Source organism: Chiloscyllium punctatum, chromosome 21, assembly GCF_047496795.1.
Source record: "Chiloscyllium punctatum isolate Juve2018m chromosome 21, sChiPun1.3, whole genome shotgun sequence".
NCBI lineage: Eukaryota > Metazoa > Chordata > Chondrichthyes > Orectolobiformes > Hemiscylliidae > Chiloscyllium > Chiloscyllium punctatum.
The window spans coordinates 79993104-80065192 of record NC_092759.1 but is presented as its reverse complement, the minus strand read 5'-3'; the positions used below and the strand labels follow the sequence as shown (position 1 = coordinate 80065192).

The 72089-nt window shown below is 43.3% G+C and overlaps 1 long non-coding RNA gene and 1 other non-coding gene across 2 annotated transcripts; both read left to right on the top strand.

Annotated features, from left to right (window-relative positions):
• The first annotated feature begins 15850 nt into the window (after positions 1–15850).
• LOC140492410 (uncharacterized) lies at positions 15851–66757 on the top strand. The gene is made up of 3 exons (XR_011963567.1): positions 15851–15902; positions 16906–16999; positions 65805–66757. It is a non-coding gene; the product is annotated as an uncharacterized lncRNA (long non-coding RNA).
• On the top strand, positions 45656–45751 carry trnai-uau (transfer RNA isoleucine (anticodon UAU)). Its single transcript has 2 exons — positions 45656–45693; positions 45716–45751. It is a non-coding gene; the product is annotated as a tRNA-Ile (tRNA).
• Positions 66758–72089: the final 5332 nt, after the last annotated feature.

The window sequence follows — 72089 nt, the reverse complement described above, 5'->3', positions numbered from 1 at the left end:
ATGAGATTATTGAGATTCGGCAAGTTATCAAGACTAGAGCAATTTACAAATATGAAGAATCATCAGTATTGGAGTAGGGATCAAATTAATAGTGGGATTGTGGGCAGGGTTAAGGTTACAGAAATAAGAACTTTTCTGGGATTTACAATCATTCATGGCCCTGGCACAGATAAGTTGGACCGAAAGGTATGTTTCCTGAATGAATGACTCCATCCCATTACAAAAGTCAGCGAGATATGGGGAAGTGTGGAATAGAAAGATCCCAGGATTCAAAACCATCTCCTTGGGGGAGGCCTGCTTTTCCCGCTTTTGTACTGATCCTCACTAAGACAGCACAGGCCTGGATTGATAACTGTCAACTTCCCATATTGACATAGGAAGACTCAATACAGCAGAGAAGAAAGTAAACAAGAGAGTGGAGATTGAGCCTGGGACCATCACACTCTGTGTTCACCCTTCAATTCTGTACCTATGTCATGTCCTCCATACCAAAGATCGATCGCTGAAATGCTCTCTGCTCTGTTCACTGTGAGTGGTCCTATATCGCTGCAGGATTTCTTGAAGGCTCCAGGTCTCCCTTCCCTCTGAATGAAATGTATCCCAATCTGCTTTGGGAGGTAAGGGAGGAGATTGCTGGGGCCCTGGTGGATATATTTAATACATTGCTGACCACGGATTAAATGCCGAATGACTGGAGGATAGCAAATCTGGTTCCTTTGTTCAAGAAGGGCAGCAGGGATAGGCCAGGAAATGACAGAACAGATCGGTCACCCCATTAGAGGAACGATGTGTAAGATTTGGAAAGGATTCAGTGGAGCTTTACTAGGATGTTACCTGATATGGAGGGAACGTGATATGAAGAACTTGAAGCTGTTTTTCTTTGAATGAAGACATTTGAGATGAATTAATTGAGATATTAAGATAATCAGAAAGTGAAATGGATTGGACAGTGAGAGCCTTTTCCCTCAGATGGCAATACCGAGCATGAGGAGGGATAGCTTTAAATTGAGGGGTGAAAGATATATGACAGATGTCAGAGATAGTTTCTTTACTCAGAGTAGTAGGGGCATGGAACAGACTGCCTGCAACAGGAGTAGATCTGCTAACCTTATGGGCATTTAAACGGTCATTGGATAGTCACATGGACGAGAATGGAATAGTGTTGGCTACTTGGGCTTCACATTGGTTTCACAGGTTGGCGCAACATCGATGGCTGAAGGGCCTGTACTGTGCCACCATGTTCTATGTTCTAGAGGGAATAAATATAAGGTGAGAGGGGAAAGACTTAAAAGGGATTGGAGGAGAACATTTTTCACACAGAGGATGGTGCAGATGGTAGAGAAAAGTACAATAACAACATGTAAAAAAGATTTGGGCAGAAACATGGAGAGGAGAAGGTTTGAAGGGATTTGGGTCAAATGCAGGGAAACGCGACTCGGTCAGGGACTCTGGTCAACATGGACGAGTTGGATCGAAGGAACTATTTTCGTGCTGCATGACTCAGTCTCCTCCTCCAATAACTGGAGACAAGCGAGATATGGCATGTTGTAGACACTGAAGCAAGTTACAGCGATAGGGATAGTAATCTGGAATGCAGTACGTTTCAAATCCGTGGAGTGACTATTGGGATCGGAGGAGGTTACAGGGATACGAACTGTTATTGGAGTTAAAAATTATTGAATACACCAGTCCACAAGACATGCCATAGGTACAGTGTTGGAGTGTAGCAAATTTTAGTACAACAGAACTTAAAGTAGGGGTGGGGATTGTGCGTGGGGTGGGCCTGTACTGTATTCCCCCTCCAGATCTGTATCGACGTTATGTCTTGTTAACAGTGGTTTGGAGCCTTCTCATTCCTCTCTTCTCAGTTATCGTAACTGGATGAAGTTATCAATACCGAGGGTTGAAGAATTAGTAAGGAGTCTTCAGACTAGCCAAGGTTACTGGTCGAGAGAGTTGTTGGGACTGGAAGAGGTGACAGTCCTCAATAGGATGGTACACAATCACGGACGATTTTAGTGACTGCAGGAGGTTACAGAGTTAAGAAGGCTAGTAGTAATGGTAGGAGGTCACAGAGATAGATAAGATTGCAGAGATTGGCCAAGGTTACAGTCTGGGGAACGGTCACGTGGCTTCATAATTTTACACAAAGGGAGGCTGGGCAGGAATGGCTGAGGGAGCTGGAGGGGTTTATACAGATAAGGAGGTTTATAGGGATGGTAGAAGGTTCATGGGAGTGAGGTGCTGTAGGATAGGATGGAGGAGTGCTGTGGGGACTGGAGAAGTTTGCAGTGATATCATATGATGGAAAGGCTTGAGGAAGGTACAAGCTTTTGGTAACGGCTGGAGGATATTAAAGAGACAGGGTGGGCTATAGGTACTGAACATTTGACAGAGATAAGGATAAGGTAGTGTTTGGGGATAATGATCATAATTCTGTCCGTTTTGAAGTCATGATGGAAAGAGCTAAGGATCATGCAGAAGTTGTGTGTCCAAATTTGGGGAATGCTACTTATCATTTCATTATCACTATCACTGATCATTATTACTAGCATTAGACACGATTTGAAAAATATAGACTCAGAGGAACTATTTGCAGTCGAGCCGACAATTGGAAAGCGCGAGTATTTTCAAGTGATACAGTGAGAATTCAGGGCCAGCGTGTACCATGAACAGTGAATGACAAAGGCACCAAGTTCAGCGAATACTCATCAAGTGATATTGTGAGTTTGGTAAAGAAAATACAGTGCAATAAAACCAGGTGAAGCCCTTCAACAACTATAGAGAGTGCAAGGGGGTCCTTAAAAATGAGGGGCACTCAATGGCCATGAAACCTCCTTTGCAGACACTAGTTTGGAAAAAGCTAAAATATATTTTATGACGAGAGTCAGAGTAAGAAGATGTCCAGCTAAAGAGTGCGGCCTGTTGGAAACCAAAGGGACGATCTGCTCATGGAGCCAGAGGAAGGAGCTGAGGTCTTCAATGTATGCTTCCCATCTGTATTCACACAGGAGGAAGACACTGTAGCCGGGGATTTCAGTCGGGATGGTGAGCCTCGAGAACATGCTAAGATCAATAAGGAGGTATTAAATGCTTTCACAGGCATAAAGGGGGAGACATCCCCAGTGCCCAATGAAATGTATTGCAGGCTGCAGTGGGAGGTAAGGGAGGAGATTGCTGGGGCCCTTTTGGATCTCTTTAATACTTTGCTGGCCACAGGGATATTGGGTAAAAATTGGGAACAATTCTGAGGGACAAGATGTATCAATATTGAAAAGGAAGGAATAGATTCAGGACAGATTTTGTAAAGGAAAATCCTGTCTGATGAATTCCATTTAGTTTTTTTGAAAAGTTATCTCAAAATATTTGTGAGAGCAATGCAGATGATATGGTTATCATGGCGTTCGGGAAGGCCTTTGACAAGGTCTCAGTCAATATGTAAGTGGCCCAACTGGAGAAAGGAATGAAACCTGACCTCCCCTTGGGAAACAAGGCAGGGAATAGGACTGAGGTGTTAGTGAGGGAACACTTTGGCAAAGTGACCACAATTCTATTAGTTTGAAAATAGCTTTGCTGAAAGACAGACCTGATCCAAAACTTAAAGTTATAAAATGTGACAAGACAAATCTTAGTATTAGACATGAACTTTTTAAAAAGTTTTAAAGTTGGTTAGAGAGTCTATTTGCAGGTAAAGGGAATTCTGACAATTAGAAATATTTTAAATGTGAGATAAAAGGACCGTTCAGCACCAGCATGTTCCTGTTTGTGTGCAGCTCAATTCTGACAGCTTTCGGAAACACTGGCTGTCGATTGAGACTCTGGTCAAGAAAAAGGGGACACATGTCAGGTATAGCCAGCTGGATAAAGAGAATCCCTGAGGAGCATAGGGGCTGTAGGAATACTCTTTGGATGGAAATCAGGAATGCAGAAAGGGGACATGAAATAACTTTGGCAGATAAAGTTAAGGAGAATCCAAAGTGTATTAAGAGCAAAAGAAGAGCAAGGGACAAAACCAGTATTCTTAACGATCAACAAATCCAACGATGTGTCAAACTACAAGATCCTAAACAAATATTTCACTTTGGAACTGACTGTGGATAAGGTCTGGGGCGCTCAGTGTTTGGCCTGACCACCATTGGAATATTGAGTGCAATTCTTGTCTCAATGCCATCGGAAGGATGTTGTGGAACTTGAAAAGTTTCAGAAGAAATGAAGAAAGATGTTGCCAGGGTTGGAGGGTTTCCGCTACAGAGAAAAGCTGAAGAGACTGGGATTATTTATACTTTAACATGGGAAGCTGAGGAGTTATCTTATAAAGGTTTCTTAAAATCATGATGAGCATGGATAGGATCAATAGATAAAGACTTTTCTCCGGTCGTGGAGGGGTGAGTCCAAACCTATAAGGCATAGCTTTAAGGTGAGAGGAAAAGATTTAGGTGTGACCAAATGGACAGCTGTTTCCTGCAGAGGTTGGTATATATATATATATATATATATATATATATATATATATGATATATACTGCCAGAAGAAATAGTGAAGGGTGGCAGAAATATATTTAGCAGGCATCTGGATGTGTATATAAATAGCAGGATTTTAGAGGGATATTGGCAAAGTTCTGGCAAATGGTATAAAAACGTCACGGAAGAGTTGGACCAAAGGGTCAGTTTCCGTGCTGTACATCTCGATGACTCCATGTCTTGAAATGAGCCCACATTATACAAGAGGCGGTGTCGTAAGTTTTAAAACATAGAGGTATATAAGTCTCCAGGACCTGATCAAGTGTATCTCAGAACATTGTGGAAAGCTGGGGAAGAAATTGTAGGGTCCTGAGCAGTGATATTTGTGGCATTCTGGGCAGTGATGGAGGTTTTCTGAGATTACAAAGGGATCTTGATGAAATGCGTGAATGGCTGAAAAACTGCAGATGGAATTCAATTCTGGTAAATGCGAGTTAATGCATTTAGGTTACAACAAACAAAGGTCGAGCTTTCACAATTAATGGTAGGGTCTTCAGTAGTGTTGTACGCCTTGGGGTTCAGGTACGTAGTTCTTTGAAGTTTGCCACAAGGAGAGACAGGATGGTTATAAACGGTAGTTGCCTTCATTGCTCAATCATTCGAGTTTAGGAGTTTGGGAAGTCGTGTGTAGATTGTACAAGACATTGGTGAAGCCTGTTCTGGAATACTCTGCCCAGTTATAGGAAGGATATTAAGCTGGAGAGAGTTCAGATCACATTTACTAGGATGGTGATGGGTATAGAAGGCTTCAGTTATAAAGGAAGGTTGTATAGTCTGGGACATTTTTCACTTGAGCCTGGAGATTGAGAGGTGAGCGTATAGAAGTCTATAAAATAATGAGGGGTATAGAACTAGTTAACGTGACTTGTCTTTTCCCAACAGCAGGTCATTTTAGAACTGGGGGCTACATTTCTTAAGGTTAGAAGGGAGACTTTAAAATCAGAAAACATAAGGACCAAACTGTTAGAGTGTGTTTTGTGTGTGGAATGAAATTCCCAAGGAAAGGGTGACTGTGTGTACAATTACAATGCTTGAAATATTAGTACAGGAATAAGAAAGGTTTGAAGGGATGTGATCCAGGAAGAGGCAGGAGGGACGAGGTTAGTTTAAGATTATGGTCGGTATCAATCGAACAGTCAGTTTCTGTGCTGTATGACTGTCTGACTATGAAAATAATGTTGTGCCCTTATTTAAGAAAGACTGCAAGGGGAATCCAAGGAACTGCAGACTGAGGAGACAGAAATCATGGATGGGTAAGGTGTTGGAGATCATTCTGAGACGTAGGATTTACATGCATTTGGAAAGACAGGACTGATTACAGACAGTTAGAGTGGCTTTGTGCGCAGGAAAACATGTCTCACAAACTTGCCTGAGTTTGTTGAAGATGTTACCAAGAAAATAGATGGAAGCAGAGCAATAGACATTGTTTCTTGGTTCAGAAGGCCTTTGATAGGGTTGAGCAGGCTTCATGGGTTAGTAAGTTTCGGTCCCATGGGTTCAGGGAGAGCGACCCAACTGGAGACACAATGGGTTTGATAGGAGGAGGTAGAGGGTTGCTGTTCAGACTGGAGGCCTTAGATCAGCAGTGTGCTGTAAGGATTGGTGTTGGGGCCACTGATGTGCATCATTTATATAGAGGATCTGGGTAAAAATATAGGAGTCACTGTTTGAATGTTTGCGGATACCAAAATTAGTGGACGAGTGGGCAGAGAATATAGTTATCGAAGGGGATGTTAATCAACTGGGCCAGTGGGACAATGAATAAAAGATGGAATTTAATTCATGTGTTGGATTTAGTTAAGACAAACCAGGGAGGACTAACACAGGTAATGGTCGGGCCCTGGACAGTGTTGTCAAACAGACAGAGACCAAGGGGTGCAGTTACACTGTTTTGGAATGGAATCATAGGGGGACATGGTGGGGAAAGCAGCATTTGGCACACTTGTGTTCATCGCTCAGAGCACTGAGTACATGAGTTGGAGATATTTGTAACATTGTCGTCAATATTTCTCCTGGGAAAAGGAGGACACGGGGTGGTCTCATAAAGGTTTATTAAACCATTTGAGAGCCTAGGTAAGGTGAAAAGCCAAAGGTAGGTGAGTCCAAAGCTAGAGGCATAAACGTGAGGTGAGAGAGCAACGATTTAAAGAGGGAGCTGAGGGGCAACATTTTCCACAGAGGATAGTGCATAGACAGAATGGACAGCCAGAGAAATTGATAAAAACAAGTACAATTACAACATAGAAAAGATAATTGGGCAGGTACATGGAGAGGAGAAGATTGGAAGGGGTATGGGCCAAACACAAGCAAATGCAACTGATTCCATTCAGGAAAACTTGGCCGAAGAGTCATGCCGCACAGAAACAGACCCGATGACTCCAATTGTTGGAGGAGGAGACTATCGAGACAAGGTATGTTGTAGAGACTAAAGCAAGTTACAACGATATGGATGGTCGTCTGGACTGGAGGTTTCAAATATGTCAATTAATTGGTAAGATGGGAGGAGATGACAGATAGGAACTGTTAGAGGAGTTAGAATGATTGAAGACACTGGTCCACAAGATGGCCCATAGATACAATGTTCGAGAGGGAATAGAGAACAGAAAGATCCCAGGCAGCATGACCACTTACTCATGTGAGGACTGCATTCCCTTCAGTTGTCCTAGTGCTCACCAAGACAGCACACATCTGGATTGAAAACTGGGAACTCCCGATGCTGTCTCAGTGCAACAAAACTTAAAGTAGGGGTGGTGACTGAGCCTGGGGTATGCCTGTACTGTGCTCCCCCTCCAGCACTATGTCTATGTCATGTCTTGTTAGCTGATGTTTGGAGCCCTCTCATTGCTCTCTGCTCTGTGCATTTGAGTGATCTTACCTGGCAGCAGGATTTATTAAAGGCTCCCGACCTCCCTGACCTTCGTCTCTCTGGCTGACCAATAATCTTCCCAACCAGCAGTTGGCAAGCCAATTGAGTCAGGAACTCCCCGAGTACCTATAGTAGACAGATAAATAAGCAGAATGGGAAATTAGACTGATGCTCTGAGGGTTACACATGTAGAATGGCAGTGAGCCCACAGAGATCTGGAAAATTCCAGTCTCCATTGCCTGTGCTGCCTCATCTCTCTGAAGTGGAGAATTCTGTTGGCTCAGGATCTGGAGTAGCTGCAAGAGTGAGAGACACTGACAGAGGCAGCAATTAGACGCATACAGTGAGGGATCACACATGGAGAAATACTGACTGATATCACCAGAGTTCAGGATCAAATAATTGTGCGGGAAGAAAGGGTTTTGATTCATGTTGCACTGCGATATACAACCTGTGAGCAGGCGAAGTGATGGCCGAATGGCATTATTGTGTGACAATTTATCCAGAAACTCAGCAAGTGTTCTCTGGACACAGGTTCAAATCCCACCATTGCAAATGATTGAATGTGAAGTAAATGCTTCAAAAACGATGTAATTAAAAATCTGTAAGTGAGTATTAAACAATTGCTGATGTTAAGAAAAATCCATCGGGTGCATTCCTGTCTTTAGTGAAGTAATCTAAGGTGAGACTGGGATATCACAGGTATTACAGAAACACATCTCGGGAGGGACAGGACAGGCAGCTCAATGTTCCAGGGGACAGATGCTGCAGGAAGGACAGAAGGGGAGCTGAGAGAGGAGGAGAGCTGCTGGTTCTGATTGGGTGAAACATCCCAGCAGGACTGAGATAGGATATTCCTGCAGGATCGCCCAGTGACGCTGTGTTCGTGGAATTAATCAATAACAATGGGGCTTCCCTTTCCTCTGATTGTTCTACAGACCCCGATAACCCCGCCCTCCTGCCCCTTGACCCTTTCAAGATGGCGGCCGTCAGGCCCGCGCTCCCTCTTCCCTCAAACAAATGGCGGCCGTGACCCTGGGCCCCTTCCCTGATCAGAGACCGCCACCTCCTTACCCGGGCTTGGAGGGTCTTTTCCCGAGTTTTTTTTAACCTTTATCCGGGACTTGTGAATTCTCTCCACTCCTTTCTCCCGGCGAGTCTCCCACACACCGGCTCTGAGCGCCGCTCTCTGAAGCCGATCGCAGCCGCTGCCGGAGAAAGTAGCTCCATGTCTCTCTGTATCCTGACCAATGTGACACTGCGCATGCTCTGCATAGACACCAAACTGCGCGTGTGTCTGAGGTTATCAGTGGATTTATAGAGAATATTCATAATTGCACAGACTGATGGGTAAAATATTAGTCATTAACAATAGCTTTGTCGAGTTATAATCATATGGATGTCTAACATGTAAATTGTCCGGTCCAAATCAACCACACCGGCCAGGTATGTAAATTACCAACTGTTCTCGGAGTTTGAAAAGAAGTTTCTTACTCGAGTAGTGTAAATCGATTGGAAATATGTACGTTATCAGATTTACATTTCAACTACAGTATTTTTTAAAAATCTCACATTGATTTATGAGAGACGTTTAATGCTCCACGATGTCGTGAGAATGTTCAATCCTGCAAAATAGTTTGCTCTCTGACCAATCTTGAAGCGTTCACTCCCAAGAATGCTTTGGCCCCTCTCCTCACTCACTCTGGTTAGAGGACCGGCCGCTACTCGGTCCTCCTGTTCCGCCCCTTCCTCCCAATTGCAGAGTTGACTCGGGTGTGACTTAGCAGGCAAGGGACAAAGGAAGTTCGAATCGATGTTTTGTGACGCGGTGAAAATATCCCGAATCTTGGACGAGAGGCCTGGGTTCAATTCACTGCTTGTGCAGATGTGTGTGATAACAACTTTAGCAGGTCCATTAGGAAAACTAAGGGAAGTAAGGAACAGTGAAAACAAGAGAAAATGCATGCAATGTGATGTGGCTTTCAATGCTCAGATGATTTGACTCTTTACCAAGCGTTTCAGGGTCCCAGTTCAGACTGTTGCACTGCTCTTCGTGCACAGCCAGATACCACGATTGTCGGGCAAAGTGGTGGGATTATAGAGGTGCTTTTCTGGAAGGCGCTCAGTTTTTGTGGTGAAAACAGTTGAGAAGGAGTCCGGTTTTGTATGAAGCTACCTGTCCCCCTCCTGTTCCAGCCTCTTATTATTGTCCTGACTCTACCTCGTACATGGAGAAAGTGAGGACTGCAGATGCTGGAGATCAGAGCTGAAAAATGTGTTGCTGGAAAAGCGCAGCAGGTCAGGCAGCATTCTGTCCCTCGTACATGTTTGGTAGAGATCAGTGACATTTCGTAAGCCCACAAAACAAGATCCATCACTCTGTTTAAGTCAGTAAAAATCTCTTGTAGCACAATAGTCAGAGAACAATACAGCGCAGAACAGGCCCTTCGGTCCTTGATTTTGCGCCAACCTGTGAACTATTCTCAGCTCATCCCCCTACACTATCCTGAAATCACCCATGTGCTTATCTAAAGGAATGTTTAAATCTCGCTATACTGACTGAGTTAACTACATTAGTAGGTAGTGGATTCTATGCCCGAACCACTCTGAGTAAAGAACCTGCCTCTGACATCTGTCTTCAATCTATCACCCCTCAATTTGTAGATATGCCCCCTTATACACACTAATGTCTTCATCCTAGGAAAAGGACTTTCACTGTCTACCCTATTGTCGGACTCTGGCTCAATCTACTAACTTACTTTCTTCTATGTGTGAGCCAATTCCTGCGTGTTCTTTAAAATGAAGCAATAGGAGAAGGTATTCGTTGTCACACTTTTTGAGTTTATTTTACTGTAAGTGGATAAAGCATACAGAGTTCTGGGTCTAGATCTTTCCATCCCTGACAAACTATACAGTCAGTCAGTTCAGAAAAATACCACACCCTTGTCCCTGACCCAGTCTTTTTATATAGTAAAAAACATCATGCAGTCACTGAGGCGGGATTATCTTCTGATTGGTTGCTGGTCTAACTCCATTCTCTGCCTCCTTCCATTCCTGGATGTTCGACCCCACGTGACCTTGTGTCGCACGCGAAACAGAGTCCCACGTGACCCCATTTTGCCCAAAAAACGGAGGACCACGTGACCTCCCTGCACTCTTCCAGCACGTGAAACAGTGCATCACGTGACCTTGTTTTGGAACGGTGCGATGCACCACGTGACCTTATCCTGCACGCGCGTGTAACGGAGCGTCCCCAATGGTCTCTGAATACAGAGTATATTTACAGTGGCAGCCAGCCATATACTTATAAGTAAGCCATATATTTTCACTATCTAAGCCTCTGATCATATTGTTTGTCTCTATCAAATCCTCTCCTCGCCTTCTTCTTGCCAATGAGAACACGTTCAAGTCTCTCAACCTTTTCTCATAATACCTTCCCTCCAGACCACACAACATCCTGGTAAATATCCTCTGCGCCTTTTCCCATGCTTCCACATCCTTCCAGAAATATGAGCACCAGAACTGCACACAATATTCCAAATATGGCCGCACCAGTGTTTTGGATAGTTGCAGCATGATTTTGCAGCTCCAGAACTCAATCCATCTACGAATGAAATCTAACACACTGTATGCCGCCTTAACAGTACTGTACACCTGGTGGCAACTTTCAGGCATCTATGTACATGTCCTCCAACATCCTTCTGCACATCTACACTACCAAGAATCTTTCCATTGACCCAGTACTCTGCCTTGCTGTTATTCCTCACAAAGTGCATCACCTTACATTTAGCTGCATTGAACTCCATTTGCCATATTCAGCCCAATTCTGCAGTTTACCCAAGTCCTCCTGCAACCTGTAACACTGTCCAATACTCCACTGACTTTGGTGTCGTCTGCAAATTTACTAATCCATCCACCTATGCTTGTGTCTAAGACTTTTATAAAAATGACAAACAGCAGTGATCCCAAAACAGATCCTTGTGGCACACCACTAATAACCGAACTGGAATCTGATTATTTTCCATTATCCACCACTCGCTGCCTTCTTTCAGAAAGCCAGTTTCTAATCCAAACTGCTAAATCACACTCAATTCCATGTCACTGCATTTTCTCTGACAGCCTACCATGTGGAAGCTTATCAAAGGCTTTACTGAAGTCCATGTATACCACGTCAACTGCCCTAACCTCATCTAAATGCTTGGTCACCATCTCAAAAAACTCAATGAGATTTGTGAGACACGACCTGCCCTGGACGAAACCATATTGACGATCAGAAATGATATTGTTGTTTGCCAGATGATTACAAATAGTGTCTCTTATAATCCTTTCCAAAACCTTTCCGACAAAAGAAGTAAGGGTCACTGGTATATAATTACCTGGGTCATCTCTACTGCCCTCTTGATCAAAGGGCATAACATTTGCAATCATCCAGTCCTCTGGTACTGAACTTGGAGGCAATGACAGCTCAATATCAAAGCCAAAGTCTTTGCTATCTTCTCCCTAGCTTCCCAGACGATCTATGGATAAATCCCATCTAGCCCAGGGGACTTGTCTACTTTCAATCCTTCCACAATTGATAACACCTGTTCGAAACTAACCTCTATCCTTTCTCGTCTAACATCTTCTACCTCATTATTATCTACAATATTCTAACTTTCCTGAGTGAAAACCAATGAGAAATATTCGTTTAGCACCTCTCCGATTTCCAGTGTCCACACTCAACTTCCCACTTCTGTCTTTGATTGGCCCAATTCCTACCCTTTCCTTTATTCCTCACATACCTATAGAAAGCTTTAGGGTTCTCCTTTATTCTATTTGCTAAAGACTGCTCGTGTCCTCTCTTTGTTCTTCTTAACTCACTTTAAATCCTTCCTAGCTGATCTGTAAGTCTCCATCGCCTCATCTGTACCATTTGCCTCATCAAAACATAAGCCTTCTACTTCATCTTAACAAGAGATGCAATTTCCGTGGTAAACCACGGTTCCCTTACCTTATGACTTCTTCCCTGCCTGACAGGGACATACCTATCAAGGACACGCAATATCTGTTCCTTAAACCAGCTCCACATTTCCATTGTCTGAATCCACTGCATTTCGGTACCCCATCCTATGCATCCTAATTCTTGCTGAATCGCATTATAATTGCCACTGCCCCATCGATAAGTCTTCACCTTGGCATGTACCCTTTTCATCGCCAATCTAAACATAACTGAATTATGATCACTCTCTCCAAAGTGATCACCTACAACTAAATCAAACACCTAGTCCAGTTCATGACCAAGCACCAGATCCAATGTGGCCTCCCTCTTGTTCGGCCCTTTGACATACTGTGTCAGGAAACCATCCTGTACACATTCGACAAAAACTGATCCATCCAAAGTACTAGAGTTAAAGCATTTCCAGTCAATGTTGTGGAAGTTAAAGACCCCATAATGACCACCATGTTACTTTCACTCCTACCCAGAGTAATTTTGCTAATCATCTCTTCCCCCTCCCTGGAACTCTGTGGTGGCCTATAAAAAATCCAAGAAGTGTGACGTCCCCTCTCCTGTTTCTAACCTCAGCCCACACTACTTCAGTAGACAAGTCCTCATCAAATGTTCCCTCAGCCACCGTTATACTATCCGTGACTAACATGACACGCATGGTCCCATTGTGGTGCTTTAAATTCCATGAGACAGCCATACTGTCTATGACAGACAGACTCAGTCTGGAACCTCCTCTATCCTTAAGACCTTATGCACAGCCTACGCTCCTCCATTTCCCCTTTGCACTTTCGCTTTTCAAACCACCCCACCTGCATCACTCCACAATTGGAGCTGTCAAGGGCAGAAGTGTGTGGAATAGCCTCCCTAACCTTCTCTATCCGCCGTTAAGATGTATTTTAAAATCATTCTCCTTAATCAATGTTTTGATCATCCATGAAGCACCATAGGAGATTTGCCATTATGAAAGATTCCATACAATGCAAGTAGTTGTTGGTATTGCTGTACATTAGGAGAAACAGGAATGATGTTTTCAAAATTCTAACAAGAAAGTCACTGATAGGCGCAGTGTGTAGGCCAAATAATAACATCACATTGGGATGGGCAATAAACAACGAAATAACTAATGCCTGTAAAAATGGCATGTCTATTTCCATGAATGATTTTAATCTACATGTAGATTTGTCAAACCAGCTCAGTCAGGGTAGCCTTGAGGAGTTCATTAAGTGTATCCATGATAGTTTTTTTGAACAGTATGAAATGTAACCGACAAGGAGCATGCTATCAAAAATCTGGCCCCTGTGCAATGAGACAGGAATGATTAATGACCTCAGAGTTAGGGATCCTCTTGGAAGAAGTGATCACTGTATGGTTAAAGTTAGAGTACATATGGAGAGTGTGAAGATAAAATTTCATAACTTGGCCCTGTGCTTGAACACGGGGAACTAAAATAGAATGAGGGAGAACCTGGATAAAGTAGACTGAAAACAAAGATTTTATGGTGGGACAGTTGATGAGAAGTGAACGAGTTTCAAAGACATTTTAGGAAGTGCTCAGCAAAGGCATCTTCCAGTGAAAAGGAAGGACTGTAAGAAAAGGCAGTGTACAAAAGATAGGGAATTCTACACCATTTAGTTTATTCTCTGTAGTTGGAAAGATGCTTGGGTCTATTATCAGGGAAGAAGTAACAGGGAAGCTCGATAGAAATTGTCCCATTGGGCAGACAGAGCATGGATTCATGAAGGGCAGGTCCAGCTTGACAAATCGTTTGGAATTCTATGAAGACATTTCAAGCAAGGTGGACAACGGGGACCCAGTGGATGTGGTGTACCTTGATTTCCAAAAGGCCTTCAACAAGGTGCCACGCAAGTGGCTGTTGCATTATATAAGGGTGCATGGGATACAGTATTAGCATGGATAGAAGATTGGTTGACTAACAGGAAGCAAAGAATGGGGATAAATAAGCCTTATTCTGGCTGGCAATCAATAACTAGTAGTGTGCCTCTAGGATCAGTGTCGGGACTGCAATTATTTAGAATTGATGCAGATGATTTGGAGTTGGGGACCACATGTAGGGTTTCAAAGTTTGCATATGAGACTATGATGAGTAGCAGAACAAAGTGTGCAGAGGACTGGGAAACTTTGCAGAGGATCATAGATACATTGAGTGAGTGGGCAATTGTTTGGCAAGTGGAATATTATGTTAATAAATGTAAAGTCATACTCTTTGTTTGGAGTAACATTAATAAAAAGATTATTACTTGAATTTTAAAAAAAGTTACATTATTTGCTATGCAGAGGCACCTGAACATCCTTCTGCAGGAGGGTTGGTCAACAGGTACAACAATCAAGTCAGAAGGCAAATGGAATTTTGTCCTTCACTGCTGAACGGATTGTGTTTAAAAGCAGAGGTTATGTTCTCGCTATAGTGGGTGCTGGTGAGGCCACACCTGGAGTACTGCATGCAGTTTTTATCTCCTTACGTGCTCAAGGATGTACTGGCACTAGAGGGGGTGCAGAGGAGGTTAACTGTGTTGATTCCGGAGGTGAGGGGTTTGGCTTAATGCAGACTGAGTAGATTGGGATTATATTCATTGGAATTCAGAAGAATGGGAAATATATAAAATAATGAATGGAATGAATAAAATAGAAGTAGAGAGGATGTTTCCATTAGCAGATGAAGCCAGGACAAGAGGGCATCACCACAAGATTAGAGGAAGCAAATTTAGGAGTGAATTGAGAAGGAACGTCTTGACCACGGTGGAGTGCATTGCCCAGGGAAGTAGTTGATTCTAGTTCAATGAACGTTTTTAAAGCAAAGTTAGTTTTTTAAAAAAAGAAATAACTAATTAAGGAATATGGTGAGAACGTGGGTAAATGGTTCTGCATCCACAAAATGATCAGCCATGATCTCATTGAATGGTAGGGCAGGCTCGAAGGGCAAGACGGCCTTCTTATTTTCCAAAGTCTTTTGTTCTTATGTTATGCATTCCTCCCTCACTCGTGACTTGGAGGTGCTGGTGTTTGATTAGGATGGACAAAATTAAAATTCACGGAACACCAGGTTATAGTCCAACAGGTTTATTTGGAAGCAATACTTTGCTGGACCTTCATCAGGTGGTTGTGTGATTTTTAACTTTGTCCCTCACTCTTGTAATTGAGAATCAGCAACAAAAGCCACGAAGCAGTGCGCAAGCTCCAGCCAACAGTTGGGATTGTGGACAATGAAGAAGGTTATCTCAGAGTACAGTGGGATATTGATCAGATGGGCCAATGGGCTGAGGAGTGGCAGATAGGATTTAATTTAGATAGATGAGGTGAGGAGATCTGGTTGTCATCGACAGGTTGGACAGAAGAAGTGATTGATGTCAGCGGCGGAACAATGCAGAGGCAGGGGCGGAGCTGGAGGACCGAGCGGGGCAGTTGGTCCTCCGACCAATCAGTGAATAAGGGCGGGACTAGACTATACCACGTGATCATCCTCGCGGTGGGTGCGGATGTTCGGAATGTTTGCGTGCACGGAGTGGTATTGGTAAGGAAAGAAATAAACAGAGGAAGCGGGAGGGAAATGGTGTTGGTATGGTCTGAGAGGTTTTACAATCATTGGGTACACATCGAAAAATACAAATTTGAAACTTACAGTCCCGTTTTTGCAGCAAACGGGAAAATGCCTCGTTCAGAAATCGGCCCGAGTGAGCGCCGCCATCTTTATTCGGGGCAATGATTCACTGGATACGTGTGCGGCCGCCAGCTTTTTAGGGGGCAAGGTTCAGAGGGATGTTTGTGCAGCCTTCCCTGGTAGAAAGAGTCAGAGGGCAGGATTTGCTCAGAGCGCATTCATTTAAATGATTTGGATGTGAATAGAGACTGTATAGTTCGTAAGTTTGCAGGTAACACCAAAATTAGCGGTACTGTGGACAATGAAGAAGGTTTTCTCAGAGTACAGTGGGATATTGATCAGATGGGCCAATGGGCTGAGGAGTGGCAGATCGGACTTAATTTAGATATATTAAGCTAGGATATCTGGTTGGCATAGGTTGGACCGAAAAAGTCTGTTTCTGTGCTAGACATCTTTGTGGGATCATAAAAGTGAAATCTGATCTGGTTCACCTCTGGGTTCTCTGATGTCCACTTGTTCATTATCTTGCTTCTCACTCTCTCATGGGTGTATTTTTGGTCTGTATAGTATTTTACTATTACTTTCACAGCTGTTTTGTAAATGAATTGAAAAATGTAGAGCTGGAAAAACACAGCAGGCCAGGCAGCATCCGAGGAGCAGGAAAATCGACGTTTCGGGCATAAGCCCTTCTTCAGGAATGTAAATGAATTGTCCACTGCTGCCTGGCTCCTGACCATATGCTGTTCCATTATCAGGTTATTTTTTCCACAATATCTTTGACAGTCAAGAATTCTTTTTTCCAATAAACGAGTGCATTTTCCTTCAAATTCTGACAATCAAATTCTGAACCATTTTCATTCCCTGTAATTCATATTGCACTCCCTGAAACATCAACTGTGTATTTCTCCTTCCACAGAAACCAGTGATCAATGCCAAAGGCTTGTTGCCTGTGGAGAGGGTGATGTTTGACTTCTTTGTACTGCTGAAGTTTTTATGGTGAAGGTGGTTGGGTAAGAGACATTTCAGATTATTCACTCAATGATATTGAAGTGTAGAAGATATCTGTACAAATCATCATAGTTTTAATTTCACAAAAATATTATTGAAAACTTTTGACATAAGGCTACAGATGGAGAATATTGTGTCCAGTGACCAAAACCATTGCCAAATAAGCAGTTTTTCAAGAATGCTTTAAAGGAAGAAGGGTTCGAGTGGGGATTCCAGACCATGTTCCCGTGGAGTCTATAGAAATAGTCACACAGGTGAACTCAAAAATAAACACATCATTGAGAGTCTGAACTAAAATGAGTTATTGAGATATGAAAGGGTGTGTGGTGCCGGGATTACAGCCAGGAATTAATTCAATGGTGCAAAAGTAAATTGTTGTTGCTTATAAATGGGATTGATCAACTCGTTTTGGTACAAGTGAGCACTTCGGCAGTAGAGTTCTCAATACTCTTGAGATTATCGGGAGGGTGAATGTGGTGAATTAGACAATGAAATCTAGAGTCTCATAAGAAAGAATGAATGAAAGTTTCAGCAAATGAGCTGAGACTGTGGTGAGGTCAGGTGATAGCACTGAAGTCGAAATAGTGGACTTGGAGGGGGTCTGGCCTGTCATCCTTACCTCATTCAGCTGTTTGTCAGTTTGTGAATCAAGTCTGTAACAAGCTCAGGAACTGAATGGCCCTGGCAGAACACAAACTGGGCATCGCTGAGCAGGTTATTGCTGAGCAGGTGCTTGACAGCACTGTTGATGACACCTTCCATCACTTCACTGCTGAGCGCGTGCGGATTGATAGAGGGGAATTGGCTGAGTTGGATCTGCCCTGTGTTTTTGTGTTGCAACATCTCTGAGCAATGTTCCACAAAGTCGGTTGGTGCCAGTGCTGGAGAAGTACTTGCCTTGATGGACAGCAAGTTCTGAAGCACAGCCATCAGTACGGTTGCCAGAATATTGGCAGGGCCCATAGCCTTTACACTACTTATCCATTTCTTGATCTGATTTGAAATGATTCAATTTGAAATAAACCAAGTCGATTGATATCTGTGATGTAAGGGACCAATGTAGAAGACTCATCTACTTGGCACTGCTGGCTGAAAATCGCTGCTAATGCTGTCCTCTTATCTGTTGAATGGATGTGTGAGACCCCTCCATCAGTAAGGGTGGGGATATCTGTGATGCTGTAATTGTCCATCACTACTCTTGACTAGGTGTGACAGAACTCAGATCTAATCCATTGGTTATGGGGTCACTTAGTTCTATTTGGTGTTGCTTGGTCGCTGCACCAGGTTGGCACCTCATTTTTAACTTTACCTGGTGCTGCTGGCATGCCCTTCTGCATTCACCATTGAACCAGGGTTGATTCCCCTGGCTTGATGTGAATGGTTGAATGGGGATATACTAGGCCATGAGATTTCAGATTGGGTTGGAGTACAGTTCTGCTGCTGTTGTTGGCCCAGGGTCAAGACGGCTGATTGTGTTGTTGTATTTGCTAGTGCATTCCTTTTAGATTAGATTACTTAGTCTGGAAGCAGGCATTTCGGCCCAACAAGTCCACACTGACCCGCCGAAGCGCAACCCACCCAGACCCATTCCCCTACATTTACCCCTTCACCTAACACTACGGGCAATATAGCATGGCCAATTCTGTGGGAGGAAACCGGAGCACCCGGAGGAAACCCAAGCAGACACGGACATGGGGAGAATGTGCAAACTCCACACAGTTAGTCGCCTGAGGCAGGAATTGAACCCGGGTCTGTGGCACTGTGAGGCAGCAGTGCTAACCACTGTGCCACCGTGCCGTCCTTTGTTGAGACTGTGCAGTGATGAATACAATGAGCGATTTGATGGGCCACTGTCGTGTTTCTTTCCCTCAAGGACATTGTCAATGGCAGGAAAAACATTCCCAATGGCTCCATGGCAAACAGTAGAGTCTTCATTCCAGTTTCTTCTTTTTTCTTGACTTCAGAGCAACCCTCTACCAATTTGGGATTCAAACTTGAACTTCAGTTGTGTATTTTAATATTCTTGATAAATGATAAATACGACAGGTTTGTTCACTTATTTTTAGAATCACTATCACAAGTTTTGTTTTTTTATAATTTCGAAAACAATGTCCATTATCCTGTCTCCTCTATCCTCCCTTCCTACAACAAGAGTGAGGAGCACATGGGGTTTCTCTGTCAATAACATTGAGATAATCCGATCAGCTGCCTCTCTTTCTTCCCTCCCTCTCCACTAGCCCACCAAGCCAAACTGCCTCACAAGTGTGCTCTTCATTTTAGTCCTAAACTTGCATTTCCTAGAGTCTCTTGTCAAGCCTTATTAGAGGACATCTTGACCATTTACCCTAGTGTAGCTAAATCATGGACATTCCAAATCTCTCTCTCATCCTCCTGTATGTCACCATCCCCCTCCCCCACCCCGGCCAATTCACATATATTGTTCCATGATCTGTCTGTCTTTTCTGGTTATGTCCTTCTCTCCCATTCTGCTAAAAACTAATATTTAACCTCACCATCATTGGAAAATCCTGCTCAATCTCCACTCTCCCTTTCCTTTCTGAATTCCTTGTATTTGGTGTCCCTCCAGGATCGATCCTTGGTTTGTCCTGTTTCTCACCAAAATACTGCCAGGAGTTAACATCGCCCAAAAGCACTGTGTTAGGTTTCACATGTACACTGACAATGTCCAGCTCTCCCTCCCCATCATCCATCTCCATTACTCCACTGTTACTCAGTTATCAAACTGCTTACACACTTCGATTAGCTGCAATTCACTCCAATGCAACACTGCAATAGCCTTCAGTTGCTATTCCAAATTCATTTCCCTTCCTGCTGTGTCCCTCCCTCTCACTGCGAAGTGTCTGAGGCAGAACTACATTCTTCACAATATTGCTTTCATATCTGACCCCAAAGTGACCTGATCAGACATCTACACAATCACAAATACCAGGAATTCCAATCACTAAAATGCTGCTTGTATCCTCCTCACAAAGCTCCATTGCTACTGAAACCCTAGCCTGTGTCGGTGTTTCCTTTAACTTGACAAATCTGAAACAGAACCCTAGATTTCGCGACTGACCCAGAATCTGGTTCAAGACTCACCCGTAATGGGACACATCCTCTCCGTATTTACCCTGTCAAACCTCGATAGAATCCTGTATGTTTCAAAGAGATCACCTCTGATTCTTCCAAATCCAGTGAGTAGATTCCCAACTTGTTCAGCCTTTGCTTACAGGATAATCCCTTCAAAACAGGGATCATCCCAATGGATCTTCTCTGAAATGCCTCCAATAAACTGCTCTATTTCGTTAACTAAAGCAACCAAATCTGTTCACGTTACTCCAGATGTGGTCTCACACGCCATTTGTTTAGTTGCCCAAAGGTATACATTCCAAACTCTTATATTGCAATCTATTTGAAATAAGGGACAACATTCCATTCCCTTTCCTGATTCCCTGTTGTAACTGTGTGCTAGCTTTCTGTGTTTCCTGCTCATTTTTCCCCCTGGTCACTTTCTGGTGCAGCCTTCTACAATTCCAGACCATAGGACTACTCTCTCATTAGAGAGAGGTGTCGCTGGTGGTTAACCTGAAGGTTACCACAGCGCAGGCAAGGGGATAGGTTGAAAAGGAGAGTTCATTAATTGTGGATGGTTATTCTTGATGTGTATTAGCAGCACACATATCACATGAGTAATTAATGTTAAAACAGCACCACAAATTCTGCAACTGAAATCCCTCCTTCCTTGAATCATCCTAGTAAATCTCCTGTGCCCTCATCTCAGGGTCCCTGCCATCCTTCCCAATGTGTGGGCGATCTCTGGTTTGCACAGACCCAGCTGCTCTGTGTTCTTGTGGGTGATATCATAGAGCAACAGTTGCACTAAACCTCACTGTCTGGAAGTGAGTGAGAGACAGAAATCCCGATGGCATTTCAGATGTATTTAGGAACACACTTGCAACGCCAAGGCTGACAGGTCTATGGGCTCAGTGCTGGAAAATGGGATTAAAATAGTTAGCTGGGAGATTTCTTTACAGCATAAACCGATGGACCACAACATCTTTTTCTGTCACCACAGATGCATAATATAGGAATATGACAAGCCACAACAGAAACCAGGTCAGAGAAGGTGAAATTAGAATAGATGATACGTGATTGATTAATGTTTTTTTTGAAGGAAAATGTGACAGAGGTTAAGCGGGACATTGTGGAGCTCTGGGTGCAGGGATCTGAAATAAAAATGGGTTATCCTGAAGGTTGGAATTAAAGAAAGGCACATCACAGAGATTTGAGAGGGTGGACAAGATTAGAGATAGGGAGGGTGTTGAGACCGGAGGAGATTAGAGATTGGAGGATGTTGCATAGATTGAGATGTCTTTGATGCAGAGATAGTGAAAGTTCTGAGGCTAGAGAGGAATTATAGAGATAAGGATGAGTTGTTAGCTTTCCCAACACTACCTCTTTACTGATAATGATTGTTCTCTGTCATCATCTGCCATTACCTCCATAGGCCTGCGACAATGAGAGTTCGCAGATAGTATGTTCCCGTTAAGGCCAAGGCTGGGAGGTGTCGAGAATGCTGCATGATCTGAGAAATTGAGGCTCTGGTCAAGAAAATTAAGAAAGGATATGGCAGGTACAGAGTACTGGGTTTGACTGAGTCCCTAGAGGACTATAAGGGCAGGAGGAGTACATTCGTGGGAAACCAGGATGCAGAAAAGGGGACATGAGATAGCTTTGGGAAATAGGTTTAAGGAGAATCCAAAGAGATTCTACACATACACTAAAGACAAAAGAATAACTAGGCAGAGAATAGCGACCCTCAAAGATTAACAAGACTGCCTATGGAACGACAGGAGATGGGAGAGATTCTGGAAGTATTTCATGTCAGTTTTTACTGAAAGGGGATATGAAAGTTAGAGACGTTGGAGAAATAAATAGTGATAACTTGGCATGTGTCCATATTATAGAGGAGGAGGTACTGGGTGTCTTAAAATGCATAAAGGTGGATAAATCCCTGGAATTTGATTAGGTGTATCCCAGAACCTTGTGGGAAATTAGGGAAGCTTTTGCTGGGTCCCTCGCTGCGATATTTGTATCATCGATCGCCACAGGGGAGGTGCTGGAAGACTGGTGCCATTAGTCGAGAAAGGTGGTAAGGAAAAGCCAGGGAACAATAAACAGGTGAGCCTGAAGTCAGTGGCAGAGAAGTTGTTGGAAAGGATTCACAGGGACAGGATTTACATGTCATTGGAAAGGCAAGAAATGATTAGAGAGAGTCAGAATGGCTTTGTGCATTTAAATCCGTAACTTGGACTTGAGAAGGACACAAAGTTTAACAAATACACACTGGTTAGCAGGTTCAACACCATAGAATTCTGGCGGAACTAGCTGTTTGGATACGGAATTGGCTGGAAGGTCAAACAGTCATAGATGGACAGCACAGAAACAGAGATCTGTCAGTCCAACCAGTACATGCTGATCAGATATCCCAATGCAATCTCGTCCCACCTGTCAGCACCCGGCCCATATCCTTCCTATTCATATACACATGAAGATGCCTTTTAAATGTTGCAATCGTAATGGCCTCCACCACTTCATTTGGCAGCTCATTCCATACACGTACCACCCTCTGTGTGAAAACGTTGCCTCTCAAGTCTCTTTAAATTCTTCTCCTTCATACCATAAACCTATGCCCTCTCGTGCTGGGATCCCCCACGCCTGGGAAAAGTCTTTGTCTATTTATCCTATCCATGCACCTCATGTTTTTATAAACATCGATAAGATCACCTTTCAGCCTCCGACGCTGCAGGGAAAACTGCCCCAATCTATTCAACCTCTATTCAACCCCCAGCCTAGCTGAATTCCTCCAACCCTGGCAACGTTCTTGGATATCTTTTCTGAACCCTTTCAAGTTTCACAACATCCTTCCAATAGGAAGGAGACCAGATTTGTACACAACGTTCCAAAAGTGGCCTAACCAATGTCCTGTACAGCCAGAACATGACCTCACAACTCCTGTACTCTATACTTTGTCCGATAAAGGAAAGCATACCAAATGCCGCCTTCACTATCCTATCTGCCTGCACTCCAAGGTCTCTTTGTTCAGTAACACTCACCAGGACCTTACCATTAAGTGTATATGTCCTGCTAAGATTTGAGTTTCCAAAATGCCAATCCTGAGCCCATTCACCCATCTGATCAAGATCCCATTGTACTCTGAGGTAATCTTTTTCACTGTCCACTACACCTCCAGTTTTGGTGTCATCTCACTAACTATACCTCCTATGTTCACATCCAAGTCATTGATATAAATGACGAAAGGTAGTGGATCCAGCAGTGATCCTTGTAACACTCCACTAGTCACAGGCTTCCAGTCGGAAGAGCCAGTTCTGTATCCAAATGGCTAGTTCTCCCTGTATGCCATGATCTCCAACCTTGCTGAGAAGTCAGTGTAATCGTGGAGGGTGCTTTTTGTACTGGAAGCCTGTGATGAGCAATATGCTGTCAGGCTGGGTACTGGGTCCACTGCTTTTTGCCATTTATACAAATGATTTCTATGTGAATATAGGAGCTATGGTTAGTAGGTTTACAATAGACACCAAAATTGGAGGTGCAGTGGACAGCAAAGAGACTCCAATCAAATGGGCTGAGGAGTGGCAGATGCAGTTTAATTTAAATAAATGTGAGGTTCTGCATTTTGGAAAAGCAAGTCAGGGCAGGACTTCTACACTTAATGGGAAGGTCGTGGCGAGTGTTGCTGAACAAAGACATCTTGGAGTGCAGGTTCATAGTTCCTTGAATGTGGAATCATAGATAGGCAGTGTAGTGAAGAAAGTGTTTGGTGTACTTGCCTTTATTGGTCAGTGCCTTGAGTACAGGAGTTGTGACGTCATTTTGCGGCTGTACAGGACATTCATTCAGCCACTTCTGGAATTCTGCTTTCAGTCCTGGTCTCCCCGCTATCGGAATGATATTGTGAAACTTGAAAGGATTCAGAAATAGTGCAAAGATATTGCCAGGGTATGAGGCATTGAGCTATAGGTAGAGGCTGAATAGACTGATGCTGTTTTCACTGGAGAATCGGATGCTGAGAGGTGACCATAGAGGTTGATTAAAATCGTGAGGGACATGGATAGGGTAAACAGCCAGTGTCTTATTCCTGTTTAGGTGAGTCCAAAACGAGAAAGCGCAAGCGTGATGGAAAAGATTGAAAATTGATATTCGGGGTAAAGTTTCAAACTGAACGTGGTACGTGTATGGAATGAGCTGCCAGAGAAAGTGTGGATGCTGGTACAGTTACAACATATAAAAGGCATTTCATAGGATATGTGATTGGGAAAGGTTTAGAAGGCTATGGGCCAACTGCTGGCATAAGGGTCGAGATTAATTTAGGATATATGGTCGGCATGGACAAGTTGGACTGAAGGGTCTGTTTCTGTGCTGTACATCTCTATAACACTAATAAATTAAAATTAATATAGGTTTCTCTTTTATGGAGAGTTAGCAGAAGGCCAGACAATTCTCCTTGTAGGTGAGAAGGTGAAGCAGTGATTTCAAACAGGAGTTGATTGGTTTCCAGGGTATTTCATTTACAGAGAGACAGAGTGAGAAATTTTTAACATCACAATTTTTAGTAACTATTTTCAGGTAACTGGCAAATAATACAGGTTAAAAATGTGAAGATTATTTTACTCACTAAGTTCTGAGCATCTGGAACAGTTTGACCGACAGCTGGATGCAGATTCAGTAGCTGTTGGCAAAACAATTTTGAAATTTAACTTTTTTAAGGAAGGATTTGGAGGGCTATGTCCAAATGTGAGGTGAGTTGGGATAGACTGGCACCATCTCCAGAGGGAGAGAGTCCAGCCCCAATGGGCTGAATAGCACCCAGCCCCTGTGCTCTGTGATACTGACGCATTCACTGTGAATGATGAAGCACATCACAGGGCAGAGCCAGAGATGTACTGCATGAAAATAAACCCTTTGGTTAAACTGGTCCATGCTGACCAGATATCCCAACCTAATCTAATCCCATTTGCCAACACTTGGCATATATCACTCTACACCCTTCCTATTCATATACCCATCCAGATGCCAAATGGTATAATTGTACCAAAATCTTCCACTTCCTGACAGAAGGTTCCATACACGCACCAACCTCAGTGGGAAAATAAATTGCCCCTCAGATCCATTTTAAATTTTTCCCCTCACATATTAAACCTCTGCCTTCTCATTCCGTACTCCCCGACCCCAGGGAAATGACCTTGTCTATTTATCCTACCATTGACCCTCATGATTTTATAAATCTCTATGAGGTCACCCCTCAGCCTCTGATGCACCTGGGAGGATCCCACCACTCAGGTCACTCAGGCCTGGCTGATTGACACAGCTTCAGACCAATAGGAGAGTTGGCGTGATCCTCCAGCCAATGGGAGTGAATGAGGGGTGGGTCCAGCAGGCCAACACATGACCATCAGCTTTGCAGGCGCCATGTCACTGTGAGGGGGGACTGAATGTGAAGGAGTGGGAGAGACAGCAGATACTGGGAGAGAGATGGAGGTAGTGTGGACTGGGAAGGTTAATAAACACTGTTTCAGTCTGCTGGACCTGAATTCTATACTCCGAGTAAAGTAGAACCAAAAGAACTTCGGATGCTGTAAATCACACACAACAACCAGAAGGTACTGGAAATGCTCAGCAGATCTGGCAGCATCTGTGAAAAGAAATCAGTTCGCATTTTCAAACCAGTGACTCTTCCTCAGGAACTGATGTTACTGAGAAAAAAAGTCTGTTTTTATGCAGAATGTAGGCGTTAAGGAGTAAATGATAGGGGGGGGATAGAGTCCAAAGAGAGAGATAGGCGCAGTTGGACAAAGGAGTGGATAACGATCTGACGGGGGGAGGGTGAATAACTGTTTATGGGGACTGTTCGTGGCTAACCATAGGTAATGTGTAATGGCAGGCTACGTAATAACAAGGCCTGGTATGTGGAGTAGGGGGCAAAGACACTAGGACGTGGGAGAGTTCAGGAATTAAAATTATTGAATTTGATGTTGAAGCCAGAGGGTTGCAGGATCCCCAAGTGGGAGATGAGGTGTTGTTCTTCCAGCTTGTGTTAAAGTGTGGCGCTGGAAAAGCACAGCAGGTCAGGCAGCATCCAAGGAGCAGGAGAATTGGCCTATTGGGCATGTCAGCACTTCATCAGATATGTGGGTGGTGGAATACAGCTGAGAGATAAATAGAGAGGGGTATTTGGGGTTGGGGGGAAGGGAGCTAGGGAGGCAATAGGTGGTTGTAGATGGAGGGTAGAATGGACAATTGGAAAGGAAGATGGGCAGGTGGGACTGTTCAAGAGGGTTTTGCCGAGTTGGAGGGTTGAATCTGAGATAAGTTGGGGGAGGGAGATGCGGAAACCTTGATGCCGTGTCGTTGAAAGTTCCCAATGTGGAAGATGAGTTTTTCTTCCTCCAGGTGTCGGGTGGCTCGGATTTGTGGGATGGAGGACTTGCATGTCCTTGGAAGCGTGGTGATGGAGGGGTTGGGGGGTAGCCGAAATGGTCGGCCACAGGGCAGGGGGGTTGGTTGGTGCATGTGTCCCAGAAATGTTCCCTGACATACTCCACAATTTGGCGTCCCGAGAGCAAGGGACACAACAGGTGAGGTGTTTGGGTGGGCAGGGAATTCTGTGCAGGATGTGGGAGGATTCAGTGGTGCCTTGGATGGAGGCGAGGGGAAGGTGTGGGCAAAGGTTTTCCACCTCTTGCAGTGGCAAGCGAAGGTGTCTGGAGTGGAGGATGGGTTGGTGGGGAGTGTGGATCTAATGTGGAAGTCACAGAAGGTATGATCTCTGTGGAATGCTGAAAGAGGAGGGGAGGGAAATATATCTCAGGTGGTTGGATCTGATGGTGGAAATAGCAGAGGATGATGCGTTGTATCTGGGTGGAGGTGAGGATGGTGGAATTCCATCTTTGTTGCATTTGAAGGGGTGGGGTTCAAGGGCAGTGGTGTGGGAAGTGGAGGAGATACATTGGAGGGAATTGTTGACCGCATGTGAGGGGACATTGCAGTTCTTGAAAGAGGAAGCCATTTGATATGTTCTGAAGTGTTCTTCCAGCTTGCATCAAACTTCACTGGCACACTGCAGTAAGCATAAGACAGAGATGTTACAGGGAACAGTCTTGTGTGTTAAAGAGCTGGCAAGTGGGAGCTCAGGGTCTTTTTTGCAGGCACAATGTAGATCATCAGCCGCCATTTCCACCACCGCCACTGAGATGCTAGAAAGTTCCTGTCTCCTCCATTAACAGTTTTCCAATTTCCCACTCCTTTATGTTTCCAAATGTTCCTGTGTCTCTTTGGGCTCTCTCCCCACCTATTAGTTACTCTTTAACCCCTGTCTCTTGTCGTCCAAAGATCTATAGGTTAGATGAATTGACTGGGATCTCAATAAACAAGTTTCTTCAGTCAGCGGAGTCATCAGGATCTGAATATTATTGGCATTTAACTGTGGAAGGAGAAAGGTTTGTCTGTTCTGTCTGTGGGAAAATATCTTCAATATATTTGTCAAGCCAAAAGCAGAAAGATGTTCAAGTCCATGGTTGGATCACCCTTGGGGTATGTGTTCGGTTTTGGCCCTGCAACTGTGGAAGGAGGTATTGGCCTCAGAGAGAGAACAGATTTATTCAAATTACACCTCGTCTTTTTGCAGGAACTGTCAGATTTAGTCTCAATCATCCACTTTATAATGTTAATCTGTAAACTCCCTACTTCCAATTCTCTGCAAATTTCTCATTGAAATTCCTTGTGGACTCAAATTCCAGCACCATTTCAGGTGGAACGTTCCAGATTCTGACAACTGTCTGTTCATTCTGAAACTGCTGAAGTCCATTTTGAATCTGGGGTTACAAAGGGCTCAATTGAAAGATACAATGCTGGTCCTGAGCTCCCATTGAGATGCATTGTAACAGTACAGGAGGCTGAGGGAAGGTGTGAGCAGACAATGAAAATGGCAGAGCTGCACCAAGAGTGCTGCTTGGCTCAATGAGAGTGTTTTGGAGTTGGGTGTAAATAGTGAGGTGAGACAGGGAGAAGGTGAAGCTGAAACTCAGTTTTAGTTCAGGCCTTTCAGAAATTCACAGTCCCAATGGGAATAGCCAATTTGTCAGTGATACCTGCGGAGTATTTAAGTTTTTAAAGAATGACATATCAGCTAAAGTAAAGATTTTTTTGTTATTATAATGGACATGTTCGAAGTGAAGGAAGGTTGCTCACTCATTTAAATTCTCTTAATGGGAGTAACTAGATAACTGTAGAGAGATGTTGTGACAGGGCACCTCAGAGCCGTGGTGTGCTCCTCTTGCACAATGTGGGAAATAAGGGACGCTTCCAGTGTCTTCACGGGAAATCAGCAACAGCCAGGTTCATGACACCACAGAGAGCTCTGCTGCACAGATCGGGAGGAAAGAGAGGAAACACTGCTGTAGTGACAGGGGATTCAATGGTCAGGGTTAGGGCGGGCACTGCTGTGGCCACAGACATGAATCCAGGATGGTACGTTACCTCCTGAAGCTAGGATCCGCGATATCATGGATTGGCTGCAGGGCATTCTGGAGCTGGAGGTTTAACAGCCAATGGTGGTGGAACACATAGATACTAATGACATCACTTAACAAAGGGATGAGGACCTGAAAGCTGGATATAGGGAGATCAGGGATGCATTAAAATGTAGCTCCTGAAATGTAATAACCCGAGACTTGCACCCAGTGCCATGTGCTAGTGAGAGCATGAATAAGAGGGCAGATCAGTTAGATATGTGGCTGGGGAAATGGTGTACCAGAGAAAGGTTTAGATTCTTCAGGCACTGGGACTGTTTCTGGGTGGGACCTATACCAGCCTGACCGGTTACCCCTGGGCAGAGCTGGTGGGGGCTTTTGCAGTTCCATTGGTGAGTTTGGAACTAGTCTGGCAGGGGGATGAGAACTAAAGTTTAGGCTTAGATGGGTCAGATTCAGGACAGGGAATGGGAGGTAGAATACTACTGAAGTTGTCAGCAACTCAGAAAACCAAAGGAAAGGAGGATTAAACGAGGATTGAGTCCCTGTTCATCCATCAGTCCTGCCATCCCAGGAATCAGAGTCAACAAAACCTGGAGCTGTACAGCTCTCTGTCTCCACGTGCTTCAGCAAAATGGTGGAAATCTGCAATAAAACCAAAAAGCACTGGAGATCCTCAGCAGGTCGGGCAGGATCTGAAATGGTGACAGATGCAGGAAACATTGTAGCCTTGAAGAAGTTGTGGGATGGCATTATACAGTGTCCACTGCTACAGGGAAAATATCCTCAGCCCCTCCCTATGGTACAAATATTTCAATACTGGCAACACCCTTGTAAATCTTTTCTGAACTCTTCCAAGTTTCTCAACATATTTCCTATAGCAGGGAGACTGGAATTGAAAGCAGTTTGGGCATTACAAAAATGGCCGAGCCAATAAACTGTACAACCGAAACATGATCTCCCAACTCCTATCCTCAGTGCACTGCCCAATAACAGCTAGCATACCAAACACCACCTTCACCGACCTGTCTACCTTCAACCCCACTTTCAAGAACTATCAACCCACACTGCAAGGTCTATTTGTTCGTCAAAACTTCCCAGGAACTTGTCATTATGGGGTTGAGTCCTACTCTAGTAATATATGTCTGAAGTCGGGAGACTAGAATTGAATGTAGTACTCTAAAACAGGCCTCACCAATGCCCTATACCGTCACAACATCACCTCCTACCCCCCCTATACTCAGTCACAGAATCCCTAAAATGTGGAAACAGGCCATTCAGCCCATGAGACTATAACAACCATCGGAACAACATTCCTCCTGAACCATGTAACTCAACATTTCCCACAGCTAATCCACCTAACCTGCACGATTTTGGATTGTTTGAGGAAATCAGAGCACCCAGAGGAAGCCCACAGAGACACTTAGAGGAAGAATGTGCAAACACCACACAGAGTGGAATTGAATACAGGTTCCTTTATTGATCAGTGCAAAGACCAATAAAGGTCAGTGTCCCAAATGCCACCTTCAGCACCTGATATCCCTGAAATTCCACTTTTCAGGAACTGTACAGTTGTTCTGAGCCCTTCAGAGGGATTAAAGGTAAGGAGGAGAAAACAGGAACAGGGTTGAGTTGTAGATCTATAAAATAAAATAACTGTCTGTCCACTGCCCCTCTCTGTTCCCCTGTGTTTCTCCTGCTCACTCTCCCCCCCCCACCGCTCTCTGTTCTCCGCCACGCTCTCTGTTCTCCCCCCCTGCTCTCTGTTCTCCCCCCCCCGCTCTCTGTTCTCCCCACCCCAGCTATCTGTTCACCCACGCTCTCTGTCCCCTACCCCGGTTTTTGTTCTCCCCCCCCGCGCTCTCTGTAACCCCCCCCCCCCGCTCTCTGTCCTCGCCCTCCCCACTCCTCTGCCTGTCCCCTGGTGCCTGTCTCCCTCCTCTCTCCCCTCACCCGTTTCTGTGCCTTCCCTCTCTATCCCCATAACCCTCTCTTCACGCACACGCTCTGCCCACATCTCTCTGCCTACCCTCCCTTCCGTGTCTCCTAGTTCCGTACTCCCCAACCACAGGGAAAAGGCTTTGTCTATTTACACTCCCCTTGCACTGCCTGATTTTATAAATCGCTATAAGGTCACCCCTCAGCCTCTGACATTCCAGGGAAAACACCCTATCCAACCCTGGCAACATCCTTGTAATTGTTTTCTGACCCCTTTCAAGTATGAAAACATTTTTCTGATAGGAAAGAGACTAGAATTGCGTGGAATATTCCAAAAAAATCCTAATGAATGTCCTGTACAGCCTCAATATGACCTTCCAACCCCGATACTCAATGCTCTGACCAATAAAGGAAAGCAGACCAACTGCCTTCTTCACTATCCTATCTACCTGCGACTCTACTTTCAGGAAACTATGAACCTGCACTCCAAGATCTCTTTATTTTGGAACACACCCCAGGAACTTACTATTAACTGTATAAGTCCTGCCAAGGTCTGCTTTTCTAACATGCAGCACCTCACATTTTTCTAAACTGAACTCCTCAGCCCATTTACCGTCTGATGCAGGTCCTCTTGCACTCTGAGGTTTTTTTTCACTGTCGACTACATCTCTAATTTTGGTGTCATCTGCAAATTTACTGACAATACCTCTGATGTTCACATCCAAATCATTGATATAAATGACGAAAAGTGCAGGATCCAGCACCGATCCTTGTGACACACCACTGGTCACAGGCCTCCAGCCTGAAAAGCATCCCTATGGCACCACTCTGTCTTCTACCTTTGAGCCAGTTCTATATTTAAATGGTTAGTTCTCGATGTATTCCATGAGATCTAATCTTGCTAACCAGTCTCCCATGAGGAACCTTGCGAACGCCTTACTGAAGTCCATGTAGATCATGTCCACTGCTCTGCCCTCATCAATCCTCTTTGTTACCTCTTCAGTAAACTTAGTCCAGTTCATGAGACATGATTTTCCACGCACAAAGCTGTTATGAATATCCAGGACTGAACTCTGTATATAAGGGTCTGCATCGGTGTTAATATTCTGTATAAAGTTCACGTACACCAGCTTTGTGTTAGTGACTGTGTCTTGAGTCTTGTTAATATCGCCAACACAGGTGAGTTCCTTTTGAAAGGCAGTCCCTATATCCCTAACCACCTCCCACCTGCTCTGTCTCTTCCATCCCCACCATAGACAGAAAGTGGGAGGAGCTCATGGAGTTTCCATATGAGTGAGATTGAGAACATCTTCCCTTCTTTCCACTAGCCCACCAGGAAATGATGGTAGTGTCCTTACCTCTGGACAAGGAGAATCGGGTTTAGAGTTGAAAAACAGCATCTTTGAAGAGGCTGATTGGAAAACGTGCCCAAGCCACCAGTCCATACTGTCTCCCAGCTGTCCCTGCCTGAGCCTCCAAACAGAACCTTCCTGTAGTTTCTCTCCTGTCAGACTCTTCCCATTGCTCAGTTTGTCCAGGATCCCCTCCTGCTGCTGCACTGATCCTGACCCTCACTGACCTGTCCATCCCCCAATGTCCTCCACATTCGTTCACTGTTGACAATCCCATTGTCTCAGTCCAGCCCCGCCCCATCCACCCCATTGGGCAGCAGCTGCTGTCAATCACCCAGGTTTCTGTGTGATCTGGAGCATGTGCTGTTGGAGGGGAGACCAGTGCACGGGCTCATTGCTGCGCAATTATTGGCGTATGTGCAGTATGGCTCAGTGCCAGGGAGGGAGGCTGTGGGCGTGTGGGATTAATCTGTCATTGGCAGCTCCCTCTGATAGCAGGACCCAGAGGAATGGCCCCTCTCCTGGTATCCTGACGAATTGTCAAAGTATCAGTGGGGGAGCATTTTTCAGAAAGTTATCAGAACTCGTGTGAATATTCAGGAATATTATGGAAAAGGATAAGAATGAGAATGCAATTAGAGTGCTAATTTGGTTCATTTTAGTTCAACCAGATATGATTTGGCCAGTGTGTGCAAGAAGCAGTGTGTGCAGGACGGTGCTTATCAGAGGTGGGCTGGGGAAAATAAATAAGAGGTTCCAGATTGTTTTTTTTCCACAATGTCGGTCTGACCAGGAAGGAAACCCTGGGAGGTGGGGGCAGGATTCTCCAACACCCAGGAGGCTCCGAGTCAGAATCATTGATTTGGTTCATAGTCTGTAGACAGGAGCTTGGAAAATGAATTCAAATAGAGGAGAGAGAGAGAGAAAAAAAACTGGGTGTGGAGGAAAGGAGTGAGGAGACTGGTTTGGATTTCAGTTCATGGAAGAAAGAAGTTGAAACTGTCATTTAAAGCTTTGGGGGTACAAGGAAACTACAACTTAATATTACAATTATCTTACGAATCCTGTATTAACAGTGGTGACTTGTTTTCTCTGTTGTTGGGTACTGAAAGGGTCAATTTGCGGTTGAGAAATTCAGATTGAACTTCATGTTCAAATCTGATATTCAGATCGGCACGGATCATTAGCCATTTCATGTGGAAGGAAAGGTGCATTCTGTCCATGAGCAAATATTTCAAATATCAGTGTGACTGGAAAAGTGCATGTTAGTGTGGTGAGTGTGGAGAGACAGTTCATTTGGTTGTAAAAGTCTGAAAAAACATGGCACATTTCCCAAGAACAGTCAAGCCTCAGATTTATTTTGTATGAGGACAAGTTTTTAATTAATCATGCAACCAGAAAGACACAACGATAACTGTCTCATGGAAAAACCATGAAAATGGGAATTTTGTAAAGGAGTGAATTATTGATCATTGGCTTGTAATCCATTGGCGTTGTCACGTCGGTTCCAGCCTCGTGGGGAAACCCTGGAAATGTGATGAATGCATTGTAGGGTTCAGTTATTTAACTGTAAAAAGTGCAGAAGAAATTAAAAGGATGTTGCCCGGGCTCAGGGGTCTGAGTTATAGGGAAAGGTTGGACAAGCGTGGACATTTTATTAAGAGCAGAGGAAACAGAGGGGGGATCTTTTATAGAAGTGTATAAAACCATGAGAGGCTTGGGTAAGGTGAATTCACTCGGTCTTATTCCAAAGGCATCAAGGACTGGGGGCGTCAGCTTAAGGTTAGAGGAGAAAGAATACAAGGCAACCTGAGTGGAAACTGAGGGTGGTACATGCATGGAATGAGGTGCCAGTGGAAGTGGTTAGGTGGGTACATTAACAACATGTGAAAGGCATTTGGACAAATACATGGATAGCAAAGAGGCAGAAGCAGATGGGCCAAGTGCAGGGAAATGGGGTTCGCGTGGATGGGCATTCTGGTCGGCATGGACCAGTTTGGGGCAAAGGGCCTGTCTCTGCAGTAGGACGCTATAATTTTAAGTATATTTGCTATTTCTCCCATTATCTCTGGTAGCACCCTGGGATGTATTCCATATGGGCAAGGAGATTTGTCTACCTTTAGGTACATTAGCTTGCCCAGCTCTAACGCTTTCGTGACAATGGTTATTTCTTGGTACTCACCTTCCTTAGTCTCCTTATCAATTTCTGGCATGTTCTTCATATCCTCCACTGTGAAGACTGACTGCTGTGTATTCATATTCCTGAACCCTGCTGGATAGGAATAACTAGGCACAGAACTCTGAGAGGTCTTATTTTCGTCTTTATTGATGAGACATGGCAGTTACCTGGATAGTGTACATGCAGAACACCTCCAGGCATTATCATGTAATTTTCTGATATGCGGCTCCCATTCTTTTACGTTTGTGACTTAAGGTTTTGAATAGAAGCTGTCTATCAGCATTATCTCCATGGCACTGGCAGTTTAAAACGCCTAGTTTAGCTCAGCACTTTGTGGTTAAACCACAAATCCCTCCCCCACGGCTCACTCAAGTACATGACAGACACTTCAGTTTCAGTGAGGTTGTCGTCAGGATTCTGATATGGAGGAGCCTGTGTTGGGGTGGGGTGGACAAAGTTAAAAATCACACAACACCAAGTTGTAATCCAACAGGTTTATTTGGAAGTACAAGCTTTTGGAGTGTGCTGTGAATTTTAATTTGATCAGGATTATCTCTATGTTAACAGTTAAGTCCTTCAACAATTACATAGGCCATATGTTCCCCACACAAGATGTTCCCCTCTCGCAGTGAAAACTGCTATGCTGACCATGGGGATAGTTACTCATCACTTTTCTCCCCAAATCCCATCTAGGTTTCTGTAGATCTTTGAAGATTTTCCAATCTCCTAGTTTCTCGCTGGTCTTTGCCAATTTGTATGCCTTCTATTTCAATTTGATAGACTCTCTTATTTCCTTAGCCACCCATGGCAGATTACTCCTTTTCCTACAATCCTTCCTTTTCACTGATGTATACTTTTGCTGAGCACTTTGAAAAATTGCTTTGATATTCCTCCACTGTCCATCAACTCTCCCACTGTAAATATTTGCTTCCAGTCTACATTCGCCAACTCTTGCCTCATCCTGTTGTAGTCTCCATTGTTTAACACAGGATCTTGGCATTGGATTTAATCTTCCCACTTTCCATCTGAATTCTAAATTCAACCAGAGTTATCACAAGTCTTTTATCAGATAATGAGGTGAGGTGATGTTTCCTGGGTGTTTGGGTTTTCATTGTCAGAGACCTTGGCTTTGTAATAAAGTTCAGGATATATATTCACAGCAGAGTATTCTGGACGGTGTAAATGTACAACACAACCTAAAACCATAAATCACTGTCTCCCCTCAGTTTAAAATTGCAAAATCATTATCTCCTACACACTTCCTCACTATCTAAATTTGGAATGCTAATCGACCTGACTATCCTGCTTTTACCGAAAATCTCCTTTGGTGAAGGTGGTGAGTTTTGGATTCAGCTTTCCAGTTATTACCGTAAGAAGATAAGCCCTGGGCACAGTAGAGGCAATGCGCCCTTCGAACCAGCTCCACCATTTAATACGGTGATGATTGAGCTCACATCGGCCTCAGCCGGATTTTCTCGCCTGCTCTTTCTCACACTTCAATTCATTGCAAATTAAAAATCTTCATTAAATTTGGTTATTGTCATAGCATCCACCGCATTTTGAATAGGGAATTCGATAGATTCACAACACATCGAGACAGGTACATTCTTCCTCATGAGAATAGAATAAAATCCCTACAGTGCAGAAACAGGGTATTCATCCATTGAGTCCACACCAACCCTATGATGAGCATCTCATTCAGACCCACTCGTTCCCTGTCACATTCCATTTCCCATGGCTAATTGTCTAACCGGCACGTGCATGGACACTATCAGCAATTTAGCCTGGGCAATCCACCTAACCTGCACATCTTTGGACTGTGTGAGGAAACTGGAGAACTGCACGAAACCATGCAAACATGGGGAGAATGTGTAAACTCCACACAGTCGCCTAAGGTCCCTGACGCTGTGAGGCAGCAGTGCTCGCCACTGAGCCACCTCTGCTTAAAACCTACTGCGCCTTATTAACCTCCTTATCCCCCAATTGGCTGAATCTATGTTCCTTACGTCAGAAATCAGGTTGTCTAAGCGGATGTCTCAGTAAATCCCAGTGAGAGCCCACATGTCCCGTGTGTCTGAATGGGGATCCGATACACAACATCCTCCACCCCACACTTTTCATTCACGTTCCAGAGACAGGTCTCCAGTGGCTGCATGAGGACTGCAACTCCCAAATTCCGAGTCAGGGACCGCACATCTGTGAGGAAACCTGGCACTGCACAAGTACAGAATGTGGATGGGTTTTGGAGCATGTGCTTTGGGGTAACTAGTGGAAAGTATTTCACACTCTGATTGTCTGGAGGAGGAACGTATTTGCTTGTAGTATTGATCTGTTAGAGGGTCAAAGTGTCATCACGCCCACGTGGGACCAAGTTACATTCCCAACTTGTCATAACACTGGAATCGACCAATGAGAAACAAAAAAGGTTGTGACCCATTCTCCCAGACTGAAGGTTCCTTTTCTGTCCAGGATCTGCCAACTCCCTTTCTGTTTCCTTTTGTTTCATTTTGCTGTTACATTATTGACTTGCAGCAACTGAAGGGAAAGGAAATGAACCCAGAAAGGGTGCAGAGTCTAACCAGGGACGGGAAGTGGTGGCATAGACCTGTTTATCAACAATTCCATGAGAATGGGGAGGGTGTACATTAGGGGTAGCAGAGTCAGAATGGTGAGAGAGAGTAAGTGGGCTGGAGGGTTACAGCTTTGGGGGAAGAAAGGGGAAAAATATATTCCAGCAAAACCAGGACTGTCTGCTCTGAATTTCTAATCTATACATATTCATTTATTCAGGGTGCTAGATGGTGAAGATTTGCAGACCGAAATCTCAAAATCATGTGCAGGTAGTGATTAAGTTCACCAGCATTTGAAGAACCAATGATCGAGAATCACTTAGGCAAAATCCTGCAACACTCTCCCTCCCAGCATTGTTGGTCTATCTGCGCCAAATGGACTGTGAATGGTTCAAGACAGCAGCTCACTACCATCTTCTCAAGCGTAACGAGAGATGGGGAATAAATGCTGGCTGAGCCAGAGATGCCCATATCCTGGAAACGGTTTCTTTCTCTAGTTGCTGAAACCCAATTGATGTTACTGCAGGATGATGAGGGACAATGAGTACATCCTCCAGTAGGCAGCACCATCACATTACCCCCGCCTACACTCACACAGTAACACAGCAACATCACTCGAGCAAAAGGCATTGAAACCAAAGGAAGACTTAGATATAGTTCTTTGAGGTAAAGTCATGAAAGGGGATTGGAACGCAGCAGGAACAGGAGACTGAGCTGGTTGGTCAGCTGTCTCCCATTGAATGGTGGAGCAGGATTGAAAGGCCGAACGGCCTCCTGCTGCTATCTCCCAGGTATGTATATAACCATGGAGCCCGGGTAGGAAGAAGTGGACAGGGATTCTACAGGAGATTGCACCTCCACATCAGTTTTCAGTGAGGGATGGTTTGATGGATTTTATTTAACAGAAGGTTAGTGAATTTGGTTCTAAAATATTGTAGCTATTTATTCCACAATAAATAAAACTGAAAGAAAATAAATGAAACTATCTGAATATAACAGTTTTTTAAAAAATTTCAAACACCCTGTAAAACAAAATCCTGTCTATTCCCGGACACCATCACTTTCCAGTTACTCAAACTCCAGGGAAATATTCCCTCTGTCTGAACCTTTGGTTTGATTTAACTGCTTTTGAGTTCTTCTTCTTTGAGCTATGAAGTGTTCTTTTTCCCCCCATTTCTCCTACTCAGACATGTTATCACACACAACTGAGCAACCTTCCCACCATCAAAATACTCATTACACCATTTTGGGTTTTGTTAATATATAATCACCAGCAGTAAGCAACCCATATAACCAATTGAATATTTACAAACAAAGCCCATTAGGGCAAAGCAAGCTATTACAAATGACAGAGTGGGAAGGGACTAAATCAAAGTAGAGTTGGGGGAGAGGGAGCAGCAGTGGAAATAAAGCACTGTATCCCCTGCGATGCCCACCTCTATCTAAAGGCATCGCGAACATTGATACATACCACATGCTCCTTCTCCAAGGACACCCTGCTGTGTAGCCTTTATCCTCAATCATAGAATAGAATCCCAAAAGTGTGGCAGGAGAGCATTGGCCCATCAAACCCCACCAACCATCCAAAGAGCATTCCACCTGGAGCACTCCATCCCTGTCACACTGCATTTCCCATGGCTGATCCACCGAGTCTGCATAATCCTGGACACTGTGGACAATTTCGCACAACTGATCCACCTAACCCACAAATCTTTGAACTGTGGGAGGAAACCAGAGAACCTAGAGGGGGCCCACACTATCCTGGGGAGAATATGGGAACTCCACACAGGCTGTTGACCAAGGCTGTACTCCAACCTTGTAATTGGTGCTGCGACGCAGCAGTGCTATAATCCCAATTTAAATCAAAACAGATGATCCCTGCTCACTGTCACGTTGCTGTTTGTGGAGACTTACTGCTCAGAGAGACATCCTGAGATTCAGAAAGAGACAATATAAATTCAGTCAACTCCAGCCGAGTTAATGAGATTAACAATAACATCAAGACTCCAACAGTGCCATCAGACCTTGTACCTACTCTATCATTTGCGATTTTTAACCCATGGGAAGTTTGTTACCATCTTCGATGACAGCCATAATGCTCTGATCACTTTGACGGAGCCAGTACAAGTCAGTTCGAATAGTTATCAATAGATTGAATCTAAACAGGATGCCCCACAACAGGAAGTGCTATGACACTTTACGCCCGTAAGTCAAGGTCATTTTCCTAAAACCACTCATGTCTGGCAATACCATTGGAGATATTTTATACAGTAACCTTTCAGTCTCAATTGTGAGTTCCAGTCCATGAAGCAGCCAGGAACATGCACCAGTGAATTGAATTCTAACAGCAGCATTGCCCTGGCAGGAGAGATTGAGGATCTTGAAGCTGTCTTCTCTGGAGTATCGAAACATGAAACCCTTCAAAGGAACAAAAATCTTCAAGAGCTCGAGAGGATAGATACAGGAAGGATGTGCTCCTAGGCTGCTGTGCCTGGAATAAAATAAACACTAACTACGGTATCTTTACCCAGCATCCCCTTTAGCTGCATCAATGTAAAAGATTTATTTGCTGCTCTAATTCCACTCCCAGTTTTAACTGCTGTAAAGTTGATGACTATACAAATGTATAAAATATAATTTAATCCATCCCAAAACCTCTCTGTACCTGTGTCTCACTTGTGTTCACTGAGACACTCATTCAATCTGACCTCTTTACAAACCCTGCTCTGTATTTCCTTCGATGGCTCAGAATGAAATATTCACTGAATTGTTACTGCGCAAAAGGAGGCTTATTGGTTCATCAGTTTTCCAAAGGATCACCTCACTGAATACCATTCTTCTCCCTTTACCCCATAAACCTTCCCATTTATCCTCTTCCGATAACAACAGCGAGTTCACAAGTAACCACAGCGATTGGATTTGTTTAGTTTGTTCATGGGATCATGGCATCACTTGCTGGGGCAGCATTTGTCCATTCTAACTGCCCAAGAGATGGTTCAGAGTCAACCATGTTACTCAGTGTCTGGATTCACATGTAGGCTGGACCAGGTCAGAATTAACAGTTTCTCAGACCCAATGACATGAAAGTTGATTTCTGGCTTATTATCTTTTTTCTGAAATGATAATGAATAATTTTTGCAGTTGAATTAAAAGTGAAAGACCAAAATGTGTTTTATTCTGATTGAGCATGTCCTTCTATTTTCTCAGTTGTTATTGACTGTCTCATTCCCCTCGCACCAGAACCTGTTCCAGAGAGTGTTACAGAAAAGGCAGATGGTCACCTGACCGGTCACTGGACCCAAAGGTTCACTTTCCACAGATGCTGCCAGATCTGCTAACTTTTTCCAGCAATTTCTGTTTTTTTCCTGATTTCCCAGCATTTGCAGATGTTTCGTTTTTGAATATTGATCTTGTCTGTTGCAGAGGAGTTTATTGATGAGTTTGGAGAGTTTTGAACATTGCAACTTAAGCCACAAATCAGCCGTGATCTATTGAATGGCAGAGTAGGGTTGAAGGGCTGAATGGCCTCCTCCTTTTCCAATGAAAGTTATCCATCTGCAGCTTGTGGTAACATTTCCCCTCAATGCTCACTTCACATCCATGTCTAACACACTGTTACTGACTGAACAAACCTCCTGTATTTGAACTAAACCTGCTCAGGTTCAGTGGCTCCCTCCACTGCCACCCGGATTTAACTCTCATCATGGAATTCTGTCTCGTGTTACTGTGGGAATGCCCAAAAGGACTAATCCTGGAGTCTGTATCCCGTGGGATCCAAAATTCCTGTTCATTTCCTTCTTCCTATTTCATTCTGGCATTGAACTCTCGGTTTAAATCCATTCTCCTGTCATGCTCTTCAACATGCCCATGTAGGTGGACTAGAGGCAGCTGGCACCTGAGATTGAATCTGCCTCCCCCCACAATCAGATATTCGGGAAAACACTCAGACAATGACCTATCCATCTGATTGTTGACTCAGACAGACAGGCAGAAGGAAAGGTGCACATTTAGATTGCACCTTTGATGACCCGGGGCAATGAAACATGCTTCACCCAATAATATCAACCTCAAATCTCTGAAAAGACAGACACAAAGCTTCCTACTTGTACCAGGTTGTCTCTCAGCCTCCTCTTTTCTTAAGAGTTTTAAGCTGTTAAACCTTTCCTGGTGATTATAACCTCTGTGTTTCTGTCAGATTTGTGACTGAACCTTTATTTTCCTGTTGTGAGTGATGCTCGTAGCAGAAACAGTTCCTGACTTGTGAGGGGTTTTGGTTGGAGTATTTATATTTACATATTCATTCCCACCCTCACATACAGTGTGAAATTGATGTAAAACAGAAGGAAAGGATTGAGTGAGCACCCACAGAAACAGAAAAGGCAGCATGTGTACCTGAGTTGAATGAACCTGGATTTAGGAAAATGTGACAACAATCACAACTAGTTAGGATTACAGAATCTCTTAGGTGCACAAAGACACCATTCGGTCCATCGAGTCTGCAATGACTTGTTGTCCCACCCTACCTCCATAACCCCACATTTACCATGGCTAACCCAACCCACCGAAACTGCACACTACAGGCCATGTTAGCACGGCCAATCCATCAAACCTGCACATCTGTGGGAGGGTCACATACTATGTCTAAGTGCTCAGGATTGTGGATGAAGGCTCACAAATACTTGACTCTGACGCAAATCCTCTTTTTTTCAAAATAAAATCTGGGGGAAATTGCAGCCAGAAAGATTTCAGATTATCTCATGAGGAAGAGAATTCAAAATTCGTGCCACTGACCCAGGGGGCGCTGTGAAGTCACAGAGGTCTGGGAACCATCAGAAATGTTACAAGTTGTGAGCAAGGTGGGGGTGAGACAAGGATAAAAAGACAGTCTGGCACATGGGGGAAGGCAGGAGAGATTAAATAGCAGAAATGGTAGTCCCTCAAGGCCATGGGAAATGGAGTTAGGGCTTGTAAAGAAACCAGGAAACAAGGTGAGCAGCTGTCAAAGAAATACATTGACAAAACAGAGTATGCAGTCTGAAATTGTTGCTCTCATTGGTGAGTACAGAACACTGTAAAGCCTGGGTCATTCTATTACAGCCAACACGTGCAGGATAGGCCAAGTGGCCTCGTTCTGTGCTGTAACTTCCTGCTAAATTTATTCTGACATTTGGAATTCAGGTCGGGTGATGTTTATAAATTCTCAAATTGGACTTGAGTTTAATATTCTGAAGAAATGTTAAATAAATCACAATGATCCCGTTCTGCAGACTTTAGTCTGCAGCCCTGCATGTTCCAGCAGCTCAGTGACATCCATGTCCTTTTATTCTAATGTGATGTTGGTTACTGCCTCTGCCACCCCATTAATGAGTTCCTGCGCCCCACCATCTCCGAGTGAAATGAATTCTCCCCTCCCCTTCTTTCTGGGAATTAGTTTCAATCTAAATCCTCCAGTTTCTGACCTCTCAGTTAATGAATAGCTCCTTCCGATCCACTCGATCTGTATTCCTCAGCATTTTATCACTTCAATTAAATCTCACCTCATCCTCCTCGGAAATCATCCCCAGCCTATCCAACCTTTCCTCAGAGCAGAAATTTTCCAATTGTAGAAACATTCTGATCAATCTCCTCTGTACCCTCTCAGGTGTGATCACATCAACCCTGGAATAAGGGGATCAGAAGTGTGTGCAGTACTTTAACCGCAGTCAAACGAGTGTTCCTGACATTTCCCATGTCACCTCCGTGTTCTTGTGTTGTCGCTCACACAAGAAGTGTCCTGGTTTTCCCACATGGAACTGGATGTGCACTCCATGGGGCTGGGATTCCTTACCATGTGTTTATTTGTTAACTAATCCTAAATTAACTTCAGATTAAAACAAGATTATCAGCTCCCCACCAATCAACTTCTTCCATTATACTAAAGTCAACTTACTTTTTTAAAATCTCTTTAAAATTATTACTATCTAAACACAACAGGCTTTAATTTGCTGATCAAGTATTCAGATGTCTCCACTGTTACAATCACTTGAAGATTATCGTTACCTTCAGCTACATTTGGTGAATTGAATACTGATTGTAAATATATGAATATCAAAAGGACTTGAGTTTTATGGTAATTAATCCAGTCTGACATTCTTGTTGGTTAATATCTTGAAGAGAACTGTCCTCCGAACTCCAGCTGTGCTCTGACTTCATTCACAACTGGATTTGGTTGGACTGCAGATCTTAGATCTGTTCTGTTGTTTCCCGGATTGCTTCACTCTGTCTATTACTTGCTGCTTATGCTGTTAGGCACACAAGTAGTCCTCCTTGGGGACCTCATCAGGTTAACACCTTATTTTTAGGTATTCATGCTGCTGTTACTGGCATGCCCTCATGAATTCTCTCAGTTGAATGAGGATTGATCCTCTGGTTTGATGGTAAGAGGTAAGTTGGGGGATATGCTTGGCCGTGATTCTGTAAGTTTTGTTGGAGTACAATTCTACTGCTGTTGTTGGGAGGAAAGAACTAAACTCTTACACTGTCGGCCCCATATACTACATGCAGTATCATGAACACTGATAGGACTTGACATGAAATACGAGCAACTCTGTACAATGATGCAGGATCACAACTGCAGTAAGGGGAGTTTAATATCCAACTTGACACAGGAGTAGGGAAAGAAGCAGCTGATCAGATTGTCTCATTCATAATCATAAAGAGACTCTATGAGATTATTGTACTGTTGGAGGTGAGGATGGAGGATGTTGGGGAGATGGAGAGGTATTCTACAAAATCTAATCTGCCTGAAAGTTGTGAGATAGAATTGATTGCCATGCATTTAACAGAAAGCAAATTGAAACTGGTTTTATCCCCAAAAGATAACAAGACTGATGATGCTTCCAATGATCATCAGAAACAAACCCCAGAATACATGGTTCGGAGATGGATGTCAATTGCCAATCAACATCCAAATTCTGCAATCATTGAGCAAACGTATCTGTGATTACCCAGTTCTGATGAACTAGAAAATCACTGTTCACTCTGTGCAGATGGACAGCGATGTGGGGGAGTATTGGCCGAGTGGGATTGTCGTGAGACAGTTAATCTAAAACCCCAGATAGTGTTCTGAAGACCTGGGTTCAAAGCCTACTGCAGCAGATGGGGGAATTTGAATTCAATTTAAAAAAAACTTGCGAATTTAGAGTCTAATGATGACCATTAATCGATTGTCAGAAAAACCCATCTGGTTCAGTAATGCCCTTTCAGGAAGGAAGCTGCTTTCCTTCCCTGGTCTGGCTAACATTGTGACCTCAGACCTACAGCAATGTGGTCGACTCTTACCTGCCCTCTGGACAATTAGGGATGGGCAGTAAATGCTGCCGGGCCAGCGACACCCTCATCCTGTGAATGAATAAAGGAAAATAAAGCTGTGCCCAATAATCTGAAAGGAAAAGTCTTCATGTTCATGACAGTCGTGTCATTTTTTTCAGGTTCGATTCCAGCCTTGGGCAACTGCCTGTGTTGAGTTTACACATTCTCCCCTCTACGTGGGTTTCACCCCACAGTCCAAATATGTGCAGCTCAGGTGAATTGGCCATGGTGGAGGGTTGTTCTTTGGAGGGTTAGTGTGGACTGGTTGGGCCGAAGGGTCTGTTCCACACTGTAGGTAATCTATTCTAATCATGGTGCTCAGCGTTGATGCTGGATCCTGCGGCTGCGAGACTGCTCTTCAGCAGGTTTTGCGGGAATCAATTAAAGAGAAACCGATAATTGACCACATGGTCACCTTTCTGCCAGCTGCAGATACACCTCTCCATTTCATATATCGGTAAGGATGATCACTACACGGTCCTTATAGGGAGCAAGGTCTATGTTCACATTTTGCTGTCCCTCCACACAATGATATGTACGGAATGGTACAGACTTTAAACAGGTCAGAGCTGCGCAATAGCATTTCTGAATAGGGCGTTTCCACAAAAATACGATTGTCGTCGCTTCCAAAAGTGGGACAGTGCAGGAGGTGGTGTGATCGGTCAGCGTGCGGTACTTATATGTCAGTATGGCGGTGAGTGCAGTGCTGAGGTTATGAGTTTGAGCCTCACCTGCAGCATCTTTATCGACTCATGGTCACAGGGTCTATTGGAAAATACCAGTTTCTCTGGATTGACAAATGACCTTTCCTGAGCAATGCCTTATCCAGGAAATATTTGAATGTACTCTGTTTCAGAAAGTTTCAACATTTATCTTACCTCCATAAAAATTTGATGTACACGTAAAGTTTTTATTTTGTAACCCAGGGGCCCGGTCCTCTCAAAAAGCCAATCTCTCCACTGAAATAATACACTGCGTTTCCATTCAACCCGCCAATATCTTTGAGCACAGACACCAGAATATTCCAATTAGTCTTTCAAGTTGAATTCTGAAACAATGTTGGCCTGTTCACTTGTAGGGGCGATTTTCTACATATGCAAAGTAGTGATGTGACCACATGAGAGAGCGATGGCCACAATGATATGAAATGCAATCCATAGAAGATACACTCAGCTGACTTCTGGGAGGAAATCTTGAATTGACTGGCCCTGGATCTGTTGGGCTTTAGGCGAACAACATATGATCTTGTTTATCCCCAGAAACATGAAAAATTATCTGGGGAGAAACATGAGCAGGTCGCCTTGCTCCAAACAGTGGACTGCTTCCATTTAAAGTGCAGGCAAGCCATCCTTGTACATCTTTTCTAAACACATTCACGTCGGAAGGTTTGAGAGGGATATAGACCAACTGCTGGCATATACACTAGATCAACCTCGTGAACTTGGTGCCCAAGATACGGTGGTGATCAGTATCAGTCTATCCCTGAATGAGATTGTATGTTTCTACTGACTAAAGACCTCGATGGCTCAGAGACCAATTGAGGAAAATGTTGAAAGAACATTTTTCAATATCAATCCAGTTTAGCAATTTGTAATTAAGCAAATTCCTCAAATAAGTGAGGAACCACATGTGATAACAACCGTAAAATCTGACATCACGGCCAATTTGTCAACCGTTGATGTATAACTTGTGATATTGGCGTTGCTTGCAGTGTGCAGCTCCAGTGGTGCAATCGGTCAGCGCATGGTACTTATATGGCTTTATGGCGGCGTGTGCAATGCCGAGGTTGTGAGTTCGAGTCTCCCCTGGAGCGCTTTTATCTACTTATGACCAACGATTCTGTTGGAAAATACAAGTTTCTTGTGATTGCCAAATGACCTTTCCTGAGAAATGTCTCGTCTATCACCCAACTTATCCTGGAAATATTTGAACTGGGGAGAAATATGAGCAGGTGATCTTGTTCAGCTCAAAAATGCTACTATACAGCGGACTGCTTCGATTTAAATTGCGGGCAAGCCAAGAGGGCAGTGACTTTTCAAAACTATCAGCTTTTTTCATACTCAATCTTAAGTGTTCAATAATCTTCTTCACATGTGACGCCACAGAAATTCGAAATTCCCCTGTGTACCATGTCTCAAGGCATCCTTTCCTGCAACGTATAAGATAGACAGCGTTGGCTGAGTCACACAAGTACCTGCCACTTGCACGGTGGGAGGTGTCCACACGTGTTCCGACTTGACTCAGCAAGGATCCATAATAATCTCCTCAGGGGATCGACACGTTCTTCAACAGACAAAGGAAACCTGATCAGGGACTCGCAGGTTAATTAAGCTATTAGTGACAGTCCATTGCACACAACAATTAGTCTTTATAATCATGCAGCCTCTCTCAATCAAATAATCCCAGGCAACTTCCAAACATTTTAAAACTATTAATACCAACGTATACATATTTATTTACTTTCATAATTTGTTATCAGCCATTTAAAACTAATTATTACCAAAATCTAACCGGTAATCATTGTTGAAATCCAATATCTCCAGCTGTAGATGTGGAACTATGTCTCAGTACATCAGCTGACACAAACAATATTGCACTCTACAATCTCCTAATATTAGCAAAAATAATTTTAAGTGTGGAATCTTAGCTGAATTGAATTAGTTGTGAGAAAAAGTGCAGTCTGAAGAAAGGTCACTGGGCCGAATTATTTACATTGATTTCTCCCCACAGATGCTGCCAGACCTGCTGAGTTATTTTCCAGCAATTACTGATTTAATTTGCGATTTCCACCATCCACAGTTTCGTTTACATTCTTGTACTGATTGTATTTCACTTCAATTCTAACATTTCCACATTTCTGATTATTATAATAAGAGCCAAGAATTTTTCATGTTAAGCATTATTTAAATTTCACGTGTTCGTTGTGTAAATAAACTAGAATTAACAAATGTTTGTTCTATGCTTTTACAACAGATCTTGAATTCTTAGAAATCACAATTTTTTGAAAATGAGGGAAGTTGTCTTTCGCTGAGTAGTTACATTGAATGACTAATGCTTTATTTCCAATTCATGTGCATTACAAAACAGGTTAAATTTAATTTATGCAGATGAATAACTGCTTCAAACAAATTGACTTACTTGATTATCATGAGATTTATGTTTATTTAAGACCATTGTTGCTTCGTTCCATCATTATTAGAAATTACTAATTCTTTTTATCGGTCCATTACGCACTGGAACTGTCTAATACAATCCTAGTCCAATTATAACAATAAATATGTGAGCAGTTATCCCTGTGAATAAACACAGTAAGTATGTGATTATAGACCTGCCATTCCTGCATGGGAATATTATGGAGGGCTCTGGTAATGTGAGTACTAGTAGACCAGGAGCCATGGGTTCAATTCCCATCTTCAACAGAGATGTGTCAAAACACCTCAGAATTGATTTTAAAAAATCTAAGTGTCTATTGAATTGCTTTTCAACCAACATTGTCTCAACTTGTAACTGTTGTTCATTATAATGATCACAACATCTTGAATTTATTTGCTTCACATCATTGATTAAAGTATGAATGCTATTACGCTGCTTCTAAATACCTCTTAACTTTTAATAACTTTGCAGTCTTAAAGATTCTACGGTGTAAATAATATTTACAGTGAGGGGGAATGATTTTTGAAAGGGGTCTGAGGGGCAACTTTTCCACACACTGTGTTTCACATATTGGGATGGGCTGTGAGAGGAAGGGCAGTGGCTGGTACAATTACAACATCTAAATGATTTTTGGACAGTTTATTGGATAGAAAACGTCCAAAGGGGTATGGGACAAACACAGGGAAATGGGACTAGTTTAGTTCAGGAAACCTGGCCGGAATGCCAAGTTAGGCTGAATGGCCTGTTTCCGTGCTGTATCAGTCTAGCATTCTACAATTCAAACTTCATTGTGATTGGTAAAGAAAGAACAAACGGGTGTTAATTCTATTTTTTGTCCATAAAAAAGTGACATGAATTTTAAATCATTTTTTCGCATGAAATAGTTCGCTCTTATTGTGATTAGAAATACAATGAATGCGAGCATTAAAGTGAAATATAATTAAATCAATTCAACTATGTTTCCATGGTTAGAATAAAAATTGATATTCACAATCATTGTGAGTTTGTACATTGCAATATCTTCACATTACTTCATGTACTAAGCCATTATTACACATTTATATCCCCTACTGAACTGAACAATAATTAGATATTAGCAACACTTAGATTTTCGAAAATCTATCAGTACACTTCGAAGAAGGAGAAATTTAATTTTGCTACATGACTGTGCAATGTGCAGACATGAACAGGAATTATTGCAGTGAAAAGTAGTTATAGTTCTCTGAATTCATAAGGCTGAGATTACTGTGATTATTCAAATGGCAAAAGTTAGTTTACAAAGCATGTTGAATGCAAAATGATTGGTTCCATTGTAGGATAGTTGACCTGAAAACAATAGCATTGTTGCAATTGATTAAATTATGATATGGATTAAAATAATATATGGATCTGACGATACACGTTAGAAAGACAAACAAATTATTCTGCAATTATTATAAGGATAATGAATTCCGAATAAATGTTGTATTCCGAAAAAATAAATTGACTCAATATTTTAAAAACACTTTGCTCAGAAGTTGATTAGACGTACATTAAGATCGGTAAACTGAAGACTGAATTATAATACCTAGATTGATGGATTGAGGACAATAAATGAGCCATTCAATAGGTATTGAAATTTTTTTTTTCAAAATGCAGACAATACAGGAGTTATGTATTTCATTCAATTCGTTTACTTGTAGAAACATGTGTTTTTCATTTATGTAATTTTATTTTGATCGATGTTCAAACATTTGTGTCTGAATTAAGAAGAAAATAAAAAGATAATGAAAGTGAATATGAGAGTGACCACAAGATACAGTCCATGACATTTGATAGAAAAAAGGAATTTCCATAATCTCATGACTATTTAATGTTAATAAATAATTAACTCCTCAGGTACTGAAGCAGTCCAAGTCCAAGTACAACAAGATCTGGACAATATCCAGGCTTGGGCTTACAGGAGGCAAGTAACATACATGCCACACAAATGCAGGCTATCACGTATAAGACATAACCTAACGACCATCCCTTGACATTCGATGGTGTTACCATGATCGAACACCAACTATCAATATTATCCTGTGGATAATCATTGATCAGGAACTGAATTGGTCTCCCCACATAAACACAGTGGCTACAAGAGTAATTCAACTCCTGGCTCCTGAAATCCTGTCCAAACGCTACCAAGCACAAATCAGGAGTGTGATGGAATACTCCCCACTTGCCTGGATGAGTGCAGCCCTAACAACACTCAAGAAACTTGATACCATCCGGAATAAAGAAGCCCGCTTGATTGGCACTGCTGCTACTGAGCATCAGTGATGGTGAGGGTGGATGCTTGTGGATGTCCTAGCTGCAATCTCTGCCTCTTCTTATTAACAAAGATAAAAGAATCTTACATTGCTCAATTTTCTCATCAAAACCAAGTACAGTATTCACCTCAGCCCTCTTTTATACCAACCAGCAGCATTTCCACCACCAATAGCAGCTCCTCATAAATATATTATCAGTATCTTGTAATTAACTGGTTACTAAAATTACAACTGAAAATGTGTTGCTGGAAAAGCACAGCAGGTCAGGCAGCATCAAAGGATCAGGAGAATCGACGTTTCGGGCATGAGTCCTTCTTCAGGAAGGTCCTGAAGAAGCAGTGAACCAAATTTTGAAATGATCTTTCTGAACATAATATATATCAGGTTAAAACTGAAGTAGGTGTCTTACACAACTTGCTGCAAGGACACAGACAGTAGAATCTGAGGTGATCATGAGTATGTGGAGGTAGAATGTGGGAGACAAGCTGGGACTGTATTGGAGTAGTCACGGTGAGAGGGAACAAATGCTGGATGCAGGGTTTCAGCAGCTGATGGACTTACGCTCAGGTGAGCCATCAGAAACTGAGCAAGTGACCACCATCTAATCGGAAAGAGAAACTGATCCATCAGCCTGAAACTGACTGACCACGTGGCTGTCAGTGAATCCAACACAAGTGAATGGAAACATTGCTCAGAGTCTGTTTTGTAACATTCAACACAACCAGGAAATGGAAAGTGAATAATTAGCTGAAAACAATGCAACTGCTCTGGTAGAGTCAAAATCATTCAATGTTCAGTTATTGAACATTATTGACTCTCAGAATATTCTAACCTGCAGAATCACAGTAAAAGTGGAAAGTAAACAACATTCTTGGCAAAGACATAATGAACCAACTGCTTGTATAAAAACAGCTCAGCACAAAGAGGCTGAATCCTCCACAAACTGACAAACACAGATACCATCAGATTTATAGATAGAGATTGGCATCCTTTAGAAAAACACTTCCCTGCTTATGGTGTGTGGTAGAAACCATTCTCAGTGTGAACTGCCACTTATTTCCTTTGAAAAGAATCTCTGTTTCCCCTCAGAAAAGCAGATGTGTCGCGCACTTACAAACTGACTTACAGACAAAGGAAACCTGATCAGGGACTCGCAGATTGATTAAGGTATTAGTGACAGTCCATTGCACACAACAAGAGCTTTGACCACAACAGATTCTAGTCAAACCAACAATGCAATGTAAAAGGTGAATTAGTCTTTATAATCATGCAGCCTCTCTCAATCAAATAATCCCAGTCAACTTCCAAACACTTTAAAACTATTAATACCAATGTATACATATTTATTTCCTTTCCTAATTTACTCCAAAAAATATATCTGATTATTCTCTTCAAAATATATTTTAAATGGTCAATTCATAATCACAATTCATTTCCAATTATTCTTATTACAAAATAACTTGCAAACTAAAATAGTTTTGATGTTATTAATGACACTAGAAACTTTGTTATGTAGTTTAACCATATGTTCAAATATTGTTTTGGTTCATTATAGCAGTGAAGCTAAAATTAAAGTCTATTTATTTTCTCTGATACCCTTCCATTACTTTATTCCCTAATAAGAATGCCCATTGTGTAATGGGTGACAAACATTGAATAAAATTGAATTTTCATTGCAAGAACTTGTACAAATCATCACATATTATTCAGTTCATTCATTGTCGTTGATTATCAGTTATGTTCACCGTATGATCACATTAAATTCACTTTAATAATCACAGTAGAATTTTCACCTCTATAGATATGTAAAGTAAGTGCCAAATTATTCATGTTTAATGTCAAACCAAATTCACATTCCAGGAATGACAGGATGTGTTACATTATTATGGGAAACAGGAACAAGTGAAGGTGGTGGCTCTCAGACGTGAGGGCTTAAAGCCAAAGTGCCAGGTGGTATTTACAGTGGGGGGAGGTACCTAGTGCCCCGCTCTCCTCAGAAGGCAGTGAGGATGGTGACACTGACTGGAACAGGTGAGATGAGAAAGCGCCCACGTATGGACAGAGGGACGGCAATGGGTGGGATGACCCACCATCCTGTAAGGCCCAGAAGGCCGTGTTTATGGCACCGCAGTGCATCGAAATTCAAACTTTGACAGACAGGAGGGGGGCAAGAAAGGGAACTGACAGAAACCAAATTGAACCGTTTACCCGGCAGAATGACAGGTGTTGGTGATGAACACCCAGCAAAAAATATATCCGATTATTCTCTTCAAAATATATTTTAAATGGTCAATTCATAATCACAATTCATTTCCAATTATTCTTATTACAGAATAACTTGCAAACTAAAATAGTTTTGATGTTAATAATGACACTAGAAACTTTGTTATGTAGTTTAACCATATGTTCAAATATTGTTTTGGTTCATTACAGCAGTGAAGCTAAAATTAAAGTCTATTTATTTTCTCTGATACCCTTCCATTACTTTATTCCCTAATAAGAATGCCCACGGTGTAATGGTAATAATTACCATTACCCAGAGAAATGGTAATAATGGGCCTTATTGGGAGAATACAGATGAATTAGTTGAGGTACAGTCTCACCGACGATGGTGTCAGCCAATATCTCTCAGGCCAAGATGCCCCGACGTGTACAGCAGAATCTGTCCCGGCAATGAGAGGGTGAATGTGTGAGCTGGTTCCCCCCAGTGCACAGCCGATCAGTGTCTAAAGGCATTTACAGATATTACAGGGACACACTGGGGAGGGGACAGGCTGAATGGGCTAAAATAACCTTGGTGACTCAGGGGCCCAAGGGTAATATCGAGGATCATACAGAGAGGAAGCCTGAAGTGTGCAACGACCACAGGGGATTACCAAACCCCAACCTGTGATGATGAAATAAGTTTGATGTATTTAAAAGATGACATGGGACCCGATTTAACTGTAATTATGAACGTGGGACTGCCAGTGGGAGATAATTCTAACTACATTCTGAATTGGGCCATAAGAGGTGAGGCAAACTCAGAAACACAGGGAGTAGTACAGGGAGGGTAACCAGACCCACAATGTTACAAGTGAAGCACGAAAGGGCACATAGACAAGGAACGTAGGCAGAGAGAGGGAGATAGATGTTCACATTGTGTGTGTGCATGAGTTCACGTAGGCAAATGCATAGTCCATGAATATTCATTGATGCTGTGTTTGGGAACCAGCAGAACATAATATTAATACAGGAGAATCTATATCAGTTACCGATATGGATTTGCCCCTCACCCCTCAATTACTAAAATGAGAGCAGTTGGAGAGGAAATCGAGGAAGCTGGATGAAATAAACCTGTCCCAGTGCAGATCACGGATATGGCAAAATATATTCAGATATGGGAGTGTGAAACTGAGGAAGGGACCATTCTGGGAGTTGCCAGTTTAGAACAGTTAGGAACAACTATTGATGTAGAGACACTAACTCTAATATGGGAACATCCTGGCCAGGCCCTGAACAGGAAGCAACGGAGAGGCGACATCTCCAGGGTAGTTACCTTGCAGGGAGACTGGAACAGTCAGAGAATCTGGGGAGTTATAGCTAGGACCCAAACAGCAGGGCGGGTAACTCAAACCGGAATGTGGGTTATTATCTGTAGATCCTGTAAAGATCAAGGGCCCTCTCACTCCCCACACAAACCGGATCCCATTAAAGCTGGGACTGAGGAGGCAATAATTGTGACAGTAACAGATTGAATGAAGCAGGGAATAGTCAGACCAGCAGTATCCCAGACTAACTCACAGAAGCCTGATTGGCTCATCCCACCTCACTATTGAGTATACCACCCTCCAGTAAATCCGCCACTGAAGAGTATCCTACAGTAGCGAACCACAGCACTTTATTTAATGGATTAAAATTGCAACAGAATACAGTCTCAGCCCTTGATATTGTGAATGGGTTCCTCTGGACCTAGAATGGCAGAATAAGCTAGTATCTACTGTCTGAGGAAAGCAGTTACCTCAGGGATCCCATAATATTCCAGTATATCCCACCGATACATGGCTGATGGAGTTCGTCGATTTAATCTTACCAACACCTCATTACGTCAGTTGGAGAGAAAGAACATATCCAGATATTACACAGAGTATTGGGTCAGGTCAGGCAGGCCCAGCTTAAAATTAACCCAGAGAGCGTGGGAAGGTCGGGAGAGATGTACCTGGGACATCACATCAGGGAGATCAAATCATGTAGGGAGGGGGACAATCCCAGTGAAACAAAAGACCTTGATTTCAAAACTATCCACCCACACACCGTGAAGGGGGTAAGGCAATCATTATGATTGTTTAATTATTGGACGACTTTTGTGGAGAATTACCCAGAAATGGCAGAACCATCACGAGCCCTGACAGAAGCACGGACATTAGCCAGGGGTCAGGGAGTCAGCATATACACAGACAGACAGCATGCCTTTGGTATAGTTCATGACCAAGTGATAGCCTGGGCTCGGTGACGATACATCACCCTGTCTGGGGCACATAGAGCATGAAGGACAGGCCAGAGAGTTAGTGGAAGCAGCTAACTTTCCCAGTGAAGCAGCAATAATGAAGATTATAGCTCATAGGAAAGTAGAAACCTCACGCCAACAAGGCAGTGAGTATGTGAGTACGGCAGGTGAATACACAATAGACAATAGGTGCAGAAGTAGGCCCTTCTGCCCTTCGAGACAGCACCACCATTCATTATGTTGATGGCTGATCATCCTCAATTAGTATCCTGCTCCTGCCTTATCCCCATAACCCTTGATTCCACTATCCTTAATAAAGCTATCCAACTCTTTCTTGAAAGCGTCCTGAGACCTGACCTCGACAGCCTCCCGGGCAGAGCATTCCATACACCCACCACTCTCTGGGTGAAGATGTTTCTCCACAACTCTGTTCTAAGTGGCCTACCCCTTATTTTTAAACTGTGTCCTCTGGTTCGGGACTCACCCATCAGCGGAAACATGCTTCCTGCCTCCAGAGTGTCAAATCCTTTAATAATCTAATATGTGAAATACTGACTGAAACAGTGCAGACATTTGAGGAGATAGCAATGGCCATAGCTACAGAAGTGAGAGAGGAAGGTTTAAAAATATTCCCAGAAACAATCCCACAACAGGAGAAACAGGAATGGGAAAAGAGTGGGGCAGTAACAGGACACGTCAGAGTCTGGATGACCCAGCAGTGCCACTACACTGTATAAGACAAACATTATAAAAAACATATCATGGGCTGGCCCATATTGGGAAGGATAAAATGCGATATCAGATGATCCACTACAATCCTTGCCTGGAATAGGGAAAAATACAGCAAGGTTTTGTCGAAGGTGTGTAGTCTGTTCACAGTGTGAGCCAGGGAAAGCAATAAAATGGAGGCAGCAGAAGGGACCCAGGGGCCCATGGGAACAATTACAGATGTATTTTACACACACCCCCATCCCAATCCGAGGGAAGTCCTGCTGGGTTTTAATAAATAGGTTTACTCAGTGGCTGGAAGCATTCCCCTGCAGATTCTGACCAAGGGACAAATGTTACAGGGAACATAGCTAAAGACATATGTGCCCTGTTTGGTACTGAACAGAAATCCCATCCCCCATACCACACCCAGAGCTCTGGGACAGTAGAAGGAATGATGCAGATACCGAAAGCTAGTCTGACTAAGGCTCTCTCAGAGACAGGACAGCGATGGGTTAGAGTACAACCCAGCAGCCTAATGAAACTAAGGACAACCCCAGTAAAGTGGACGGGGCTGTCCCCCTTCGAATTAGTGACTGGATGGACAATGCAGATGCCACAGATTATGGTAGTGGGAGGGCTGGAGATGTGTGGTAGTGGGAGGGCTGGAGATGTGCAAGGACAAGGATAGGGTTAAACTATTTCTGAAAGAACTGGCAAAGCAGCTGCATGAGCTGAGAGAATCAGTGACTGGTAAAGGGAACGTGGAAATATCCAAGCTGACATTCCAAACCCTGGAGTTCAGGTCAGGGGGAAAATATTACTGGGGGAACGTACGAAGTAAACACATCAAAATGCTGGACTTACCTGGGGGAGCCAGAGAGGGACCTCTTCCATCCTGCATTAGTAAGGAGCTCTGAATAAACATTGGTCATGCTGCTCAACACAGAACTCAAGGCTTCTCTTTGACATTTCTCCCAGCAACAGTTGTGCAGGGGCATGTTTCTGGCTGGAGATCTATGGCTGGTGCTGTTCCACAAGGATAAGAACTGGGACATCTGTTGCTTGTAATATACATAAATGAAAAGTTTGAAAATGTAAACGATTTAATTAGCAAGTTTGTAGATGGCACAAACTGTTGAAGTTGTGAATCGTGAAGAATGATGTCAAAGGATACAGCAAGAAAGAGATGAGTCAGAAAGTTTTGTGGAGAAATTGCAGATATATTTTAATTCAGACAAGTGTGAAGTGATGCGTTTTGGAAGACACACAGCAAGAGGAATGTTTTCAATAAACGGAAGGGTCCTGAGCATCCCTGATATACAGAGGGATCTTCAGTTGCAAACTGAAAGATCCCTCAAAGTGGTGAAGGAGGTGAATGGCAGGCTTGCCTTCTTTTGTCAGGGAGTGAATATAAAACTATAATCAGGCCACCTTTGGGGTATTGTGTGCCGTTTTGATCACAACATTATAGGTAGAATGTGAAGGATTTTGGGAAGGTGGAAACAGGTTTGACAGGATGTTGCCTGGATTGGGAGAGGTTAGAAAACCTTGGATTGTTCTCTTTGGAAAGTCAATGGCTGTGGGGTGACCCAACTGGCACAGACAGACTTTGTAAACCATGGTTTATTACTGAAATTGCATCTCTTGTTAAGAAGAAGAAAGAGGCTTTTGTGTTGATGAGGCAAAATGGTAGGGGTGAAGCAATAAAGAGTTACAGATCAGCTAGGAAGGATTTAAGGAGAGAGTTAAGTAAAGCAAAGGGAGAACATGGGCAGTCTTTAGCAAACTGAATAAAGGATAACCCTGAAATTTTCTCTAGGTATGTGAAGAATAAAAGGATGATTAGGGTAGGAATAGGGCAAATCAAAGACAGAAGTGGGAAGTTGAGTGTGTGAGTGTGGATCCTGCAGAGATCGGAGGAGTTCTAAATGAACATTTCTCATTGGTGTTTACACAGGAAAAGGAGAATATTGTAGAGGACAAAAATGTGGTACGAGATATTAGACTAGAAAGGATTGAGGTTAGTTACGCACAGGTGTTATCAATTCTAGAAGGAGTGAAAGTAGACTAGTCCCCAGGCCGGATGGGGTTTATCCGTGGATTCTCTGGGAAGCTAGGGAGAAGATAGCAGAGCCTTTGGCTTTGATATTTGATTCATTATTGTCTATGGGTTTAGTACCCGGGGACTGGAGGATTGGAAATGTTGTACCCTTGTTCAAGAAGGGCAGCAGAGATGACCCAGGTAATTATAGACCAGTGAGCCTTATTTCCATTGTAGGAAAGGTTTTGAAAAGGATTATAAGAGGTAACAGCTATAATCATCTCACAAGCAGCAATTTGATTTCAGATAGTCAACATGGTTTTGTCAAGGCCAGGTCGTGTCTCACAAACCTCATTGAGTTTTTTGAGAAGGTGACCAAGCATTTAGATGAGACTAGGGCAGTTGACGTGGTATACATGGACTTCAGTAAAGCCTTTGATAAGGTTCCACATGGTAGGCTATTAGAGAAAATGCAGAGGCATGGAGTTGAGGGTGATTTAGCAGTTTGGATTAGAAATTAGCTTTCTGAAAGAAGGCAGCGAGTGGTGGTTGATGGAAAATATTCAGTCGGGAGCCCAGTTACAAGTGGTGTTCCACAAGATCTATTTTGGGACCACTGCTGTTTGTCATTTTTATAAATGACTTAGACGCAGGCATAGGTGGATGGATTAGTAAATTTGCAGACGACACTAAAGTCTGTGGAGTAGTAGACAGTTTGGAAGAATGTTACAGGTTGCAGGGGGATTTAGATAAACTGCAGAATTGGGCTGAGAGGTGCAAGTGGAGTTCAATGTAGCTAAATGTGAGGTGATGCACTTTGAGAAGAATAACAGGAAGGCAGAGTACTGGGTCAATGGAAAGATTCTTGGTGGTGTGGGTGTGCAGAGGAATGTTGGAGTCCATGTACATAGATCCCTGAAGGTTGCCACCAAGGTGGATCATGCTGTTAAGGCGGCATACGGCGTCTTAGGTTTCATTGGTAGATGGATTGAGTTCTGGAACCGCAATATCATGCTGCAACTATACAAAATGCTGGTGTGGCCACAGTTTTAATATTGTGTACAGTTCTGGTCGCCCCATTACAAAAAGCATGTGGAAACATTGGAAAAGGTGCAGAGGAGATTTATCAGGATCGTGCTTGGTGTGGAGGGAAGGCTGAGAGACTTGGATCTGCTTTCATTGGAAAGAAATGGTTGGAAAAAATGTTGGTGCTGTCGTTGGAGGATTCTTACACTGAGCATGTGAATTATCCTGGACGTTTTCAGAAGTGGTTGGACTGTCCACGGTTGAGTAAGTGCTGATACTCCATGGGAAGATGCTGGTTTGTAATCTCACGATTGACTGAGCACAGTTCGAATGAACAGACCAACAAGTCCTATTGGCTATTGTTTCAGAACATATCAGAGCTTTCTTGGCTGCTACCGCATGAAATCATGTTGTAAAGACAAGGCCTATCGAGTCTGCATCGTCCAGTGCTGATAAAAGTGCTTTATAATGTTTCTGAGGTTTCCTTCCTTATCCACCCTCTCAGGCAATGCATTCTAAATACAAACCATCGCCTGGGTTCAAAGCAGATTCAACAAATCCTCTCTTAATGTCTTGTCTTTCAATTTAAACGTGTTCTCCTTTATTTTTAACCCTTTATCGAAGGGGGTCAGCTGCTGTCTGTTCGCTCTGCTCATACCTTTCATGTTCTAATACACGTCTGTCAGGTTCCGTTTCCTCCCACAGTGCACACAGCTTCAGTAGATTGACCATGCTAAATTACCCATCATATGCAGCGAGATGTGTTAGCTATGGGAGACGCAGGGACAGAGTTGGGGGCGGGTTAGCCATGGGAAATGCAGGAATGTGGTATGAGGTGGGTCTGGGTGCAACGCTCTGCAGAGCGTCAGTGTGGACTCGATGGGCCAACGTCCCATAAAATAACAAAAATAAAGGTTAAATCAAACAATGAAAAATACTGTGGTTCTGATGCAAAAATAAAACAGAGTGCTGGGGAAACGGAGTAGGTTTGGTAGACTCTGTCGAGAGAAAAACAGAGTCAGCATTTTGAGTCCACTCACCATGCATTAGATCTGGAAGCAACTGGGAAATTGTTCAATGTGTGTTGGTGGATTGAGTTGAATATATGGAGAAATAAAAACATTGAAAAAAAAATAAACAAAGGGACTGTGGATAATCAGCTGGTATGGAAATAAATTGGAAGATCATTTTCATTTATTTTTCACCTTTTCCCATATTCCTGAGTATCATGCCCATGTAGGTATATATCCAAGTCCCTGTTTCATGTGAGTTCTGTCCCCTCTATCACTCCATCCTGAGTGTGGTCATCTTCTTTTCTTAATTAATGGGACATGGTGTTGTTGGCTGGGCCAACATTCATTTCTCTTTCCGAGTTACTTTCGTGAAGATGCTGGGGAACTGCTTCTTTGAACCACTGCAATTCGACGTGTTGTAGACTGGCACTTTTTTGAGACCTTGTAGTGTTATTACAGAATGTCTGACTTGGCTATTTCAAAGGCCATTTGAGAGACTACCACTGCTGACGGCCTGGAATCACATGCAGGCCAGACCAGTGAAGAAATCAAATTTCCTTCCATGAAGGAGGCGAGTGAGTCAGGTGTTCTTAATTTTGGCACCCATCGATATTTCATTAGATTGAGAATTCCAAATATTTGATTGAATTCAAATTCCAGCGTCTGATGTGGCTGGATGGAAGTCCAGGTTTGGGTCATTACCTGGGAAAGGTATACCATTGGGAAATATTTGTGGAAATCTCAGAATTTACAGTCTCGAGAAAATACTGCTAGACCATCACCTCCCCAGTATCTCCACCATCAATAGCAGTGTTGCTATTATCGTGACTGATGTTCAGATAATTGTGCAGTTACATTGTCAACTATTTCCACGACAGCAGAACTATTCATACTTCAGAAATGGCACAGAAATGTAACAGTTTATCAGCCACAATACAAACAAAGGAGAGGTAGGCATTTTCAACACTGTGCCATATTTCCAAGTATTGACTTACTCCTGACATTTGAAAGTCAGTGTCGGTTCTCTGGATGGTTTTCTTGGATTTGTGTTGTCACCTGCTGCATTCATTCAGGGAGACCAGATGGCCGGGTGTTCCTCCTCTGTGTAAGGTATGAGGATAGATTTTATAGTGTATCTGGGTCTGCAGAGAATGCATAGGGAGGAGGAGAGCACGGCATTATCCTTTCTGAGATTTTTACAAACACTTCCCAATGGCATACCTTTCCCAGGTGCAAAGAGTGAAACCAGTTTATTTCAACAATGAGGAGGTCACAGAGCTGTGCAGTCTCACACTGGGGAGAGGGCTATATTCAAAATGTCCATCAACCATTTTGATTCTAGATCTTGCCAGGCAGGAGTAGGGGACATATCCATTTTGCCAGTGTCCCATCATCTCACGTATTCACGAGGTGACGGAGGCCACTTCTGTCCGGCGAGTTGAATACATGGGTTCTGTCTAAACAGAAGAAGCAACAGAAAATCTTTTTTGGAAATATTAGTGAACATGGTTACGGGCAAAAGTGAGGAAATTAAGCTGAAGTCGAAATACTGGAAAAACTCATTGTGTTGAAGCTGCTGGACCAGATGAGTGATGAATTTAGAGGGCTGCAGAGATAGGGTTGGAGAATTGAGCTTGCTGGATAACTCTCTTCGGAGCTGGTGGGGTCAGGATGGGTCAATGCCTTCCCTATTTCCTGCCTTGTCCGTGATTTTGTGAGGGAGATCAAAGCTCTTTATGATCTGTAATGGATCCTGCACACTGGAAAGCAGCTATTATGACAACTCATATTTAGATTAGATTAGATTAGATTACTTACAGTGTGGAAACAGGCCCTTCGGCCCAACACGTCCACACCAACACGCCAAAGCGCATCCACCCAGACCCATTCCCCTACATATATCCCTGCACCTAATACTACGGGCAATTTAGCACGGCCAATTCACCTGCACATCTTTGGACTGTGGGTGGAAACCGGAGCACCCGGAGGAAACCCACGCAGACACGGGGAGTATGTGCAAACTCCACACAGTCAGTCGCCTGAGGCAGGAATTGAACCCAGTTCTCTGGCGCTGTGAGGCAGCAGTGCTGACCACTGTGCCACCGTGCTGCCCCAAACAGGGCGCAGAGTGAAAACAGAAAAAAACAATGGGGGATAGGTTTATGTCATTAGTGAGGAAACTATGAGCAATTTCTGTAAGTAATCATAAATAGATCATTGGAGAACAATAATATGATTGAGCAGTGTCAACCAGATTCAGGACAGGAAAACTACCTTTGAAAAACGTACTGGTGTTCATGGACGATGTTGGTTGTGACATCGACGACTGAGAACTAGTGTGAACGGTGTATTTGTATTTTCAGAAGAAGGTTGACACCGATGCACACAGGTGAGAGAAGAAAGTTACAGTCCTTGGGTAAGGGGCAGGTACCCTATATGGATTGAGAATTGGATGATGGAGAGAACACAGAGACTTGCGTCCACCTTTGGACAGAAGGCCACGACTGATTGGGAATCACATGCATCAGTGCTTGGAACACCGCTATTTGTAATACAAAGAAGTGATTTGAATGTGAGCAACACACACAGTCCTTTTATTAGAAGGTGAAAGTTTGCGAAAAGCTTTTGGCAAAAAGGATCGGAATGTCCTTGGCCACAAGTCACGAACAGAATTCGTGCAGGGCATCCATTAATCAGGACAGGAAATTAAATGGCAGCCTTCATTACAAAATGAATCACGTGTAGGAGTTGTGGAGTGTTGTTGAGGCAGTATTTGCGTTATTGTGGACAGACTTTCTAACCTTTATAAATCAGTGATCTCCTTGTCACAGTGGCACTGCAAAGCTGTTTTATCAGAATAATCTCTGGGATGATGGTAACATGAAGAGAGTGTGAAAGAATTTGATGTTCAATTTATCGCACGGTGAGAGTATAAGAGTTGACTGTATTGAAACTTGAAGATTATGGACAAACACACATTATGTCCAGAGAAAGACATTGGTGGCATAAGAAATTACATTTTTCCCATGATACGTGCTTCTTGGTAGTTTATGTACCTCTGTGAAGCTCCTATGTTGGTTGGGGGAGAGCTTCAGGCTCTAAATTAACTCTCATTGCCTCAATGTGCAGTTGGTGTGTGACCTTGCACTGAAAGTCACATTGTTCAAAATCTGTCAGGAGTTGCAATGCTTAACTCCTGAAAATGTTAGCCTTTCCCAACAGCTTCTGACCTCCATAGGGAATACCGGTCTGCCTTCTCGGAGATGTCCTCGTTCCTCACCGTCAACAAACCATATTAATGTATCCATTGTGTGCCATTAGCAGTGGAGCCAGGAGGAAAGACATGGAGCAGTCTACACATGCTTTCTCTATTTCATTGGTTTGTCATGTTTGGTCAGAAATAACATCCTCCTATTTCTGTATTAGGGGCTTGAGCGGCTGAATGTCTACCTCATGATGTCATGGGAGACGCTCAAGAACCTGACTGGGCAACCCGTGGTTCCTGATTAGCAGCTCAATGTGTTTTACTGGACTCCTTATCTTCCTGTGTAATAGTCAGGAGAGAATGAATGGGCTATCCCTATTCTTATCCAATAGCATTGATGGGCGGAATGACCTCCTCATAGTCCTGTGAAGTGAGCTTGAGGTACTGAACGAGCACCTCTCTTTACTCCGATATCGCACAGTATCCAGCAGGATTGTTACATGGATGTTACCAACACTTCAACAGCACCAGCCTGAATGCTGTCCGGGTCTTCCTGCTTATGGACACTGACCGCTTCAGGAGCTGAGGGGGGCACATTGTTCTGAACATTACATGATTTTCAGTCACCATCTCCACTTCTGAGATTCTGATGGGGGAAGACACTGAGGTGCAAATGAGGATGTTTGTGCTGTGGATCTCCCACAGAGATGTCACGAGACTAAGGAGGTACATGTCGAAGAACCACAAACATCTTCTTTGTGCTGAATCACTCAAACTGGTGGGGAGGTTCCCTTTGACTTCCATTAAGTTCCATTTTCTTCAGGTTCCTTGATACCATCCTCAGGTAAACGCTGTCTTGTTGTCAGGGCCAGTTACTATTACCTGGTTTTTACATATTCTGTTCATGTCAATATGTCACGGTGTATGTGTGCAGTGTGTTTCCTTCTCACAGAGGGGTGTGACCATCGAGACTTCTCTATCCCAGAGAGGTTGGGGGGATAGATCATTGAAATCGTGGTAAGACAGGGATAGATGGATGTTTGACACGGCAGACACTCCAGGATTTGGGGCCTAGAGCAGATCAGCCATGATCTTATTGAAGGGAAAGGCAGGCAGAAGGGGCTGAATGACCTATCCTGCTTCTCATGTTCTTAAATTCTCTTATTAAAAAGTTCATCGATGTTATTTTCCTGGCTTTCCTGTGAAGGAATGTTGTCGTCAAAGAGACTAGAGGATTTTGGGAGCAATATCTGGGTACAGTATGGAGTCATTATTCACTGTGAATCTGGGTCAACAACATGACAAATAAATGAATACAGGGGAACTTCTGTAAAGAGAGATGCAGGGACTGTTTCACAGTAACAACAACTCTTTTTTTCCCAAAAACATTTTCCAATCTACACCAAGGCATGTTTGACTGTATTCAGGGGCTGAATGGCCACCTCGGTTTCTGTACACCAAGTAATAGGAGCAAGTGGTCTCCAACTGCTCCTGAGTTGCAGATTGGGGGACTGAATGGAATGGGGTGAAGTAGGTCTGAGGAACAGGAGTGGGTCCCTGCCCGACCAGGCACTAATGTTGTGGCTGAACAGATTATGGTCTCAGCCCCATGTTACTATCGGCAGTCCATTACCCTTGAGTCACTTTCCCGTCAAATATTTAACTAACACACCTTTGAATAATTGCAAATACACAGGTACCACAACCCTATGGGTAGGAGAAATTCCCACTCAAATGGCCTTTTGAGAAATTCTCCTAATCCCTGTTCCTACTGAGGTTAGAGAGTCATTGCTTCTTTTTCTAGTCCCACTCCTCCAGATGTCACGGCAAATTATCAGTGTAACTAATTGTATGATATGGTAAATGATATCCGTCTCAGACAGGGTCAGGTTCAGTGTTAGGAACAAGTCAGAGAGGTTTCTTAAATTTGTAAATATTCTAAAACCAAAGCAAAGTTACTCGAAATATGATGGATATATAAATGATATAGAGTTTGAAAATTGACACTATGTACATCAACATTTATTTTTCTATAAATCTGAGACACAGAAATATGCACACAAAGAGACACGCACACGCACACACACAGACGTCTGAAAGCAAACAGAAAGAAAATGAAACTTCAGAATGTAAATTCGAAAGAGTTTTGTCCATTAACAGTAAATTTCATGACAAAAGCAAAATTGAGAGAGTTTCAATTGTTATTCTGCCTCTGAAGCTATTCTGCCTCACAAAAGCTGCTAGCACTGGGGTTTCTTCCAGGAACAGTTGGATTTGGCTGTATTCCCTTTGCTGCAAGCAGAGGAGAGATTCCAATGAATCCTCAACAGGAACCCTCAAAGGGTGCTAAAGATGGCTGATTGGTTTTCAGTCTCATTTGTTGTTGTAGAGAAGTACAAGTAGAGACGGAGAAATGGCCGTTGCTTCTATGACAGGTTGCATTTGCTCCCTCTCTGATCTGAAACATGCAATAATGTGACCCAAACACCAACCTGGGCTCGGTAAGGTCTGGGTGAACATTCTCCTTATTGAATGATTCTATCCCTGTTACCTGCTCCAATTAGGAATGGTCTGTAATTTATAATTTGAAGGTATATTTATATGTGTCTGCATAATTGTTGTACAATATATTAAAGTCTTCATCGGACCTGTGTTAAACTGATTATGTTGTTTTCTAAAATTAAATCCTTAGTTTTATTCTCTAATCCTCAGCTACGCCCCAGTACACTCTCTCTCAGTGTCTGATATGGTTCAATATGAACAGCTCTCATTCTCAGGCCTGAAGTACTCTGACCTTGGAGAGGTGATGAGGGGCATGGGTGTGGGATCAGCCAAGGTTATTATCCAGGACTGGAGGAGTCCAAACCAGAGGGTACAGATTTAAAGTGAGAGGGGAAAATTAAAAAGATACTTGAGTGGTATCTTTATCACACAGAGGGTAGTGTGTGTATGGAGCGAGCTGGCAGCGAAAGTGATGGACGCTGGGTATATGAATATGAAGGGTTTAGAGAGTTATGGGTCTAATGTTGGTAAATGGTTTTGCATCAGATTGTAATATCTGGTCGTTGCAAATGAGCTGGACTGAAGAGTCTGTTTCCGTGCTCTATGACACTATGATTCTATCAGGCCTTCATTCCAGCAAGGAGTAAAGTGAAGCATCTGTGAAAAGCTTCTCAAACAATTGCATATTTTTGTCTTTCAATTTCAGGGTTCATTACTACACACAATACTTTTGATGTAGTCTCAGCATCATCACGTACAGATGCAGTAAAACATCCCCATGATTATACCCGATAACCTTCGCATGAAACAGCATCATTCAAAACACTTCTCTAATCACTTGCTGAATCTGCTGACAGGGTTTATATGGCTCATTTACCGTGATGCACACATCCCTCCATCCCAATGCATTCTGCGATGTTCTTTACATTTAAGTAGATTACTGTAATTTTATCTGTTCAATAGAGCACTGACGTCCCTTAGCCCTTGTTGTACAGTTTCCTGCCAAAGCTTTGCTCACTAACTCCCCCTGTCGGTATCCCATTGCAGGGTATCCATGTGCTGTTAAATGACTATCTTGGTAAATGAACTAATTGAGCAATTCAATAAGTCCACTCATCTAGGTCCTTGCTATCGATTGTAAATTGTTGATAATGTCACACTTCTAATGAGGCACTCCACCAAGTTACAATTTTATAACCTGAATATAAACATTTATCCTGAATGTTTATTCCCTGATATGATTTGGAGATGCCGTTGGCCCCCGGGAGATGCCTCACTCTCAGGACAACTCCATACAACCCTGTCACGGTGGACGCTGCAAGAAGTATCAGATTGTGGACATAGATATCGCTATTACGCGTGGGAATACATCCCGCCTTGTACTTGACAGGTACTCATGTGACTCAGCCAACGTTGTCGATCTTATACATTGCAGGCAAGGATGCCCAGAGGCATGGTACATTGGGGAAACTGAGCAAAGGCTACGACAACGGATGAATGGGCAACGCACTAAAATCAACAGACAGGAGGGTTCCCTCCCAGCTGGACAACACTTCAGTGGTGCAGGACATTCAGCCTCGGACCTTTGGGTGACCATCCTCTAAGGTGGACTTCGGGACAGGCAGCAGAGAAATGTGGCCGAGCAGAGTCTGATAGCTAAGTTTGGTCCGCATAGGGAGGGTCTCAACCGGGACCTTGAGTTCATGTCACATTACAGGTGATCACCATTGCACTACACACACACACAGATATTCCTCCACACACACACTCACATACACATGGACACAGGTACACGCAGACGTGCATATAGACGCCCACGCACACCCTTATAAATACACACACTCCCACACTCACACATGCACCACCTCACAGACTTAAGACACTCTGCACTCACTACACACACACACTTTCTCACACTCACAACCCCCACTCCAGACAGACACACACACAGACAGACAAATACGCACATGAACACATATATTTTGTGGGGTGAATTTGTACTTGCAGAGTTACATTGCACTTTGCTCAAAAGCTGCATGCATTCATGTAGAACTCTGAGCTCAAAAACTGCATGAATTTATGTAAAACTCTGTTATCTCACTTTTTAGATTAGAATCAATCTAAACATCATGGTATAGATAGAGAACAAAGGGGGCCAACACTTTCAACATATTGTCTAGCTATCACTATTATTCACAGCTAACCCGAGAATGCAACCTTAAAAAAAGAGTTTGTGATTTCCACATGAAAGAAGTGAAACTATCACCTTATTCTAACAGATGAAAGGATTAACAGACAATCAATTTTACATGTATAATTTCAGTTACATCTCTCTGTAAATTTTTGCTATAAATTCTGTGTTACGATCGAGCCATCCACTATCACCTGATGAAGGAGCGTCGCTCTGAAAGCTAGTGTGCTTCCAATTAAACCTGTTGGACTATAACCTGGTGTTGTGTGATGTTTAACTTTGTATTCCCTGATCATTTACCAAGTTTCTCCTGTTGCTGGGCAGCAGGCTAGAATGGTAGGATTTTCTCATTCTACACTGTGTAATACACTGAGCCGGCTGATTGACTTCAATCTATTTTTGCTTAAATCAAGATGGCAGAATGGCCTCCACCTGTCTCATTATAACATGGTACCTGGCTGAATGGGATCTGTCTTTACGTCTGTAGCATTGCTGTGTGGTTGAGAGAACAACATATGTGTTAGGGTCAGCGGCTGACCATTCAACCCCTCACGCCTGCTGCACCATTCAGAATGTGCATTGTTGATTTGATTGTTACTAAACATCTCCTTCCTGTCGGTTCCTAATAAATATCGATTCTCTAATTCATCAAAGGTCAATGGAACTGAACCTTGCTACTTCGATGTGAGAACACCACAGATCATACAACCCTAAACAGAAAGGAACATCCCTGTCTCAGTCAGAAATGGGAAGGTCCTTATTCTCAAAATGTGTTACCCCAAACCAATTACCACTCTTTTGATATATAAGGAGTCGACAATTACGAACACATCAGCCATTCATATTACAATTCAGCCCTTCAAGCCTGTCCACATTCTCATTAACTCTCCTAAATCAAAAACTTACCAAATTCAACCTCCACTGACGTCATAGAAAGACAATTCCATTCACCACAAGATCATATGAGCAATGAACCCGGCAGCAGAATTAGGCCATTCAGCCCATTTGTCTGCCATGACATTTGGTCGTGGCCAAAATATGTCTCAACCCCATTCTCCTAACTTCTCCAACTGACTATTGATAACTTATTAATAAAAACGTATATATCTTTGTATTTAAGACAGTTTGTGCCTGTATGTGTGGTTGTGTTCGTGTGTTTGTGTGTACATCCATAACTGTGTGCGTATCTCTGTGTCCATGTGTTATGTGTGTTAGTATCAGTATCTGTTTGTGTGTACCTCTGTCTGCATCTCTGTAAAGTTGCCATTGAAGTAAATATATTGAAATTGGAATCAAAGTCTCCCTCCTCCTCTGTCTATCCCTGTCCCTGTTGTTCGCAGAGTTAATAGAATTCGTACAGTGTGGAAACAGGCCCTTCAACCGAACACATCCACACTAACCCTTCGAAGAGTAACCCACCCAGACCCGTTAAAATACTATCCTACGTTTACTCATGACTATTGTCCCTAACATATACATCCCTGGGAACTATGGACAATTTAGCATGGCCAATTCACCTAACACCACACCGGTGGAAACCCATGCAGACATGGCGATAATGTGAAACTCCACACAGACAATCGCCCAAGGGTAGAATCGAGCCGGGGTGCCTGGTGCTGTGAGGCAGCAGTGCTAGCCTCTGACTTTTATGATTAGATTCATACAATACTACCAACTGCTGGCCTCCCCACAACACTGCATCAACGGCAGAGATTTTCACTCTCTCAGAAGATAACAAATCCTTTGCTGTGAATCTCTCAAATTGCATGGCCATTTGATTTTTCCAATAACATCTTTGGAAACATAGAGCAGTTATGTCTGTTACTGAGCAATGTTGTCCCTGCGTAATTAGCAACACTATTGGGCCTTTTCCAGGACTTTTCAATACTTTCTCACATACGTTTTAAGCGTTGCAAGTCATAGTGTGAGAAATTAATTCATCTCATCTCCTGACAAAATGGTTGACTCAGATGTGAACATTTCCATTCTGACAGGCCCAAGAATATTTGCAATATTCCATCTACCAGTATTGTGTGTGCGAGCCTGCTTGTGTGTACGTGTGTGTGTGAGTGTTGATGGTGCTCTCCGTTTGGATCGTGCTGTGAGCTCTCTCCCTCTCTCTCCCTCCCAATCTGAATCCTCAAGTGATGTCACTCTCTGCCGCTGTTACTGCAGTAGGGTGAGGAGGCCAGCTGAGGGAGAGTTTGTTTCATTTTCAGCACAACAGAGACGGTCAGACCTGCACTTACATACAGATCCTCGCAGAGTCAAATACAGACACACAGATACGAGTGGTGGTGGATAGTTGGATATCGGGCACTCCACAGCCGTCTTGGCCCTTTCCGTCCTATTCCCAGCTGTTTTTCTTGGAATGTGAGAAATGGAAGGTGGGAGTGGGGGTCCCTGCTGTTCGTGCTGATGTGGGTGGGGTGGTGTGGGGATGGTGATCTATCCAGGGGGAGTCAGTACATAGTGTTGCATCCAAACAGCGTTATGAATGAGAGAGATATAGTGGAGGGGAAAGAAAGAGAGAAGGAAGGTGCTGCTTGCAGCAGTGAGAGTGGTGGCGTATTAGCCTTGTTCGTGTGTCGGTGCTACAACAGATATGCAGTGAGTGTGAGGGAGCAGAGAGAATATGGTGGCACTTATCCTGACAGAGCAGAGAAGGTTATTGATGCTCATCCTGTATAGCTGGACATTTCTTCAGACCGCAGATACTGAACTGAGCTGGGTGGAGAGCTCAGACCATGCTCGGTGTGTCTGATGGTGTGGCCCCCTCTTGGGAAGAGAATGGTCCCCCTCTGTACTCGCCCATCTACCAGGAGCAGTAGGGAAGCGTGTGTCAGGTATTGAGGTTTTTATTTTCCTTAATTCGTTCACGGGATGAAGGCGTCCCTGGCTGGGCAAGCATCTATGACCCATCCCTAATTGCCCAGAAGGCAGCTAACAGTCAACTACTTTGCTGTGGGCCTGGAGTCCCTTGTAGGCTTGACCAGCTAAGGATGGCAGTTTGTTTCCTTAAAGGGTGTCAGTGAACCAGATGGATATTGCCGGCAATCAGAATGGTCGTCATTAGCCGCTTAATTCCTGATTTAACTTGAATCACATGAAGAGCCTGAAGGCAACAAGATTATAGTTGAGAGGGAAATTGGGAGCATAAAATGGGGACATGTGATAGCTTTGGCAAATAGAGTTAAGGAGAATCCAGAGGAATTCTACAAATAGGTCAAGGACAAAAGAGTAACTAGGGAGAGAATAGGGCATCCTTAAAGATCAGCAAGGCTGCCCATGTGCAGAACCACAGGAAAAGGGGGAGCTACTGAACGAATATTTTTTTTATCAGTATTTGCTGTGCAGACGGATATGGAAGTTACAGAACTCGGGAAAAAAAGTACTGTCATCTTGGAAAGTGTCTGTATCACAGAGGAGCTGCTGGAGGTCTTAAAGCATACAAAGGAAGGGAAATGTCCTGGATTCTACTGGATACACGCTCGAACTTTGTGGGAAGTGATTGCTGGGCTTTGTGCTAACAATAGCCACATGTAAAGTGCCGGAAGACTGGGTGTTGGCTAACGTGGTGCCACTACTTAATGGATTTTTGAAGGATAATAAGGAAAAGCCAGTGAGCCTGACATTTGTGGTGGGTAAGTTGTTGGAGGGGATTATGAGGCATAGGATTTTCAAGCATTTTGAAAGGTAACGACTGATTAAGGATAGTCAACATGACTTTGTGCAAGCAATATTTGTCTCACTGACTTGACTGAGATTATTTTGAAGAAGCGACTAAGAAGATGAGCTGAGATAGAGTGCTGTACATTGTCAATGTGAACTTCAGTAAGATGTTGAACAACATTGTGCATGGTCATCTGTTTAACACGGTTGGTTCATATGAAAGCCATTTGGTTATAAAACTGGCTCAAAGGTCGGAGACAGAGGGTGGTGGTAGAGGGTTGCAATATCCTGGCAAAGGTTTGCAATGCTCGACATGCTGTGCAGATAGTCCAGTTTATGGAGTAATCCTCTAGCATGGCCTGCACAGGTCTCCATCTTGGCCGTTACCTTACCCTAGTTTATGGTATCTGGGATGTTTCTGTGAAGCAGATTCAGAATTTGAGGCAATGGACCATGCTAGTGGATCTGGCAATGTCTCCATTCAATGTTTGCTTTCATGGGATTGGATCCACCATTGTCTCACTTATCCCGTTATTCCAATCGCCACCATCTCCTTATCCATATTTTCATCAGCTCATCAGTTAATAAATTATTTGGTTTTGTTTCTGTATCTTTCCCTGGTCTTAGTTTTTGTCTCCCTTTTGCATCAAGTGCTGGCATTGTGAAGCTCAAAAACATTGAAATGGCGTGTGTCAGGCTGTAGTTTACTTCCCGATGTGTCCCATGTGGTGTTCTATAGAGAGGGGTGTTCCAGCAGCTCTTGTGTTTGAAACTTGGTATGGGCCTGTCCATCGAACACCTGTTTGTCTCTCTCAGTTGATCGTGCAGGCAGTAACACGAGGGAAATCCTGGAATATAGTTGTTAAGGAAAAGGCATCTAACTTGAAGCTGAGGTGCTTCTGACTGACTCCTGTTATTGAAAAGGTATTGGAAGTGCTCGGGATGGTTTACTGGAGGTTGTGCTGTGAGCTGCCTCAGACATTAACGGCGATGTGAGGATTTGGTGACCCAACTCTGGATGGAGCAAGGGGACTGTAGTTACAGCATCTGGGTCTGTAACATGAAGAACAAATGGAACAGAAGCTGCAGAGACGGGAAGCTCTGAAACCACGGAGTGAGTATGTTGGGGAAAGGGATTTGCTGTATTTGTCTGTGTTTTCGCCTGGACTCTCAGTCTCCCCGTTACATACACTGATGCACACTCTCCATATCTGCTCCACACACATTCTCTCTCTCCCTTTCTCACATGCTCACATGCGCAGTCTTCTCTGTCACATGCAGGCATGCACACAGTCTCTCTCTCTCCCTCGCACACTCATACACATACACTCTCCCTCACTCTCGCTCACGTACACACAGTCTCTCTCTATCTCCTTCACACAGACACACCACTGTCTCCCACATGCGCGCACACACAAGTATACAGATATGAATCTGCGGGGTGAATTTTCAGTTGCCCATATGTATTTGCAGATACATTTTATTTTGTTCCAAATACGTACAATTTGTAGACAGTCAGTCAATGTGATATTTTATGAACTACTTTGTAAATAAAGCCAGTCTGACTCCAGGTCAAGACACACACAGTGTCCAAACAAGGGCCTCACACGTCTGACTGCAAGTGTTACTTCATTTACATCGATATTACCTGAAGGTATCTCCAGGCAGTGACTTGAAATAAATTCTGCGATTTGCATATTAACCAATCAAACTCGCACCTCCATTCTAACTGATTAAGTACTTAAGAGCCATCTTAGGTGTGTGGACAATTCATGTGCATATGTTGTACAACCCTTTGATCTTTCCTTTATAACTTCTATGTTTAATGTCTTCCTCTCCCTTACACCTGATGAAGGG